At 34.2% G+C, this 72,089-nt stretch overlaps 1 long non-coding RNA gene across 1 annotated transcript; it reads right to left on the bottom strand.

The window, feature by feature from the left end:
* Nucleotides 1–21,698: 21,698 nt before the first annotated feature.
* LOC104657496 lies at nt 21,699–59,338 on the bottom strand. Its single transcript, XR_747286.1, has 3 exons — nt 59,206–59,338; nt 25,883–26,039; nt 21,699–23,358 (listed from the first exon to the last, which is right to left on the bottom strand). It is a non-coding gene; the product is annotated as an uncharacterized LOC104657496 (long non-coding RNA).
* Nucleotides 59,339–72,089: the final 12,751 nt, after the last annotated feature.

The raw sequence follows: 72,089 nt of genomic DNA, 5'->3' as shown, positions 1-72,089 counted from the left end.
ATTATAAACTAAAATATGAATATTAAAGCTAATAGGAGAAAATGTAGGAGTCTCATGACCATAACATAGATAAAGTTTGTTAAACAAAACTCAAACACTTCAAACTGTAGGGGAAAATATTGATACATTTTAATACATAAAAATTAAGAATTTCATTTGGAAACCACAGAAAACTATGACATGAAAAACTGGGAGATGATACTTTCGACATTTAAAATGGACATAGGATTAATTTCTGGAATGTCATGATATTACTACAAACTAATAATAACATAAAAACTTGAGTTTCAATATTAAAACTTGTGACAAGAATATGAAAAGTAAGTTTATGCAGAGAAAAATGTAATTGGCCAACAAACACAAAGAAAAAATGCTAAAATTCCCTAGTGAAAGAGAAATGCTGATTAAAATTACAGTACAACATGTTTACAAATTTAATATTAATAAATGTTTAATAGAAAATTTCAAGCATTGGTTATGAGAGACAATAGTAAATACTTATTAAGTCCATTGGTTTCTCAATATAAATAATATTGTCCTTTAAGTATCCAGATGTTTCAGGTTTGAAGAAGAATTTTAGATCTAATTTATCTGTAAATATAAAATTGAAAGGAATTGAAAATAGGAATAAAATACAAGCTGCCAGGAAATTAAAAACATAAATAAATAGGACAGTCATACAAGAATAAGAATACATTTTTCACTATGTATTGTGATTCCATTTGGTTGTTGTATTCTAAGTGACTCTTTACAACTAAAATGGTCAGATGCATTGTTCCCAAGGTAACTACTTCATTTACTACGTTTATTACTATTTACTTTCTGTTCTTGACTCCATACAGAGGTGACATTGAATACAAATAGAAACTGCTTAACACAATTTAGGGGAGTATTTTAAAATACAAAATCGGTCACATAAATGGAATATAACCTTCAATTTGGTCACTTTTTAGGCAAGTAGAATTTAAAATATTTTAAAGAAACAAATGAAACAGCATAAGCACCCTTGACTCTCATCAGCTATAATCGAGCGCTTCGTTGTATATTCTGTTGGAAGAGCTTAGTGTTTTCTATTTAGTTTTACTATGCAATCATTTATTGCCCATTCTGTACATGACCCCGTGCAAGATGCTGCAGCTAAAATAACTGAAAGGTGAGCTGTATTTTCCTTATGTGGTTGGAGAAACAAAACTGTCATACACTCACCAAAAAATATGACAAAGCAAGAATATCTAGAATTGAGAACAGAAATGTAAAACTTAGTGGGCAAGATTTGATGTACCCATGTATTTAATTTTATATCAATTTCTTGGACATAAAATGAATCCAAGAAATGAATGAAAGTGGTGGGTGAAAAATACAAGTAATAACAAATGAGTAAATTCTTCTGAAGTGTTTAAGAAATGCAGAATTATTATTGAAAATAAATACACCTGGAAAGGTGAACCAGAATGCAAGAGAAAAATGAGTTAAGCCAGAGAGAAATGAAATAAGAGTATTGTCCTGAATCTCAGTCTTGTGTCAATATATATGATTTTAGTGGGGAAAACAATTATAATTGTTACAAGCATTGATATATCATTTGTAGTAATATAGGCATGGATTTACAAAAGTGTTGAACAACAGGACAGTGGCAATGGAGGGGAAGAAAAACATTGGGAGGAAAAAGTTTGAGAATGTAGAATGTGTGAATAGGAAGAAGAAATATAGAGGAAAAGTTTGATAAAATTTAGATGTTGACTCTGAGTGAATAATAACATATTAACACTGGAGGAAAAATACTGGAAAGGAGACTAATCTGAGGAAAAGATTAGTATACAAAGTTTTTTTTCTTTTCCAAGTACATTTGGAGTTGGTTATTGAAAATATGGGATGGTGGCACAAAGTATCAGAGCCTTCACAGAGAGAACACCTGTTTACAGGGAAAGGGAGAGGTGTAGAGTCCTAAAACCTTACAGCGCGTTGGAGCACGAGAAGGATGAAGTAGGCATCCATACTGGTGTCCGGAAGTAGCACTAAACTGCTGAAAGACATCAGAGACTGAGCTGGGGAAACAGGCATTTGTGAGGGAAGCGGGTGGACATTCAATCTAAAATGAAGGGCTAGGCATCAAGGAATGTGAGACATATGTCCACAGTGGGAAAAGGCTGGAAAAGAGGGTGTCATAAGCAACAAGAAATTGGTTACATACACACAATTTGTCAAGCAAGTATATTTAGTGAGAATAATGAGAGGGTGTGTGTCTGTGTATGTGTGTGTGTGTGTGTGTGTGTGTGTGCATGTGTCTGTGTAATTGTTTTTAACTATTAGAGAAAGATAGTACAATTAGGGATAAAGTCTAGAATGAATCCTGTGATACTGGGTTAGGATGAGAGGTACAAATGTAAATGCATGGTTTTCAACACTGCTATTATGAATGTGAAACCCCAAAATTAATGTTGGAATCTAATCCCCATTATGGTGGTATTAAGCGATAGGGCTGCTTAGGAAAGAATTACATTGTGAGGGCCCTGCCTCTATTAATGCGATTAGTGCCATTGCAAAAGAGGTTGAAGTGAACTCCCTTGCCCTTCTGTGATCTGAGGAAAACAGCAACAAGGCACCGTCTTTGAAGCCCTCACCAGACACTGAATCTACTGGTACCTTAATCTTGGACTTTCCAGGCTCCAGAAAGTTGAGAAAAGCATTTCTGTTGTTTATAAATTGCCTAGTCTAAGATATTATGTTGTAGCAGCCCAAACAAAGTCAAGTTTATAAAGATAGATAAGTTATCTTTATAAACTTATCTATCTTTATAAACTTGACTTTGTTTTAAGTTTAAGTTTTATAACATGTAAAACTTCTTAAATAAAACCCAGTAGTAGCACTCCTGTGATACATTATTATAATATGTCATCAAAGTTTCTTCAAGAGAATTATGGCAAATATTATACAGATCATCATACAGAAACATGGAAGAATAAAGATGCTGTAGGTGACTCGTTCAAATTATATAATCAGTTATTTTTATAGAGTTCTTCTTTCGTCCAGTATGTAGAGCAAGTTACTACCTGAACATGAAGTTCCTATGAAAGATAAACTCACATTACATGTATAAAATAATGATTATATAATTCAGACACAGTTCATTCATTGCATCTATAGGAAAGATTTCTGCTAACTGCTACTTGCTAGAGACTAAACACTGTGTTTCGGATGAGGAGGGGATCATTTACTATTTCAATAATAAAAGCATTATGGGAATAAAGTTGATGGTGTCTAATGTACCTTGAAATGTGCCCTGAAGTATATTTCTATTAGTCCAGCCAGGGACCTGAAAGAAAACCGATCTTAGTTTTAAGTAATTTAGAAATCCCATACCACTTCAATTCATTAGCAAGATAATAATAATAATAATAATAATAATAATAATAATAAGGTGGCTTCTAAGATGAAGAGGACAAAGATTTCCAATGTGAAGCGAAATGCATCTTAATGGCCTCATGTTGGTGTCAATTATATTAATTGTGGTACTAGTGACTCTTGACTACCAAGACTATCTCACGACAAGTGAAAACAAAAACATAATCAAACTTTCAATTACATAAATATTTAAAAGTCCAACTGATGTTGTTAACTCCTTAAAATGTTGAAACAACAATTACGAAAAGAAAATTATTCTAATTTTGAAGGATTAAAAAATTATAAAATAAAACTGTGGTAAAAGTGGCCAGCCTAGCTCAGAGGATAATAACAAATTATGTATTATAATTTTGGGCACCAAAGGTAACTCACTAGTCATGATGGAAATTTAGCTTTCCAAGTGATTCGTTGGTAGTGATAAACTTGTTTGCAGTTACCACCACCAAATCCTTTATGGCTATATCTCTTGAGATATGTTCAGAATCCAAGGACTTCTCATTGTGTTCATTTGTTCCTATCCTCTTGTAAGCTGCTGTCTTTTCTTGTGCAATGAATGTAATACAACCTAAAGGCTTCTCTTATTCAAACTTTGTCTGTATGCCTCCTATGCATTGACCCCACATTCAACATAGAAGCTAGAGTTATTCTTTTAAAATATGTTAGATCTTATCACTCTTTTGAACCCTGCAGGTTCTCTCCATTCCATTCAAGATGAAAAAATCAGAATCCTTCTCTAGCCTCCAGAAGATGACCTTATCTGACCCCATTGCCTCTCTGATCTTATCCCCTACTACCCTGCTCCTGTCACAGCAGCTTACCTGTTCCTTATATGCATGGCTAACTACCTCACAAATTTTACTGTTTTTGTTTGATGATGCATAACCTATTTAATGCTGCAAACTGCTCTCCTATCACACTCACAAAATCACCACCATTCTCCCTCTCTTTTTTGTTCCCCATAACTCTTACTGCCTTCTAACATACAATATGATATACTTGCTTATTCTTCATATTGTTTGTTGCATCCTTCTGTGCTAGAAAAGGGATATTTGAAATGGTGTGCTGGCAAATTGGCTGAAAAAGAAAGCCATGCCTTGTATTGTTTGCACTATTTTCATGTTGTAAAATATTCCCATCATGGCTGATTTTAAGCTAACAATGGCAGTGTTTCAAAAACCGAATCAAAGCATCCTAAATATTTAACTATCTGTTCTAGTAAGTTGTGGTGTCCCAACTCTAGCCTACCATTGAATATCTATGTGTTTTATTCACTAATACATCCCAAGTGACTATAAAAATGCCTGGCAGTAATAGGTGCTCAATAAATTGGATGAATTCATGGCTAAATTAGCAAAGTTGTTGCCTCAAAGTATTTCTTTTAATTTATATCTCCCTAATTAGAAAGACTATTAATTTTGATACACAATATATTTCTCTTCAATTATTATTATATTCAAGTTTAAATGATTACTATCTTCCAGAATCACAAGTGGCAGATTTGGCAGATTTACATATAAATTTATAAATCTGTTTAGCACATATATCTATTTTTGTCTGTATCTTAAAAGTAAGTGTAATATAAACCAGTAATTCTGTCCACTTATATCAGAATTACTGCATTCATTTGTAATTAGATTTTTATGAGAGTTGTAAAATAATGAAAATGATCTTTAGTCCTTAAATTGTTAAATACTTTTGTATATTTCTTAACTTCATAAATAATCAGCATTGTATATATTGTATTTTTCACATGGGATGTGTCTACAGTTATGTTTTACAGTCCAATACACTTCTTTGCAAACTTCAATACAAATGTAAGCCTTGTTTTCAAAGTATTTTTTATTAAAATCATTTCAAATTTTTGTCTTTTATAAATTTAGTAATAAACAATTAACATTATATCTATCTTTCATAATTTTCAAAGCAATGATTAAATCTCATTTCAGATTCTGGGTGCACATAATGAGAATTCCTTTTTAATTGTTTTTAACCTACATTATACCCTGAAATCTGCTTTTGGTTTCCTGACATAGTTTAATCCTTTTTACATAGTCATATCTGAAGTCATATCTGAAGTCATATCAAAAGTTGGCATTGCGTATATGTATATATAAGAAATTAAGTTAAATGGGGTGTCTAATTACTATTACTATTAAAAATAATCAATGGCTTTTTTGTCTGAGAAAGAAAATACCACCTAAATAAGCAACAAGACAAAAAAGAAACCTGACATTTTAGAGAAAATGATATATTTTATATTTTAAAGTTAAATAACTCAAAAGCCACAATAACATCAGTTTTATATACAAAAATTAAAAATGTTATAAATTGAAGGTAAGTTAACAATACGAATTTCTAAGGTGTTATACTTTTATGTGATAAGTAGTTCCAACTAAAAAGACTGTAATGTGGAAGACTTTAAGATATATAAAGCAGAAAAATGACTAACGGTTGTTAGAAGCATGAAAGAAATGAATTCCCAGAAACGAAAGCATGAATTACCAGATGTTGGATTAGAGAATGGCCTCACAACAAGTCCAATTTCAATCTCAAGTGGTATTGAACAGTGCTGGGTCTAAGTTGTTATTCTCTCTTGTTTATTTATTTAAATAACTTGCTATCACCTTGAAATTTACTTTATATTCTATTTTCATAACTGATTAGAAATCTCTTTAATGTATTTATGGAAATTATCTAAAACATTTTCATATACCATCAGAAATGAAAGACAGCCTTTATGCCAAAACCAAAATTGTGACTTTTGCAGAAAACACTAAATTATTCCGTCAAGCAGATCAACATATGGAGAAGATGGGCAAAACATACAGCAACTGCCTTTTCCTGGAAGGTCCATCAGTTTGTAAAAAATCTGATATGCCTTTAGAATAATCAAGAGTTTCTGATATATGAGTTAACAATCAGATACAATTGTACTTGGTTATGAACAGAAAACCTGGCTCTTTCTCTCTCTAATATGTATATATATATATTAGTTTTCTTGTTGCATCATCATTTTTAACCTCCTTTTATATTCCATAAAACCATACATTGAACTATTGCAATTTTATAATATATTTAATATCTGATAGATGCATACTCTAATAGATGCATATCCCCTTCACTTTTTTTTTCTGTTTTTTTTTGAGATGGAGCTTCTTTCTGTGGCCTAGGCTGGAGTGCAGTGGCACTATCTTGGCTCATTACAACCTCTGCCTCCCGGGTTCAAGCGATACTCCTGCCTCAGCCTCCTGAGTAACTGGGATTACAGGCATGCACCACCACACCTGGTTAATTTTTGTATTTTTAATAGAGATGGGATTTCCTGATGTTGGTCACACTGATCTTGAACTCCTGGCCTCGTGATCCACCTACTGTGGCCTACGAAAGTGCAGGGATTACAGGTGTGAGCCACTGCACCTGGCTTCCCTTTACTTTAATAATTTGTTTTTTTTCTGTTTTCTCCAAAGTATTGTGAGTAGTAATAATATTGCTGTTTTTTCCAGAAGGAATTTAGAAACATTTTCATGTTTTGCCAAAAAAAAAAAAAAAAAAAATGTTTCTAGGAGGCATTGAGATTTTATTTACAAGTGACCATGTTAATGGCCAGTATTGTTAAATAAATAACTCTTCATTGCTAAATTAATAAATTACTAGTGCTCTCTAACCTGTGGCATGCTCATAATTGGAAGCCAATACTTTGATTTCCGATTTCATTTTAATATGTCTGATGTGTTTCCCAATGAAGCATCATATAGACCTCTCACCATACACAATTTTCTGCTTTTGTGATAGATGATTTTCCATCTCTTTGAAATTTACCCAAAGGTGCCTAAAGTGATTTTATAACCCACATAGTCTAAGTAATAAATCATATTATCCCAATCCCATACCCCAAATTTTATGGATTTATGCTCTGGTATTTGGATAGTCTGTAAAATGATTGACTACCTTTTAGTGTTCCTTATGAGAACAGCCTACATGTGTATACATAATAACAGACAAACCAAGTGACAAAACGTGGGAGACATGTATTGTGCAATGTACAAAGGTTCAGGAGTTAATTTCAAATATCTAACTTCGAGTGTTTTCTTAACAATGGTGAGATTTCACTGAGCTTCAACATCTAGCTTAGTAACTGTGTGAATGCTAACATCTATATAATAAATTGCTTTATGTATTTATCAGGTAAAACTTTTTAAATAGGTAGAGAATATATTTCCTTTTTTTCCCAATGTAACACAGCACATTGGTTCAATGATGACTAAATGAAATGTACCAAGTATGTGGGAGTAGAGAGAGAATGCTTATTAAAATGATAAGATTTAAAATGAAATACTCAAGTTAAAATGAAAGAATGACATTTTAAATAAAAAGTAACTTTAATTAGGCTACCAAATACTTAAACTAATCTAAGTTGGCATAGTATCTTATGTGTTTTACTATGCATATTATTCAGCGAAGCATGCTAAGTTCTTATGCATATGCTGTCCTATTTATGTTTTTCCACAACTATATACATATATATTTACATATATACTAAAGAAATACATAAACTCTGTTAAAGAAATGCATTTTATTCAAACTTTATTGAATATATATTATTCAACATATTTTTACATTTCTGTAAAATAAGTTGGAGTATGTGCAAAAATTTCTTATATGCAAAACTTTAAAAATTAATTTAAGGATTTACAATCATGATTATAAATAGATTAAATGAAAAGAAAGTGTTAAAACAAATACAACAAAAAAGCGTATCAAAAATGCCAATAAATTATGACAATTTACATAAAAATAACAATTTTCTTGACAAACACACATACAGAAATTGACAAAAGATAGAAAACCTGAATTTTTCTATACCTTACAACCTACTCAAAAATGACCTCAATCATCAATTCTTCCAAATATTTAAATAAAACATAATATACAATTTACTTACACCCTTTCAGAATATAGAGAAAGAGTGAACATTTTCCAACACATTTATGACCCTAGGACTTTAAGAACCAAATCTAAAAAACACTTTCAAATGAAGAAAATTACAGACCAATATTCCTAAGGAAAATCCATGCAAAACTCCTGAATAATATTAACAAATAAAATAGAGCTATAAATAAAAATGTTATTTATTAAGACATTTGAATATTTAACAATGAAAAAAGATAATCCCAACAAATGATAAACCACAATTGATAACATTTAAAAGCCAATCATCAAAAATAAACACAAGTAATTAAGCCTAGAAAGAAATTTCCTCAGGTTGAGGTGCTTACAAAAATATTTTAAGCTAATATGCTACTGAATGATAGACTTTGTATCCTAAGTTGAAAAATATCAACAATCAAATAGCAGTATACTCAACATTTGTTATAGCTTGTAGCAAATGCAGAAACATAAAACATAGACACAGTTTTAAAGGGAAGAGATAAATTGTCTTTTGTGTATAGATGACTGTTTATATAAGAAAATCTAAAGAAATCTACAGATACTTATTAAAAATTGTTAAATTTTGTAACATGAGTAGACCGTCAACATACAACATCAATTGTACTTATATATGTCATTGAAAATTTGACTATATGAATTTTTAAAAATTATAACAACATTAAACTCAAATACTAAAGAATACATTTTTGGAAAAATTTGAAAGACCTCTAGGATGAAGATTACCAAACATTGATTTCTCCTTACATTTAGTTGTATTTTTCTGTTTCTTTGTATGCTGGTAATTTTTTTCTTCAACGTTAAACATTGTGATTTTAGTTTATTGGTTGCTGGACAGCATTTTTCTGTTTTAAAAAATATTCCTAAGATGTTTTTTCTGTGAAATAGTTGAGCTTCCTGGGAAAAGTCTGATGCTTTTGAGGCTTCTTTTTGTGCTTTATTAGGTCAGACAATAGAAGCCTTTAAGTCTAACACTATTCTGCACCCACTACTCAGACAATGCCCTTCTGAGTACTCTAACTCATGTCTTCCATATTACCATGCTGTTTCACTGGTAGGAGCAAATCTATCAGCAGTCCTGGTGAATTCTTTTTCGTTGTTTTTTTGAGACGGAGTCTGGCTCTGTCGCCCAGGCTGGGGTGCAGTGGCCGGATCTCAGCTCACTGCAAGCTCCGCCTCCCGGGTTTACGCCATTCTCCTGCCTCAGCCTCCAGAGTAGCTGGGACTACAGGCGCCGGCCACCTCGCCTGGCTAGTTTTTTGCAGTATTTAGTAGAGACGGGGTTTCACCGTGTTAGCCAGGATGGTCTTGATCTCCTGACCTCGTGATCCGCCCGCCTCAGCCTCCCAAAGTGCTGGGATTACAGGCGTGAGCCCCGCGCCCGGACAGTCCTGGTGAATTCTTAAGGATTTCTCCGCCCATTCCTGTCTAGTGACTCTTTCCCTGCCTCTGGTAGTATTCTTATGTGAATTCACTAATCAGTACTAAAGTCTCAAGAGTAGTATTTGTGAGGTGCTTTCCCCATGTGCGCAGCTTTCTCTTCTGTGCTAATATCTCATTTTCAGTATTTTGTCCCGTAAAGTATAGCTTCTATCGAAAGAAGCAAGCAGTATTATAGTACAAACGTTTCTGAAGGAAGGACGTTTTCGCATTATATATTAAGAGTCTTTAAACATGTTCAGAGCCTTCTTTTTTTTTTTTTTTTTTTTTTTTTTTTTTTTTTGAGACGGAGTCTTGCTCTGCCGCCCAGGCTGGAGTGCAGTGGCCGGCTCTCAGCTCACTGCAAGCTCCGCCTCCCGGGTTGACGCCATTCTCCTGTCTCAGCCTCCCGAGTAGCTGGGACTACAGGCGCCCGCCTCGTCGCCCGGCTGGTTTTTTGTATTTTTTAGTAGAGACGGGGTTTCACCGTATTAGCCAGGATGGTCTCGATCTCCTGACCTCGTGATCCGCCCGTCTCGGCCTCCCAAAGTGCTGGGATTACAGGCTTGAGCCACCGCGCCCGGCCAGAGCCTTCTTAATAAGCATATTTTGAGAAATGTAACTTTAGGAAATAAAACTGTGCATGAAAACTTATGAATAACAAAGTATATTAAAATTCTATTTATAAAAATAAAAATTAAAGGTATCCGATGCGTCTCCCCGACCAAAAAAAAAAAAAAAAACAAAAAAAAAAAACAAAACTATAAAGCAGAGTACCTCCTTTTAACAAAATAGTAGTCTACAATTAAAGTCATGTTTTGAATGCTGTTTAGTTCTATTGGAAAATGTGCTGGTATAGTATTACATGAAGAAAAATACAGTTTCCTGGGAATATGATGGTTAAGGTAGTCTGATAGCCTTAAAAAAAAAAACTGAATACTTAAATATAAAATGTGCTTTCAAAAATCCGTTGAGTCTTAAAAAGATTTTTATGGTTAAGAATGGGGGATAAAAAAGAACAAAAAGTATATAAAGTGCTAAATCCATTAATAATATAGAAAATATAGAATAGTGTAAACGTAGCCCTGGAGTCTGCTACACAGAGTTATTATTTCAAAAACACGTTGAAATAATATGTTGTCTGTTGTATGAAGAAACAAACAACAAAAACATTATCTTGAAACTAGGCAGCTGCTTTAAGAATGAGGCTGGTACTCGGTCTGGTGTTATACCTGTAATCTCAGCTATTGCAGAGGCTGAGGCAGGAGGGTTACCTTAGGGCAGGAGTTCAAAGTGGCATTGCTGTACGCTCTATGATCATAACTGTGAATGGTCTCTGCATGCCAGCCTGGACAACACAGCAAGACTCCATCTCCAAAAAAAAAAAAAAAAATTAATAAAATATAATGCAACCAGAGACCTGGAGAACTCATGAACACTGAACAGTCTTAATGAAGGTTTCTGAGTCTTCCATTATTGTGCTTCACTATAAATGAAGCAATACATTAAAAATGGACCTTGAGCTATTATGTTCTAGATTCCTGGCAGAAGTAATTGCTGCCTCCTCTGCAGCTGCTCCACACTCAGTAAGCCTGTCTGCACAGCAAAATATGGAGTGCAGCTGTTGCCAACACCTCATTTTTGGGAACCCACTTAACCAATTGCATTGCCACCAAAATTTGTCATTTGCCCTTCTACTGTGTTTTACAACTTCATTTGAATTGCAGATCAAAAATTCCATCTAGAAACTGAGCTTCAAGAGAAACCGGAAACACATTTTGTAAAAAATATTTTTTATTTTTCCAATCTCTTGAAATGGCACAAAGATTAAATGGTGGTTGAATGATCCAATACAAGGGTTATATATTTTTTACATCTTCTTATTAATCTATGTGTTCTACTCAGCCTAAAATTATTTATATTGTTTACATGTTATCTTTGAAAATGTTTGTTATACGTGAAACAGATACAAAATAATTAAGTATGTGTAATTACTGACAATTAGAATTAAATATTCATCTTCTCACCACGCAGCTTAATGACTGAATTTTGCATTCTCTTTAATATCCCTTGTTCCCTCAGCAGCTGCAGCACTTTCTGTCCTCGTTGAACTTCCTGTCACCCACAAAACTACAAACTTGATATTGTATTTGTCATTTTATTGGTTTTTCATTAGTTTTACAACAAATTTATTTATTTAAAATGCAGATTTTTATGTGTTGAATATTGAATCTTTTAATAAATGGCAAGTTTGTATTCTATTCAATTTTTAGAATCTTGGAATACATTTATGTGAATGTATGTAGTTGCAATTCACCAATTTTTTTATTGTTATATACTTTTTTGTTGTAAGAATAAAAAGCACCATTTTATATGCATTAACCTATTATTGGACAATAGCTGCTTCCAGCACACAGCTATCAGAACATTGCTGCTATGAGTTTTCACAGATGCAATAATCTCTCAAGAAATTCTTTTTTAAGATTTATGTTGTCACCAATTTGTGGGTTATTAAGTCAGTTTAATGGTCATAAGAATCATTTAAAAGAATAACATAGAGAGAGGAAATGAAGCATATTAACAAAATATGAGGATTCCTGGGCAAGATGGCTGAATAGAAATAGCTCCGGTCTGCAGCTCCCAGTGAGACCAAAACAGAAGGCGGGTGATTTCTGCATTTCCAACTGAGGTACCTGGCTCATCTCATTGAGACTGGTTAGACAGTGGGTGCAACCCACAGAGGGCGAGCTGAAGCAGGGTGGGGCATCGCTTCACCCAGGAAGTGCAAGGGATCAGGGGACTCCCTCCTTTAATCAAGGGAAGGGGTGAGGGACCTGCCGTGAGGGACAGTGCTATCCAGCCCAGATACTCTGCTTTTCCCATGGTCTTCACACCTACAGACCAGGAGATTCCCTTGGGTGTCTACACCACCAGGGCCCTGTGTTTCATGTAGAAAACTGGGCGGCTGTTTGGGCAGACACCAAGCTAGCTGCAAGGGTTTCTTTTTCATACCTCAGTGGCACCTGGAATGCCAGCATGACAGAACTATTCACTCTCCTGGAAAGGGGGCTGAAGCCAGAGAGCTAAGTGGTCTTGCTCAGTGGATCCCACCCCTACGGAGTTCAGCAAGCTAAGATCCACTGGCTTGAAATCCCCCCTGACAGCAGAGCAGTCTGAAGTTGACCTGGGATGCTGGAGCTTGGTGGGGGGAGGGGCCTCCACCATTACTGAGGCTTGAGTAGGTAGTTTTACCCTTACAGTGTAAACAAAGCCACTGGAAAGTTCAAATTGGGTGGAGCCCACCACAGCTCCGCAAAGCTGCTGTGGCCAGACTGCCTCTCTAGATTCCTCCTCTCTGGGCAGGGCATCTCTGAAAGAAAAGCAGCAGCGGCAGTCAGGGGCTTATAGATAAAACCCCCATCTCCCTGGGACAGAGCACCTGAGCTGTGGGTGCAGCTTCAGCAGAATTAAACACTCCTGGCTGCCGACTCTGAAGAGAGCAGCGGATCTCCCAGCACAGTGCTTGAGCTCTGCTAAGAGACAGGCTGTCTCCTCAAATGGGTCCCTGACCTCCATGCCTCCTGATAGGGAGACTCCACCCAGCAGTGGGGTGGACAGACACCTCATACAACAGAGCTCTGGCTGGTATCTGGTGGGTGTCCCTCTGGAAGGCAGTTTCTAGAGGAAGAATCAGACTGCAATCTTTGCTGTTTTGTAGCCTCTGCTGGTGATACCCAGGAAAACAGCGTCTAGAGTGGACCCCCAGCAAACTCCAGAAGACCTGCAGAAGAGAGGCCTGACTGTTAGAAGGAAAACTAACAAACAGAAAGGAATATCATTAACATAAACAAAAAAGATGACAACGGAAAACCTTCATCCTAAAGTCACTAACAGCAAAGACCAAAGAGAGATAAATCCATGAAGATGAGGAACAACCAGAGCAAAAAAGACTGAAAATTCCAAAAACCAGAATGACTCTTCTCCTCCAAAGGATCACAACTCCTCACCAGCAAGGGGACAATACTGGATGGAGAATGAGTTTGACCAACTGACAGAAGCAGACTTCAGAAGGTGGGTAATAACAAACTCCTCTGAACTAAAGGAGCATGTTCTAGCTCAATGCAAGGAAGCTAAGAACCTTGATAAAAGGTTAGAGGAATTGCTAACTAGAATAATCAGTTTAGAGAAGAACGTAAATGACCTGATGGAGCTGAAAAACAAAGCATGAGAACTTCATGAAGCATACACAAGTATCAATAGCCAAATCAATTATGCAGAAGAAAGGATTATTAGAGATTGAAGATCAACTTAATGAAATAAAGTGTGAAGACAAGATTAGAGAAAAAAGAATGAAAAGGAATGAGCAAAGCCTCCAAGAAATGTGGGACTATGTGAAAAGACCAAACTGACGTTTGATTGGTGTACCTGAAAGTGACAGAGAGAATGGAACCAAGTTGGAAAACACATTTCAGGATATTATCCAGAAGAACTTCACCAATCTAGAAAGACAGGCTAACATTCAAATTCAGGAAATACAGAGAACACCACAAAGATACTCCTCGAGAAGAGCAAGCCCAAGACACATAATCATCAGATTCACCAAGGTTGAAATGAAGGGAAAAATGTTAAGGGCAGCCAGAAAGAAAGGCCAGGTCACCTATAAAGGGAAGCCCATCAAATAAAAGTGGATCTCTCTGCAGAAACCCTACAAACCAGAAGAGAGCGAGGGCCAATATTCAACCTTCTTAAAGAAAAGAAATTTCAACCCAAAATTTCATATCCAGCCAAACTAAGCTTCATAAGCAAAGGAGAAATAATTTTTTTTTTTTTTTACAGACAAGCAAATGCTGAGAGATTTTGTCACCACTAGGCCTGACTTACAAGAGTTCCTGAAGGAAGCACTAAATATGGAAAGGAAAAACCTGTACCAGCCACTGCAAAAACAAACCCAAATGTAAAGACCATCGATGCTATGAAAAAACTGCAACAACTACTGGGCAAAAAAAACAGCTAGCATCATAATGATAGGATCAAATTCACACATAACAATATTATTTAAATGGCCTAAATGTCCCAATTATAAGGCACAGACTGGCAAATTGGATAAAGAGTCAGGACCCATGTGTGAGCTGTATTCAGGAGACCCATCTCACATGCAAAGACACACATAGGCTCAAAATAAAGGGATGGAGGAAGATTTACCAAGCCAATGGAAAGCAAAAAAAAAAAAGAAAAAAAGTAGAGGGTTGCAATTCTAGTCTCTGGGCCTGGCCACATGATGAAACCCTGTCTCTACTAAAAATCCAAAAACTAGCTCGGCATGGGGGCATGTTCCTGTAATCCCGGATTCTCAGGATGCTGAGGCAAGAGAATTGCTTGAACCGGGACTTTGGAATTGGAGGTTGCCATGAGCCCAGATTGCGCCACTGCACTCCAGCCTAGGATGCAGAGTGAGATTCTGTCTCCAAACAAACAAACAGACTTTAAGCTGACAAAGATAAAAAAGACAAAGACGGGCATTACATAATGGTAAAGGAATTAATGCAAAAAGAAGAGCTATCATAAATATATATGCAACCAGTACAGGAGTACCCAGATTTATAAAGCAAGTTCTTAGAGACCTACAAAGAGACTTAGACTCCACACAATAATAGTGGGAAACTTTAACACCCCACTGTCAATATTAGACAGATCAATGAGCAGAAAATTAACAAGGATATTCAGGACTTGAACTTAGCTCTGGACAAAGTGGACATAATAGACATCTACAAAACTCTCCACCCCAAATCAACAGCATATACATTCTTCTCAGCACCACATAACACTTATTCTGAAATCAACCACATAATTGGAAGTAAAACACACGCAGCAAATGCAAAAGAACAGAAATCATAACAACCAGTCTCTCAGACAAAATAAATAGACTGCGAGCCAGACTAATAAAAAACAAAAGATAGAAGAATCAAATAGACACGATAAACAAGGATAAATGGGAGATCACCACTGACCCCACAGAAATACAAACTACCATCAGAGACTACTATAAAAACTTCTATACAAATAAACTAGAAAATCTAGAAGAAATTGATAAATTCCTTGACACGTACATGCTCCCAAGACTAAGCCAGGAAAAAGTCGAATACCTGAATAGATCAATAACAAATTCTGAAATTGAGGCAGTAATGAATAGTTTACCAATCAAAAAAAGCCCAGGACCAGATGGATTCCACAACCAAATTCTACCAAAGGCATAAAAAGGAGCTGGTACCATTCCTTCTGAAACTATTCTAAATAGAAAAAGAGCGACTCCTCCATAACTCATTTTATGAGGCCAGCATCATCCAAAACCTTGCAGAGACACAACAAAAACAATAATTTCAGGCCAATATTCCTGATGAACGTCATGTGAAAATCCTCAGTAAAATACTGGCAAACCGAATCCAGCAGCACATCAAAAAGCTTATCCACCATGATCAAATCGGCTTCATCCCTGGGATGCAAGATTGGTTCAACATATTCAAATCAATAAATGTAATCCATCATATAAACAGGACCAATGACAAAAACCAGATGATGATCTCAATAGATGCAGAAAAGGCCTTTGATAAAATTCAACACCGCTTCATGCTAAAAACACTCAATAAACTAGATATTGATGAAAGTACCTCAAAATAGTAAGAGCTATTTATGACAGACACACAGCCAATATCATACTGAATGGGCAAAAACTGGAAGCATTCCTTTTGAAAACCAGCACAAGACAATGATACCCTCTCTCACCACTCCCATTCAGCATAGTATTGAAAGTTCTGGCCAGTGCAATCAGGCAAGAGAAAGAAATAAAGAGTATTCAAATAAGAAGAGGGAAGTCAAATTGTCTCTGATCGCAGATGACATGATTGTATATTTAGAAAAACCCATCATCTCAGCCCTAAATCTCCTTAAGCTGATAAGCAACTTCAGCAAAGTTTCAGGATACAAAGTCAATGTGTCAAAATTACAGGCATTCCTATATACCAATAATAAACAGAGAGCAAAATCATGAGTGAACTCCCATTCACAATGGCTATAAGAGAATAAAATACCTAGGAATACAATTTGCAAGGAAAGTGAAGGACATCTTTAAGGAGAATGACAAAACACTGCTCAAGGAAATAGGACACAAACAAATGGAAAAACATTCCATGCTAATGGATATGAAGAACCAATATTGTGAAAATGCTCATACTGCCCAAAGTAATTTATAGATTCAATGCTATCCCCACCAAGCTACCATTGACTTTCTCCACAGAATTAGAAAAATCTACTTTAAAATTTCATGTGGAACCAAAAAGAGCCCATATATCCAAGACAATCCTTAGCAAAAAGTACAAAACTGGAAGCATCATGCTACATGACTTGAAACTATACTACAAGACTGCAATAACCAAAACACCATGGTACTGGTACCAAAACAGATATATAGACCAATGGAACAGAGCAGAGGCCTCAGAAATAACACCACACATCTACAACCATATGGTCTTTGACAAACCTGACAAAAACAAGCAATGGGGAAAAGATTCCCTATTTAATAAATGGTAGAACTGGCTAGCCATATGTAGAAAACTGAAACTGGACCCCTTCCTTATACCTTATACAAAAATTAATTCAAGATGGATTAAAGACTTAAATGTAAAACCCCAAACCGTAAAAACCCTAGAACAAAACCTAGGCAGTACCATTCAGGTCATAGGCATGGGCAAAGACTTCATGACAAAAACTCCAAAAGCAATGGCAGCAAAAGCCAAAATTAACAAACAGGATCTAATTAAATTAAAGAGCTTCTGCCCAGCAAAGGAAACTCTCATCAGAGTGAACAAGCAACCAACAGAATTGGAGAAAAATTTTGCAATCTATCCATCTGACAAAGGGCTGATATCCAGAATCTACAAGGAACTTAAGCAAATTTACAGGAAAAAAAAAAAAAAAACAACCCTATCAAAAAGTGGTTGAAGGATATGAACAGATACTTCTCAAAAGAAGACACTTATGTGCCCAACAAACAAATGAAAAGAAAAGAAAAGAAAAGAAAAAAAAACCTCAACATCACTGATCATTAGAGAAATGCAAATCAAAACCACAATGAGATACCATCTCATGCCAGTTAGAATGTCAATCATTAAAATGTCAAGAAACTACAGATGCTGGAGAGGATGTGGAGAAATAGGATTGCTTTTACACTGTTGGTGGGAGTGTAAATTAGTTCAACCATTGCAGAAGACAATGTGGCGATTCCTCAAGGATCTAGAACTAGAAATACCATTTGACCCAGCAATCCCTGGGTATATACTCAAAGGATTAGCAATCATTCTACTATAAAGACACATGAACACGTATGTTTATTGCACCACTATTCACAACAGAAAAGAGTTGGAACCAACCCAAATACCCGTCAATGATAGACTGGATAAAGAAAATGTGGCACATGGAATACTATGCAGCATTAAAAAAAATTAGTTTATGTCCTCTGCAGGGACATGGATAAAGTTAGAAACCATCATTCTTATCAAACTAATGCAAGAACAGAACACCAAACACCACATGTTCTCACTCACAACTGGGAGCTGAACAATGAGACCATGTGGGCACAGGGAGGGGAACATCACATACTGGGACCTGCGGGGGGATAGGGGGCTGGGTGAGGGATAATGTTAGGAGAAATACCTAATGTAGATGATGGGTTGATGGGTGCAGCAAACCACCATGTCACATGTATACCTATGTAACAAACCTGCACATTCTGCACAAGTATCCCAGAACTTAAAGTATAATAAAAAAAGAAAATATGAGAATGAAATTTCAGTTGTAATGTTTACTCTCTTTTAATTAAACTATTTTAATCATGTGTATGGATGCATGTATGTTTTGTGTGTGTGTATGTGTGTGTGTGTCATCTGAGACATATATTTATTTCTCTTTCTTTGAGTCAACAGTTCAACAATTTAATTATCACTGATAAGGTCTAAGAGTAGCTTGGCTGGATTGTAAGTTTGGAGTATCTTCAACTGTACTATATTTTGTAATATGTGTACAAATTTGCTATGTCATTAAAAAATAAGAATTATGATTACTTATTTTTTCCCAATCACTTACTATTGGGGAGTTTTTATTGCTACACTGATAAGTCTAACTATTACTTCATTGTGGTTTCAATTTGTGTCACATTCTTTATTAAGGAGGCTGAGCCTATATTTATGCTTATTTGATGCTTATGATTTCTTTCTTGTAAAATGCACTTTATGTATTTAGGCATATATATTGGATTGTTTTACATTTTCTCTTTGTTTTTCATTTTTAGGAGTTTTTTAAGTACTTAGGATACTATTAATAGCTTCTAATCAATTATATATTTTGTAAATAAATTTCCTAATATCTTATTTCTCTTTCACTTTCTTCATAATGTCATAAGATGAACATATACAACTAGTTAAATATATTAAATATAGTTGAATTCAGCAGAAATTCCCTATGGTTAGTGAAATTTTCATTAAAAAAATGCTTTATATACTGTAATGATAAAAGATTTTTTAAAATGTATTTTTTCTATCTTTCTACATGCTTCATCTTTTTCCCCTTACATTTAATCTTCCATTTATCCTGGATTTATTTTTATGTATGGTACAATTTAAGCCTAGTATTTTCCCACTTTTTCCAATTACTTTGTGATAGTTAAATGAAAAATTTCTCTTTATTCAGGTTGTAATTCATGCTCTGCTATAATGATTTTTCTTATACGGATCTGTTTCATAGTTTAATATACACTTCCTGAATTTTTCTATTTATCGATTTCTTTGTCACTGTCTTAATTACTACAGCTGTGTTTAAAGTTCTAATATCTGTTATCAGTACTTAACCTGATAGAAATTTTAGTTCACTTTAGTTTTATTTATTTCTTCTTATTTATTTTCTTTTAAATTATTTTGTACTTAAAGTTCATGGCTTCTATGATATCCATTTATATAAAGTATTTGATTTTGCTTTAGGGCAAAGTGTGTGAAATATTTTACAATTTATTTTTACCATTTTATTTTACCTGTCACAACAGAAGAATAGGTATCCTAAAATAGCTTGTATTATAATTCTTATAAGTTTTGGGTAAGTGATAAAGAAACTTCTTTTAAATGCTAACTTGCTATATTCTGGCACTTCACTCAAAGGAATTAATCTCTGGGGTGTTTTTTTGTTTATTCGTTTTTCATGTCTTCATACAAAACTTCAATGAATAAAGGTTATAATCTCATTAGGTTTCTTTATCATTTAAGTTAGCTCATGCATGTCTGATATCCAGTCTCCTGTATTAGCAGAAGTGACCATGATTTTCATTAACAACAGTCTCACAGTCTGCATTCAGTTTCACCCAGCACCAAGTTCTCTTAGCTTTGGGAGTTATTCTGTACTGACTTCATGGTCACTACATATGATGCTGAGTTGTGAAACATCTTCAGAAGCAGTCAGCACTGGGGTTGACTTCAGCTGTCACCTCAGGTGTATGCATCTAGCCAGACATGCAACCCCTTTGCAGTATGATACTAGATCTCATTTTCCAATGCATCTCAGTAAATACCAGTTTATCATCCCTGATTCTCCAGGAGACATAGGTGTTTGGTCTAATGTACAACTCTTGGCCAGATTATTAATGATATTGGATTTAGTACACACAAATTCTTAATAATTTCTTGAGTTACTGTTTCAAAGAGGATCTATTCCTTAGATATCGTCTTTGTGGTTGCAAGACAGCTGGACCAGCTGTTAACCAGTTTCTCCCCACATTCAATTTTTAACCAGTGTTTGTTAAAACCCACAAGTGAGAAGACCTAAATCTAAATTTCCTATATTAAGTCAAGAACCCAGAAGACAACTAGTGTTGTCTCAGTCGATTAAGACAACTTGGTTGCTATTTAAAATATGTTTCAAACCTATTTGGAGTAAAGATTTCACAGTTTAGACCGTTAGAATGCTCACAGATAAGATTCAACAAAATAGGCCGGGTGCGGTGGCTCAAGCCTGTAATCCCAGCACTTTGGGAGGCCGAGACGGGCGGATCACGAGGTCAGGAGATAGAGACCATCCTGGCTAACACGGTGAAACCTCGTCTCTACTAAAAAAATACAAAAAAAAAAACTAGCCGGGCGTGGTGGCGGCGCCTGTAGTCCCAGCTACTCGGGAGGCTGAGGCAGGAGAATGGCAGGAAACCGGGAGGCCGAGCTTGCAGTGAGCTGAGATCTGGCCACTGCACTCCAGCCTGGGCGACAGTGAGACTCTGTCTCAAAAAAAAAAAAAAAAAAAAAAAAAAAAAAAAAAAAAAAAAAAAAAGATTCAACAAAATAGACAGAAAAACAAGCCACTATGAAAGAGAGTCGGAAAAAAATACAGAGAATATTTAGATTAAGGATTTTATATATTTGAGGTTTGAATTAATAACATGAAATAAGTATGTGTACTACATGTTAAAATAAAAGAAGACATGTAATTAAAGGAGTATAATAGATCATTAAAAATAAGAATGATTTGAATAACAACATAATACATTTAGAAATGAATAATGTAGACAAGAAAAGTACAATTGTAATTGGTGGGTTTAAAATAAGAGTACACCAGCTGATGAGAGAATCACACATTATCTATAATGCACCATAGAGAGATAAAGAGGTAGAATACACTAAAGAGAGGTCAAAAGACAGGGAGGGGAGAAGAGAAGGTCCAGAATACATCAAACAAATGTGAAAATCAAAATCTAAAGCTTTTATAAAAATAAGGGTATCTTTATGACCACAGGGTTAGAGAAGATTTGCTTAAGACACATAAAGCTAACTGTGAAAATTCTCTTCTTCAAAGGACATCAAAAAGAAAATGAAAAGACAAACCACATAATGAGAAAAATTATTTGAAATAAATGTATTTCAATGGTATTATATCTTGAGAATTTAATGAACTGCAAAAAGTAATGAAAACATAACTGGAAAATTTGACAGTCATTTTAACAAGTATTTCACAAAATATAAAATAAGTAAGAAGTTAAAACAGGCAAATTATTTAATCTTATTAATAGTTAGGAGGTTACACACCAAAACAATAATAAGATACCAATTTAAGTCTATTAAATTGGCACATCACTAAATCTACACAATGCCACAACTAGGCAAATACATGAGAAATGGGTATTTTTAATACGCTTGCAATTGGAATTAGTATAATCAATTCTAAAAAAAATTTAGCTCCATTGCTTAATGTAGAAAATGCAGATATTCCTAAGTAATTGTATATTTAATGAATGCACTATTAAATAAAAGATTATTCAATGGTATGTATTAAAGCATTTCATTCAAAGCTATTGCAGTAAACATAGGAACCACTGCAATGGGGTCTTGCAGTGGGGGATAGAGATTGGGCTGAACTTCAAATATAGCATGAGCAAGTAGAAATTCATACCCAAAGAGTAGGATGGAGGTCACTGGATGCAAAGGTAAGAGGCATTCTAGATGAACAGACTTAACAGATTCTTTCCGAATATATGCCAGTGTGAGCCAGTATCACCTATGAAGCAGTGGCAGATGAAGAATTGGATTGGATATTGAAAGTCATCAGATATGAAGTGTGGTAGATTCGTGCTAAACTGATTGAGCTGGGTTCTTTGCTAAAACTGGATTTATAAGAAAGTGCACAGAGAGGCCTAGGAGAAGGTTCAGGAACTCGACTGAAGTCCTGCCAAGTAAAAGTACTTTATCAATAAGGTAGGAAAACGCTTGTAAATGTACATTAAAAAGACTTTCTAAAGAATGCACCTGGCCATCTTGCTTATTGTCGCAAAATGCCAAAGAGAAAACAAAACAAGAAAAAAAGGAAAATAAAAATAACAGCAAACCAAATGTTTATCAGCGCAATTAAATAATAGGGAATTAAAGGTTTACAGAATCCCTTGAAAGATGGGTAAGCCAAGGGCAGAGAATATTATTTAAAAAATTGTATTGTAGTCATAAAATGGGATATTTTGCAACACTAAATAATAATGTCCACATCTACGTAAAATACCATACATAAATAATTGGCATAGAGTGTTGGTGAAAAAGCAAGTCACATAGGACAATTTTGAATTTAATATCCTTTTTGAAGCTCAAAACAACAACAACAACAGCAACAAGTATATTTGGGAATTCATGCATGCATTGTTCTTGAGGTTCAGACAAGAACACAGATATTTTTCTATGCACAGGAGGCAGAAATAGTAATTAATAGGGAATTCAAGGCTTATAGAATCCACTGAAGAATGGGGAAGCCAAAAGAGGAGAACATTGTACTGACTTCTAAATATCAGGATGCTGCAGAAATATCAGAAAATAACCTCCTGATCTCATTGGCTAGTAGTAGCATCAAATAGATGATGTGCTTGAAAATGACTACACGCTGATCAAAATCATTCTGTTCTCTATGGAGGCTGATGGTATTTCCTTCTCTTCTGCCTTCCAAGTATTACACGCTTCTTAATTTGGAAATCTAACCCAAAATGCTGTTGGCAGTTGTGTCAAAGAAATACAGCTCTAGGCTTCACTCCTATGAGACAGGCAGAATATAAAAGAGGGTGAAGTTGATGCTGAGTTGAAAAGAGATAATCTGGCACAATGATAAATATATTCTTTTAAAATTAAGGCAGTGATAAATACAAAATTCAAGACATTTGTTACCCCTACATAACAAAGGGAGAATTGGGAAGTCACACATGTGATAGTCATGGGCATTGCTAATGTTCTGGTATTCAAGTTGGTGCATGGGAGTTTATTTTTATTCCTCAGAACTTTCACATACATCTTATATCCATTCTAATGTGTGAACCACTACATTATAAAATTTGAAAGATTGAAAGTATTTAATTTAAATATTCAAAACCTAAACTGTACCACTCTGCTATTAGTGCATAAATTTAACTTACTCCAGGGAAAAATTTTATATGTAGCATCAGCACACATTTTAACAACACAAATGGTTCTGATGTATTATATAGGAGTAAATTATGTGTTGTTTACAAAAATAGCCCATTTGAATGCAGAGATGCACAAACAAGTCACATCATTTTTCTACTTTCTTAAAACATTAAGAATTATGTTTTCTTTATCTGCACTTTTTTCTGAAAAACATTGATTGTTCTAGGAATAAAGAAAAATTGCCGCTAGAGCAATTCCAGAAGAAAATAGTCATCACACTCAATGCACAGATTCAAGCACTAATTAATTTTTTTCATGATACTGTTATTTGTTAACAGTACAAATATTAGGTTTTCTTTTAGCCTAAGTAAGATGTCAATGTATGGCCTTCAAACCACTCATCATAGTAGGTTATTTTTTCCATGTTTTATTTAAACATGCTGGGTATTAAAAACACATTATATTTCCCTAAACTAGATATCTGTTTTATAAAATGATAATTATAGAATACATATATATAAGAAAATCCAAAGAGATAAAACAAGGCTTAAGCTCCTTGAAAAACCAATTGAAACAAAAGAAAAATATAGTAAGGAATTATCTTAATAATTAAACGTCTTGTTATATTAATAAAGATAATTATTATTTTAAAAACACAAAGGATAAAAAAAATAACCATTTTGAGATGATAACACACTAAAAGACAAATTGCCATTGTTTTTTAATGGAAAGAAACTTTATTTCACACTCAAAATATCAGTCCTGATTCTCTCTACTTACATAAACTATTAGTAAGTTTTAGTGTGTTTGTGTACATGTGCAAGCATGATATACAATAAAGTATATCAGTGGAATTTTAAAGAAATCCATATCAGGTCATTATGCTAGAAAATGACGTTACCTAACAAGGGCTCATTCTCTTTGAAAATATATATAAAATTATTTTTCCCATGCATTTATTTATTTATTTTCAATTTTTTAAATAACAAATTAAATTTTACATACTTATTGTGTGAAGCATGTTATTTTGAACCACGTATAGATTTGTAGAATGGCTTAACGGGGCAAATTAACATTGACAATGGCATTTAAAAAGATGACTTTTGCTAGCCAAGAAAACCTCTAACAATACTCTGTTTCAGATCTCTAAATTCAGTTCATACCTTTTAAAGGATACTTACTGAATACATATAATTTATTTCCCTGGAAAAGGTAACACGCCATTTTCTCTGTTAAAAAAAAAAAAGAGACAAATTCTATAGTGGAAAAGAAACAAGAGAATAAAAGAATTGGTAGAATCCCAGCTACTGCACAGTCATTTTTCTCTTGATTTCTCATACGGAGTCCTTTTTATTTGCTGAACAAATAGCCAATTGTTGGTGAAGTGAGGAGAGCTGTTCAACTGTGCCAGCTACTACCACCTGCTGCAACTAATTAAGTGTGATTATAGTGAAGAGGTGGCAACATTATCATAACCACCTGAAATTCTTGGTTTGAGAGAATGCCCAGAATTTCAGGGCATTGAACCAACAAAGACAAATCATTCAACTGATACAGAAGGTCTCTGAAGTTATTTAGCCCACTGTTTCTTTGGCTACTTATAGCATCAGGTCAACAAGTGAATTAAATATAATTCATCTGCTATCAGATAATACAAATCAGCATGGAAGTCAAACCAACTGCTACAATACAGCTGACTTGATTTATTTTTTTCATGGGAAGATTTCACTTTCCCTGAAAGATAAAACATACAACATTTGAAATAGCAGTTTTCCTACCAGAGTGATTTATTAGAGCAGACAAAGCCTACAGACTTATTTATTCTTGAATACAGCCACGATATGACTAAGCAGCCAGTAGTTTCACTGTGCTGGCGTTGGAGCTGAAGGCCCCAGAAGTGGCTCAGACCTCTACAGGCTGGAATCTTCTTTAGTTGCTCGAGATCTTCGTGCAGCTCCTTGTCCAAACCTGTGGCCAGGATGTGGGTATATGTTCCATCCTTTGACATCCTCTGTCTGTTCACAAACCAGTCTGGGATCCCGTGCTAGTGTAGATACTGCATAATGGTGATAACATGTTCCACCGCTTCCTCAGTGAATTCTCCTGTCCTCTTGGTGAGGTCAATGTCTGCTTTCCTCAACACCACCTGAGCATACCTTTGACCTACATCCTTAAAGACAGTGATGGCAGAGACTGTTTTCCACGCCCCGCCCCCACATTGTTGTTGGTGTTGAGTACTCACAAAATATGCTGGAACATCTCAGGAATCACTGGAGACATGACGGCAGCACTGGTGTTAAGCATGTAGGCCTCCTGTGGAAAAGCCCAAAGGAATTTACATTATAAAATTTTATCAAAAATTTTAATGTCTTACAAAACACTTGTAATGAGCAGAGATATCAGCAAATCTCAACCATTAAGAAGAAAATCGTTGATTCTCTGAATGTAAAGCCAAGTTCTTTGAAACCGACAAAACTATTTTGTCAACATTATCCCGTGTAAATTATTGAAACTAGGAATAGTGTCCCCAAAGCAAAAATGGAGATACTGCAGAAATGGCAATCATGTTTGCAGTCTTTCAGACCCTTACCTTCTATGTATGAAACTACAGTTTATGCTTCTACTGGCTCAGTTTGGGATTCCCAATACAACCTAAAGAATATAAATTGATAAACATATAAGGGAATTATGGAAAGTATCTGATGAGTTCAGGCAAAAAAAGAAAAACGCTTTTAAATAAAACATTTTAAAAAGTTGTAAGAATGGGGAGGTGCAAGTTGCAGTGAGCTGAGATAGCCCACTACACCCCAACCTGGGTGACAGAATAAGACTCCATCTCAGAAAAAACAAAACAAAACAAAACAAAAAGCGGGAAGAAGGAGTTCTTTTAAACCTAAACCACCCGAGTAATTGTCTTGATTCTTTGTGGGCAATGACATATATTGCGAAGGTGTGCGTGTTAAAGGAGAAACAGTTATGCTACGGGAGATACAAACGATTAGCATAAATACATGAAGATGACTTCAGGTAATTACTCCATTACATAGCAATTTAAGAAAAGTTAAATTTATGAACATATTACATAGTTAATCCTTGTGAATGTTGAAGTAAGTTCTTGAAAGTAGTTTTAAAATGTAACAGACAGAAGAAGATATCAGACAAAAATACCTAAGCTATATATTTAATGGGATATAGGATTCCATTTGCAGGGAAGGAAAGAAGGAAGGCAGGAAATCAGAAAAGAAGAAAGGAAAGGAGAGTGGATGGGAGGGATGAAGAGGGAGAAAAGAAAGGGTAGAAGGTAGGGTTAAGATGTCTTTATTTGAATAGCTGATCTATAATAAAAACTAGGATGCCTGCTACATTTTGATGAAATGACTGTAAGAATGAGGCCTACCTCCTAAAAGTATATATATTCCTTATGAATATAAAAATATATATATTCCTTATGAACAATATATATATATAACTATATATATATATATTCCTTATGAGCGATAAGGAAGTATATATGTATATATACTTTTTTTTAAAAAAAACTACTGATATATGTGGATTTCATGAACATTCTTTTTCTATGTGATTTTATGAGACATAATCCTAAGGGATCAGGGAGAATAATTTAACAAGATATCTAATACAATTGAAGCTACACTTTTCAGATTCCCAGAAATTCATATGAGTAGACAGTAAAATGGAATTTAAAGGGCATGAAAAGATGGAATAAAACTTTGCTTTTTACTCTGACATCCCAAGAGTTGAGTATACAAAAGCAGTTCTGCAGACAAATTTGCCTTTTAACATTTGGTTATTTTTCATTAAGTATATGTATTGGTTTTCCCAGTAGAGTAATAAAGTAAAATAGTTTTATGCATTTGAAAAGTGAAAAGAAATAAAAAGCAGCAATCAACCTCTCAACCCTTCAGTCTCCTTCCCCTCGCCTCTCTTTTCCCCACACACATACACATATTCATCTGTGGAACTGGAATTATGTATAAAATTCGAATGAAATGTTTATTCTACATTTGCAAATGGACTTTGCAGTATAGTTTCCTAGGCTATTTTTTTTTTTTTTTTCAAAATAAAACTTCATTTTGGTGTTTTCCTAACTCTTTAGTGTTCCATATTTGGTTTTGCCTCTGTTTATGTGTAGTTGGACACATATTTTTATGGAGTTTGAATTAAAAATAATACCTTCACCAAGGCCTAGATTAACTGCTTGTTGGAACCCAGTAAGGGAGTAACAATAGAGAGCATTTGCTGAAGGTTACACCTGGTAACTCTGGGAGGACATGTTTCTCCAGAACCCTCAGTGCTGGCAGTCCTTCACTATCTCATGGTAGCCAGGAAGCAGAGCAACTGCAAGCCTGGCACGAAGCCTTTCTTTTCCAGTAGGAAAAGCAAACCCTAGATATTTATTGGAAGGTCAGGGTCATTACCATAATTAAAGAATACGTTTTATAGTGCTGGTTACAATGTTGTTACTTTATACACATGAGCACACGAGTAACAAAATCATAGCAGAACACTTGCTTACAAAAGCATACTTTTACCACCCACTTCATATACATATATATATATATAATATATGCACATGTATACATGCATATATATGTGTGTATATGTATCTATATGCACATATATGCATATATTTTCTGACGATATGTTTTCTTTTTCTGTTGTTTGGGACAAAGACCCTTTTTTTTGGTTGTCCTCCTTAAGAGTAAAGAAATTCTTCAAAATTCTTTACAACTTTTCTCAGCACTTCAGGTTTTGCATTTCAACGGGAACTGAGATAAAAGGTTTTCTCCTAAATAATAGAAGGCTCTCCTCTTTAATATCCCATAATCCAATCAGAAGAAAGGCAGCAGCTGCCAAGGGTATTTCTCCCTTTCTCAGAAATATTCCTTCAGATGGTTGGATTTCCAAAGTCTTTGGAAAACTCTTCATGGTACAGAAGGCTTATCCAGCCCATTTATGTCCGATGTGTGTACTTCAGAAAAAAGTATTAGAACTAAACCCTTTTAATCTGTATGCTTTTTAGTATGTATATCGTGCTTCAGCAAAAAGTCCTATTTAATAAAAATGGGCACTGAAGGCGCCGATTGACCCCACTCTGAATATAAACTGAAAGCCTGATGAAAGCTTAGCATCGCTGCCCCTTGGGTTGTCCTGCCTGGTACTCAAACCCAGATGAAGAAATACTATGTTATCAGCACTCAGAAACGCCGAAGGACCCCATGTGGCCTGATGAAACTTTTTTTGTCCGGGAACAGAGTTTCGTCTTTGTTGCCCAGGCTGGAGCGCAATGGTGCAATCTTGGTTCACTGCAACGTCTGCCTCCCGGGTTCAAGCGATTCTCCTGCCTCAGCCTCCTGAGTAGCTGGGCTTATAGGCATGCTTCTTTTACATTGCATATTTATTTCAAAATTTGTTCATGTACTATATATCAATAATGTATTTTTACTGATAAGTGGTATTCTATTGTATGGATATGTCACAGTTTATTTATACATCTATTACTGGATATTTTGGTCATTTCTAGGTTCAGCTCTTATAGATGAAGCTCCTATGAATTTTAATACACATTTTTAAAAGAATATATGTTTTTAATTCTTTTGTGATAATATGTAGGAGTGAAAATGGCTCGGTTGAATAGTAAATGTGTTTTAACATTTTAAGAAATCACCAAGATGTTTTCCTAAGTGATTCTATCATTTTGCATTCCTACCAGCAACGTATGATTATTTCAGATTCCCCACATTCTTGCAAACAGTCGATATAGTCAGAATACCTAAATTTAGCCATTCCAATAAGTACATGGTACCGTCTTATCATGGTGTCAATTTGAATTGTCTTAATGACTATTATGGTGAGCATTGATTTATATAAATACTTGCTATTACTATATGTTCTTTGGTAAATTATCTGCACAAAGCTGTTGTCCTTCTTAAAAATAATTGTTTGACAATCTTTACAAATTCCAGATACAAATCCTATATTAGATATATGCCTTGCAAATTGTTTTCATGCTCTGTGATTTTTTTTTTTTTTTTAAGTTCTCTTTTAGGTTCTGATCTTGGTCAATTCTAAATTTTTCTTTCACACTCACAACACCACGTCTTGTCAGTCATACCTCAGAAATATTTGTCAAACCAAAGGTCACAAATTACTTATAGAAGTTTTGTAGTTTTAAGTGTTATATTAGGTCTGTGACGTATTTTGAGTTAATTTTTGTGTATATGTTAGCTATATATCAAAGTTCCTTTTTTACAAACTGATATCCAATCTTTCCAGCTCCATTTGTTGAAAAGTTTATACTTTCTCTACTTAGCTTCTTTTGCATGTTTGTCACAATTAGTTTTCATGTATCTATGTGTCTCATGTATTCCTGGACTCTGTTCTGCTCCATTTTCTATCTGTCTGTTTTTATGCCATTTCTCCACCTTCATGGTTACTGCAGTTTTAGAATAAGTTTTTAAATTAGGTAGTGTTAAGTCTTCTAATTTTATCCTTTATCAAAGAAGTTTTAGCTAATTTAGATTCTTTGGATTTACAGACGCACAAAAACACCCTGGAATTGGTGTCAATTTTTATAAAAACCTGCATAGATTGGAATTGGAATTTTATTGAATCTATAGATCAATTTGAGAAGAAAATAGACTATATAGAATCTGCTGACCCATGAATGCTTTAAAGCACTCCATTAATTTAGATTTTAATTTCTCATAGCAACATTTTATTGTTTACAGTGCACTGGGCTTGCACATTTTTTTGTGCAATGTATCACTAAGTATTTCTTATTTTAAGGGTTAGTGCAATGAAAAATTGCATAACAGGAATTATTTATGAATTTTAATTTCTAACTGTTCATTACAAATATATAAATCAATTTTTTATTCAGTAAATTTCTTAAACATGCTGATTAGATTTTTGTCATAGTCATTAGATTTTCTACATAACGGATCATGTTTTCTTTGAATAAAAACATGTTTACTTCTTTCTTTCCAAAGTGAATGATTTTTTTCTTATCTTATTGCATTAGAAAGAGCCTTCAGTATAATGCAGATTCAACTTCCTCTCTTAACCTTGATTTTAGACAGAAAGCAATCTAGCTTTCATGCTTTCATGATTCAGTGTGATACTAGCTACAGCTTTTAATATATGGGGAAATTCTATTATATTATTAATTTGCTGAGAGTTTTTGCCAGGAATTACTGTTGAATTCTACAAAATGTTTATTCTGCATCTATTATGATGACTGTGTATATTTTACCCTTTTTAAGTTTATTAATATGGTAAGTTACATTATTGATTATAAATTTTATACTAACCTTCAATTTTAGCTAAAGTAATGTTGAGAATTATTGCATGTTTAGACATAAGGGATATTAATCTCTAGAAAAATTTTCGTCTCATTTTTAGGTCTAGTTTTTGTATTAGGATAATATTGCTTCATAGAATTACAAAATTATTATTCTTTTTACGATTTTCTAGGACAATTTTGAAATAATTTTCTTTTGAATTATTTGCAAAATATACCAAAGAAGCCATCCGAACCTTGATGGTTTTATTTTATCATCAACGTTTTTAAACTGTATTTTCAAGATCTCTAAAAGATATAGAGGTAGGCATGTTGTCAATAACTTTGCGTGAGCTCTGGTAAATTGTGTCTTTTAAAGAATACGTTTTTCATCTATGTTTCTAATATATTGACTTAGAATTTTGCAAAATATCCCTTTATTATCCTCTTACATTTGGAAAATATATGATGATTTCTCGTCGTCTGTCATTCCTGAAACTGGCAAATTTTGTGTTCTTTTTTATCTAAATGAGTCAGACAAGAGTGTTATCAATTATACTGATATTTTCAAAGAACCAACTTTATTTTGTTATTTTTATGTTTCCTATTATATTAATTTCCACTCTTATATAACTTTGTTATTTCCTTTATTGTAATTACTTTCTGGTTAATTTGAAATTATTTCTCAGGTTTTTAAAACAGAAGCTGTTTATTTGTTTTAGACTGTTCTTCTTTTATAAGAATTTAATGTTATAAATTTCTCCATAAGTACTACTTTATCCGTATCTTTATGTACATTCCACAAATTTTTGTTCTGTTTTTATTTTAATTCAATTCAAAATATGTTCTAATTTCTTTATTTTTCATAACAGTTCTATTGATGTATAACTCACACACTATACAATTTACCTATGTATATTATGCAACTCAATTATTTTAAATAGGTTCACAGAGCTATGCAGCCATCAACATAATCAATTTTCCAATATTTTTATCACCTAATGATCCCCTCTTACAATAACCCCTTATTCAGTAGTAGTCATTCTCCCTTCCTATCCAGTCTTGGGTAACCATGGTGCTATGTTATATGTTTTGTAGATTTGTCTACTCTGGACATTACATACAGATTGAATTATACAATACGTGATATTTAGTGGTTGGCTTCTTTTTCTTAGCATAATGTTTCCAAAGTTCATCTAGGTTGAGTCATTTATTGATGAATAATATCTTATTGTATGGTGTGGTAAGCAGAATAATTACCATGTAAGGATGTCGATATCCTAATCCCAGAATTTGTGACTAGATGAACTTACATGGCAAAAATAACTGTGCAGATGTAATAAGAATTTTGAGATGTGATTGAGTTAAGGATCTAGGGGACATTATCCTATAGTATCCAGGTGGGCCAAATGCAATAAGAAAGGATCATAAAAGATGGAATAAGAAGGTGAAAGAGTTACAGTCAGGAACAAGATGTGATAAAGGAAGCAGAGGTCAGAGTGATGCAAATACTTTTCTGAAGATACAGGATAAGACCTCAAGTCAAAGAATAAAAGCAATCTCTAGGAACTGGAAAGGGTAAAGGTACATCTATTCCCCTAAAGCCTCCAGAAGAAACACAGCTCTGATAGTACAGTTATTATAGTCCTTTGACACCTATTTCAGATGTCTACTGAATTGTAGTATTTTTACAACATCAATAGAAAACTAATACATATAACACATTTCATTTGCTCTTTTATCAGTTTTGGATATTTGGATTGGTTCTGCTTTCGACTATTGTAAATAAAGCATTTATGATCATTTGTTTATAGATTTTTATGTGAATACGTATTTTTGATTCCTTACGGTATACATCTAGGAGTGGAGATTTGGGGTCGTATGGTAACTCTAGGTTTAACTTTTTGGAGAATTGCCAGACTGTTTGTCAACAAGCTCCACCATTTTCTGTTCCTACCAATAGCATAAAAGGGTGCAAATTTCCCCATACACTCACCAAAAATTCTTATTTATCTTTATAATTTCAGCCATTCTTGGGGTTGCAAATGGTATGTCATTGTGGTTTTGACTAGCAGTACCTGACGGTTAATCAAGTTGAGCATCTTATAATATGCATAGAAGCCAATTTTACATCTCTTTGAAGAAACATCTGTTAAGATTGTTGACCTGTTTTTAATTTGGATGTTTCCCTTTTTATTATTAAATTGTAAGTGGATACTCACTTACAATTTATATGTATTTTTAGATAAATGTACTTGATCAAATATATGATTTGCAATAATGTTCTTTCACTCTGTGAATGTCCAGACTTTATCAATAACAAGCTTTCAAAAATGGGAGGAATATCATATACTCAAATGAAACAATTAAGAACAACATAAATCTGTATGTATTTATGCTAAGTTGTTTAAAGAAATTGTTATAAAACTGGTGTAGAGTAAGAACAACTCAATTATAAAATAAAGAGTTCATCCTGTCCAGCAATTCTAGGTAAAATGGAGAGAATGCCATTGTTGGCCTAGTTCTTTGTTCTTTTCTGTATTAGTTCTTATGGCTCTAAGCTATCCTGGCTACTCAAGTCTTCTAATTATGTTCACAGGAGGAAAGAAGCTAAAATGCTAATTTATGATGGTGTGAAACTTTTTCAAAAGTCTAATAGTAATAGTGTATGGAAAATGAAAATGAAATTTCCTTTGCTTAGTGTTAAAATTCTTGTTCATATGATCTGACATTAAAGAATGAAAGTAAAACCTTTTGGGAGAAGAAATTAATTACATATTTCTTTCTACATATTTCCTGTCAGATATCTTCCTATCATCTATATTATTAGAATTCTTAGGCATTTTATGAAAAATCTATCATTTCATTCTTCTGATGAGATGATTTTGGGGCTACTATGTTTAATTCATAAACACTGTAGACTTCCACGCTTGGCACTTCCAGGACAATCTAGAGCCCTGTATCCACTGGAGCTGAATAAAATAGGAAAATATTTTTGAAGGCAAGTATTAGTTCGTTCTCACACTGCTTTAAATACTGCCTGATATTGGGTAATTTATAAAAAGAAGAGGTTTAATTGACTCACAGTTCTGTATGACTGGGGAGGCTTCAGGAAACTTACAGTCATGGCAGAAGGGGCAGCAAAAACATTATTCTTCACATGGCAGCAGGAGAGAGAAGAGTCAAGCAAAAGGAGAAAAGCCCCCAATAAAACCATCAGATCTTGTGAGAACTTACTATCACAAGAACAGCATGCAGGTAACAGCCCCTATGATTCAATTACCCCCCAGTAGGTCCCTCCCACGACATATGGGGATTATGGGAACTATAATTCAAGATAAGATTTGGGTGGGGACACAGCCAAACCATATCATTCTACTCCTGGTCCTCCAAAATCTCATGTCCCCACATTTTAAAACACAGTCATGCCTTTCCAACAGTCCCTCCAATGTCTTAACTAATTCCAGCATTAACAAAAAAGTCCAAGTCCAAAGTCTCATTTGAGACAAGGCAAGAAGCAAAGAAGCTGAGCTTGGATGTAGTCAAGACTTAAAGCATCAAGATTCTAGAAAGTAGAAGGTCCAGAGATTTAAGGCCAATTCTGTGCACTAGTTTTCTTTACAAGCATTTTTGATTACTAAGCTGTTAATGATGAGAGAACAACAGAAAGTGACAGAAAACCTGAGAGGAGAATTTGCCCTTCTTGTAGTATGGTAGAAAAAAATGGTCAAGCAGAGGATGGACTCTTGTAAATTTCACAGATGCTCAACTGAGACCCCTTAAGATATATACTCTAAGATCAGGCTGAAAGCACAGGTTTCCTTCTGAAGTCTGACATTCAGTCAGAACAAGCTTTATAAAGTCTGGCACTTAGTCTCAAGTCATCTCCATTCCTGAATGTATGGAGGGTATTCCTTACTACTGCAGCTGCCTGACAGCAGTGGATAGGGTAAGAAAACACAGACACACACAGACACACACACACACACACACACACACACACACACACACACACACAGAGACACACATATAAAACACATATACATAGACACATTTTTGTCTGTACACATATACTTTATTTATTTATTTAAATTTTCTTTTAATTATCTTTGAGATGTTGTCTAGCTCTGCCACCCAGGTTTTAGTGCAGTGGCACCATCTTGGCTTACTGCAACCTCTGCCTCCTGGGTTCAAGCGCTTCTCCTGCCTCAGCCTCCCAAGTAGATGGGATAACAAGTGCCTGCCACCATGCCTGGATAATTTTTCTGTTTTTAGTAGAGACAGAGTTTCACCATGTTGGTCAGGCTGGTCTCAAACTCCTGAACTCAAGTCATCTGCCTGCCTCAGCCTCCCAAATTGTTGGGATTATAGTTATGTGCCAGCACACTCAGCCCACATTTACTTCAGATAGATAGATAGATAGATAGATAGATAGATAGATAGATAGATAGATAGATAAATAGATAGATAATGTGTGTGTAGGTGTGATCTGTGATCTTGTATACAAAATTTTTAGCATTCAATTAAAACTTACCAGGGACACTAAGGAAAAGAGCACACAGTTATAAAACAAGAGGACTAGATCCATGGGAAGATAAAAATATTGGAAATATTATCATTGGTTTTAACATTTCTAAATGGCGTTGGCATATGTTAGTTACTTTTAGATCAGACATAAGATTCAATGAAAGTAAGCACATTGTATACCAAAAACCAAGAAACTGGACCTCTGCATTTGGTACATGAAAGTCAAAGGTAAAGGCATAATTGGCAATAATGGCTAATCTTATTTTTACATTCTTTTCCCCCAAAAATCTCATAATCAGTTCACTTCACAACAAGTAAAACTGCATATAAATGGGAAGTGATGATAATGAGTTCTCTGAAAATAAGACATGTCTTCAAAGGGCTTGCATTTTTGGTGCCTTGGCTTGTTGTAATCAGGGTTTTAGTTAGAACTGAGATAATCAGTTTGGCATATTGTTCAATGCAACACTTGCAGCATATTGGAAATCGGTACTCATGATTGTTCCTCTCACCTGGTTTATTTGTACCAGAACTTGCATAGCTTCTACAGGTTTCCATAGTTTTCACATTAGCAATTAGAGTTTTTCTGATATCACCTTATTTATTTTGAAGACTCCATTAGGGATTATAATTACTATTGTTTCTGGTGTTTTCTCTTATTTATTGAGGAAACTAAAATATGTCACAGCATATATTTTATTTATTTATTTTGTCTGTCTCACCCTCTATTAGAATAAGCAGGTGTTTTTGACAATGTGATTGCTGCTTTATTCCCAATATGTGGAACACACAATGCCAGGGACAAAGTATTTGTTAAGCACACACTGCAAGGCCAGGTGTGATAATTCATACCTATAATACCAGCACTTTGAGAGGCCAAGGGGGTGGACCACTCTAACCCAGAAGTTCAAGACCAGCCTGAGCAACATGGCTAAACCCTGTCTTTACAAAAATACAAAAAATAGCTGGATATGGGGGGTTACACCTGTATTCCCAGCTACTTAGAGGCTAATGTGGGAGTCTGGCTTGAACCTGCAAGGTTGAGGCTACAGGGAGCCATGATCAAGCCACTGCACTTCAACATAGGTAACAGATCGAGACCCTGTCTCAAAAATGAAGAAATATGTGTGTGTGTATATATATAATATATAACATATACATATATAATGTATGTATACATTATACATAACACAAACACATATATATATATAACACAACCAATACATCAATTAATCATTCAATCTTTTATTTAGTCTATACATCATACTAATGAACAGAAACATATCCTTGTTAGTGGATACCATTTTTTAGAAAACGAAAACTACTTAACACATGAAGACTTACACGTCAATATAAACATTTTTTTCCCATGGCTATGTCCTGCATGGTATTGCTTAGGTTTTCTTCTAGGCTTTTTATGGTTTTAGGTCTTACCTTTAAAAACAATGGCAATAAAAGCCAAAATTGAAAAATGAGATCTAATTAAACTAAAGAGCTTCTGCACAGCAAAAGAAACTATCATCAGAGTAAACAGGTAACCTACACAATGGGGAAAAATTTTTGCAATCTATCCATCTGACAAAGGGCTAATATCCAGAATCTACAAGGAAGTTAAACAAATTTACAAGAAAAAAACAACCCCATCCAAAAGTGGGCAAAGGATATGAACAGACACTTCTCAAAAGAAGACATTTATGTGGCCAACAAACATATGAATAAAAGCTCATCATCACTGGTTATCAGAGAAATGCAAATCAAAACCATAATGAGATAACATCTCATGCCAGTTAGAATGGTGATTATTAATAAGTCAAGAAACAACAGATGCTGGAGAGGATGTGGATAAATAGGAACACTTTTACACTGTTGGTGAGAGTGTAAATTAGTTCGACCATTGTGGAAGACAGTGTGGCGATTCCTCAAGTATGTAGAACTAGAAATATCATTTCACCCAGCAATCTCATTACTAGGTATATACCCAAAGGACTATAAATCATTATTCTGTAAAGACATATGCACACGTATGTTTATTGCAGCACTATTCACAATAGCAAAGACTTGGAACAAACCCAAACACCCATCAATGATAGACTGGATAAAGAAAATGTGGTACATAGACACCATGGAATACTATGCAGCCACAAAAAAGGATGAGTTTACATCCTTTGCAGGGACATGGATGAAGCTGGAAACCATCATTCTCAGCAAACTAACACAGGAAGAGAAAACCAAACACCTCATGTTCTCCTTCATAAGTGGGAGTTGAACAATGAGAACACATGGGCACAGGGACAGGAACATTACACATCAGGACCTGTCATGGGGTGGGGGGGCTAGGGGAAGGATAGCATTAGGAGAAATACCTAATGTAGATGACAGGTTGATGGGTGCAGCAAACCATCATGGCAAGTGTGTACCTATGTAACAAACCTGCACATTCTGCTCATGCATCCCAGAAATTAAAGTATAATAAAAAAAAGAAAGAAAGAAAGAAAAAAAGAAAGAAGGAAAGGAAGGAAGGAAGGAAGGAAGGGAAAGAAAGAAAGAAAGAAAGAAAGAAAGAAAGAAAGAAAGAAAGAAAGAAAGAGAGAAAGAGAGAAAGAGAGAAAGAGAGAAAGAGAGAAAGAGAGAAAGAGAGAAAGAGAGAAAGAGAGAAAGAGAGAAAGAGAGAAAGAGAGAAAGAGAGAAAGAGAGAAAGAGAGAAAGAAAGAAAAGAAAGAAAAGAAAGAAAGAGAGAAAGAAAGAGAAAGAAAGAAAGAAAGAAAGGAAAGAAAGAAAGGAAAGAAAGAAAGAAAGAAAGAAAGAAAGAAAGAAAGAAAGAAAGAAAGAAAGAAAGAAAGAAAGAAAGAAAGAAAGAAAGAAAGAAAGAAAGAAAGAAAGAAAGAAAGAAAAGAAAGAAAGAAACGAACTACCAGTTGGGTACAGGCGCTCATGCCTGTAATTCCAGCACTTTGGGAAGCCAAGGCAGGCTTGAGTATAGGGGTTTGAGACCAGCTTGGACAACATGGCAACATCCCATCTCTACAAAAAATACAAAAATTAGCTGGGTGTGGTGGCTCAGGCCTGTAGTCCCAGCTACTTGGGAGGCTGAGGTTGGAGGCTATCTGAGTCTCAGAGGTGGAGGTTGCAGTGAGGCATGATCTTGACCCTGCACTCCAGCCTGGGCAAGAGAGCATGACCCTATCTCAAAAGAAAGTTCCCAATTTATTAATAAAATAACATAATTTTAAAAAGAGAGAGAAAGTGCCATACTGTTTTCCAAAGTGCCATACTGTTTTCCACTTACCAGCATTATATGAGAATTCCAGTTGCTTTGCATCCTTGTCAGCACTTAGTATTGTCAGTTTCTTTTAAAAAAAAGTCACTCTAATAGGTGTGCAGGGGTGTCTTGCTGTGGTTTTAATTTGCATTTTCCTAATGATTAATGTTTGAGCATCTTTTCATGTGCTTATTTGTCACCAGTATCTCATATTTGTGAAATCTATTCAAATTATTTGCCCATTTAAAAAACTGGAATATTTGGCATCTTGTTACTGAATTTTAAAAGTTCTTTATGTATTCTGGGTGCAAGTCCTTTGTGAGTGTATGAATTAAATATATATCCCCCCCCCAAAATTTTTTTCTTCAATTTCAATGGTAGAGAAACATTAATATATTGGTCAAAAAAGTCCTAATACTCAAGTACAGTACAGTGTTTTCCCTCTCTTAAATGTAAAAACTGGCCTAATAATCATCTACAAACAATAAATATGCCATTATGCTCTAATGTTCCTAATTTATGTACTAATTTTCAAACCTAGAATTAGGTATCTTTAAATATATCATAAAGAGATTTGGGAAAATAACAAGATTAAGTTTTGTGTTTTTTGTTTTAACCAGTCAAACCCAAACTACTTTTCTTTAGACAGATGATACAGTTTGGCTCGGTGTCCCCAACCACATTTTGTGTTGAATTTTTATCCTTAGTGTTTGACGAGGGACCTTGTGTGAGGTGATTGGGTTATAAGGGTGGATTTCTCCCTCGCTATTCTCATGATAGTGAGTTCTCACAGGATCTAGTTGTTTGAAAGGGTGTAACACTTTCCCTTTCACTCTTTCTCGCTCTCTCTCCTACTCCACTACGTGAAGATTCTGCCTGCTTCCCTTTTGTCTTCCATCGTGATTTTCAGTTTCCTGAGGACTCCTCAGTCATGCCTCTTTTACAGTCTGCAGAACTGTGAGTCAGTTACACTTCTTTTCTCCATAAATTACACAGTCTCAGGTGTGTTTTAATAGCAGTGTGAGAATGGACTAATACAGAAAATTGGTACCAGAGAAGTGGGCCATTGCTACAAAGATTCTTGAAAATGTGGAAGCAACTTTGGAACTGGGTAATGGGCAGAGGTTGGTTCAGTTTGTAGGGCTAAGAAGATGACAGGAAGATGAGAGAAAGTTTGGAACTTCCTAGAGATGTGTTGAATGATTTTGGCCAAAATACTGATAGTGGTATGGAAAGTGAAGTCCAAGCTGAGGAGGTCTCAGATGGAGATAGGAACTTATTGGGAACTGAAACAAAGGTCACTCTTGCCATACTAAAGCAGCATTGTGTCCCTGCATTAGAGATCTGTGGAACTTTGAACTGGAGAGAGATGATTTAGGGTATCTGTCAGAAGAAATTAGTAAGCATCAAAGCATTCAGAAGTGACCTGGAGGCTTCTAAAAGTGTATGTTCATATGCATTCACAAAGAGATGGTCTGAAGTTGAAACTTACATTTAAAAGGGAAGAAGAGCATAAAAGTTTGGAAAATTTGCAGACTGATTAGGTAGTAGAAAATAAAATCCTATTTTCTGTGAAGGAATTCCAGGAGCTGCAGACATTTGCATAAGTAAAGAGAAGCCAAATGTTAATAGTGAAGACAATGGGGAAAATCCCTCCAAGACATTTTAGAGAACTTTGTGGCAGTGACTTCCATCACAGATCTGGAGGCCTAGGAGGGAAAAATGGCTTCATGGGCTAGGCCCAGGGCCCTGCTGTTCTGTGTAGCCTTGAGAAATGGTGCCCTGCATTAAGGCCACTCCAGCCATGCCTAAAAGGGGCCATGGTATATCTCACATAATTGATTCAGAGGGACTTCAGAAGCCTTGGTGTCTTCCACATGGTGCTGGGCCTGCGAGTGCACAGAGGGCAAGAGTTGAGGCTTGACAGCCTCCATCTAGATTTCTGAGGATGTATGAAAATACCTGGATATCCAGGTGGAAGTCTGCTTCAAGAGTAGAGCCTCATGGAGCAACTCTACTAGGGCAGTGCGAAGGGAAAATGTGGGGTTGGAACCCCCACACAGAATCCCTACTGGAGCACTGCCTAGTAGAGCTGTAAGAAGGCAGCCACCATCCTCCAGACCCTAGAAAGATAGATTCACTGACAGCTTGTACCTTGCTCCTGGAAAATCCACAGACACTCAAAACTAGCCTGTGAAAGCAGCTGAAGGGGCTGTACCCCGCAGAGCTACTCAAGGCCTTGAGATCCCACCTCTTGCGTCAGTGTGGCCTGGGTGAGACATGGAGTCAAAGGAGATTATTTTGGAGCTTTAAGATTTAATGACTGCTCTGTTGTGTTTCAGACTTGCATGGGGCCTGTAGTGCCTTTGTTTTGTTCAATTTCTCCCTTTCGGAATGGGAGCATTTTCCTAATGCCTGTACTCCCCTTGCGTGTTGGAAGTAGCTAACTTGTTTTTAGTTTTACAGGCTCATAGGCGGAAGGGACTTGTCTTGTTTCAAATGAGATTTTAAAATTGGACTTTTGAGTTAATGCTGGAATGAGTTAAGATTTTGGGAACTGCTAGGAAGGCATGATTGTGTTTTAAAATGTGTGAAGGATATGCAATTTGAGAGGGGCCAGAGGCAGGATTATATGGTTTGGCTCTGTGTCCCCAGCCAAATCTCATGTTGAATTATAATCCCCAATGCTAAGAAAGGACCTGGTGGGAAGTGATTAGAGCATAGGGGTGCATTTATCCCTTTCTTTTCTCATGATAGTGAATTCTCACAAGATCTGGTTGTTTGAAAGTGTGTAGCACTTCCCCCCTTTGTTCTCCTTTTCTCCTGCTCTGCTATGTGAAGATCATGCCTGCTTATTTTTCACCTTCCACAATGATTTTAAGTTTCCTGAGGACTCCCCAGTCATGACTCTTGTACAGCCTGCAGAACTGTGAGTCAGTTAAACCTATTTTCTTCACAAAGCACCTCGTCTCATGTATGTCTTTATAGCAATATAGGAACAGAATAATACAGCGAATTTCACATTTTTCCTGTGTGCAGGAGTTAAATTATTTTTACATTTAATATTTTATATAATCTTCAAAATGTTTTAAAGTGCCAATAGATTGCTTAGCCCATTTTATAAATAAATAAAGTAATTAAACAGAGAAACATAAGTGCTATTTCTAATGTCAGATGGATAGTAAAGTTTAGATTTGCAAACTGCATAGTTACTTCATAGTTACACATGTTAAAAGGAAAACTTTAGATGGATTAAATTTAGCGGAGTTTATTTGCTCAAGAAATGATTCATGAATTGGGCAACACTCCAAACCAGGACAGGTTTTTAAAGCTCCACCCAACAGTGTGGATAGGCAGTATTTATAGACAGAAAAAAGAAGTGATGTACAGAAGCAGCGTGATTGTTGACAGGTTGACATTTGCCTTATTTAGCCATGGTATGATGAAGCATTTCCTTTATACGGACATGGTCTGAACAGTTGGTAGCCTGTGATTGACTGAAACTCATCTATTTCTTATGGAAATATATGTTTAAGTTAGGTTGCAGGGCACAATATATGGACTTGATATGGAGGCAGCCTTAGGGCAAATTTAATTTAATTTAACACAGTGAGCTACATGTAATTCACTATTTTATAGTTTCAGTTTTTCAACAAAAGAGAGAGGTCATCTAGTGTTTTGAGAAACACAGTATATGCCTAGTACTCTAACATTTTGTTTCTTGGCAGTGGACTTCTTGAAATTTCTTAGGGGTGTTTGTGTGTGTGTGTGTGTGTGTGTGCATGCGTGCGCGTGCGTATCTTCATGTGTTTTTTGTTTACTCCTTATGATTTGCATGGATTCAAATGTATAATATTTTTTAATGTATGGTTAGTGATGTTTGCTTTCTTTCTAAAAATTGTTTGCCAATCTCAAGGTCTTAATGGATTACTCATATATTTTCCTCTAATTTGTTTCATAATTTTGGTTTTCCTAACATCCCTTTCAATTATTTTTATGTGTACGATCTTTTACTTTTGCTTGCCTTCTATTTTTTAGAGTGTTTTCTTTATGTGCCCTAGCTTCACTACAAAGTAGGTGTAGGTTTGAGCTGATAAGCCTGCTTGCTTTTTCTAACATTAAATTTACTAGTGGCAGAAAGAAAACTCCAGTGCCATTCTGACGACCCCAGATCCATGTATATCACAAATTATCAGCATCATCTGTAAATATGTATCACAGACAGATAATGCTAAAAACGAAGACCAAATGAGAAACACAGTACTTGTTTTTTTTTTTTTGGCAAATAAAAAGTATTACATATAAGGCTATATCTCTTTCCCACATTATATCCCTTCAATGTTTTCACAGTTGCAGATTAATCTACTTGCTATAAGATTAGAATCAGAGGAAATGAAAAGAATCACAAAATGTACAAATTTAAAAATTACAATTTCTCAGTTTCCTTTGCAACTGTGAAGCAGTACTTAGATAATGTCCCCTTGGGGTACATTAAACTCTATTAGAAAATCATGAATGCAATTGTAACACATTAGTAGAGATTTTTAAAAGTAAATTTAAACTGACCTTTTCAGAATGCTGACTACAGGTGGTATTAACCGTACGGATCCATAGACTTTAATTAGACAATTAAAAATAAAAAGGTTAATGAAATGTTTTACAATATGATATTTATTTAGTAAGGAAGAATCTGTGTTGTAGAGCATTGCATAAGGAGAATAAAAGCTTCAGTTTAGGTGGGTGAGATGTATTGTTGAAATCACAATGAAATCATCTGCAAAAGTTTTTCTATGTATATTCCAGCCTAAAAATTTATTATTCTGAAAACATTACTGTTGAAATTCTCTGGGGGCATGGACCACATTGGAAGTCCTCTAAGATCAATGCTAAGAATACTACTGCTCACTTTAAAACCATAATACTGATAATTTTTTCTTGCTCACCATATTTATATCTTTCAATATATGATTTACTTGTATTTATCACCAACATGTTATAAAATTATAGCCACAAGTACTATGGAAATTTTGCCAAATTCTTTCAAAGTAACTAATATAAAATGTATATTGTGAAAAAAATAATAATCTTAATTATGTTATCTGACATTATACATAGAAAAAGAAAATTTAAAAATGTTAATTATGTATTTGATTTGATATCCATTAAATGAAGGGATTATTTAAATTAAACATGTAATTGCACACTTTTGCTGAACACATTAACCATATTAATCAACTATATAACTACCCTTTTGCTTTATTAATTCTTTAAAGGCAGAACACAGAGTTTTATTTTCTGAATCTAAAGGTCTAACATTGTCTTTTATGAGTTTAGCCTTCTGGAAGATTAAAGTTCTTTCCTGTAGATCATCCAGTTAAGGAAACACAAGTCTGGATAATTTACATTTTGCAGTAATTTATTTTATTCTGCTCATATACATACTTCAGCCTTATTTCTTGCACACATATTTTATTGTCCTAATTTGCATAAGAAATGAGATTTAGTACATTTTTCTGCTTTGTCTACTTATTACTAAATCAAATTTTCATGTTTTACTAATATTTAAATTTGTTACTCCGAAATACTCCCTAGCATATACAGCAGAAAAGACATTACAGTAACCATTAATCATCAGAAATACATAGAAAATTTATAAAACTGTTATTACTGTAAAACTTAATACTTTCTATGTATTTAAATACCATACCATGCCTAGAATTTTGTTAATTGCTTTACATATTATATCTCATTTAATATTTACAAAATTTCCTCAAGATAGGTATTTTTCATTTTAGAAATAAGTTTCAAATATCTTCAAAAAGTTAAATAAAGTGTTCAAGTTTACATAGATAATTAGTTTGTAATCCAGACCTCTTTTTAATAAAGAAAAATCCCATCTTATTGAATACTATGTTACTTTATTTTATATTAATTCTACAACTACAGAAAACTAGATGTGTGATTTACTTAAGTACAGAAATACAAAAATAAACATTACTTCCTTCAAATTAATATGGATAAAATTAGTATTCTTTATTATCTTCGTGTTGGAATTGGAAATTTTTAACAGACTAAGAAAAATTAGAATTTTACCTAAAAAAAGTGTTAAACTATAATTGCAAATAATAGGAGTACATATTTAATATGAAAATACAAAAGGTATATTCTCTGACAACTGTGAAATTCTGTTCCCAGTATTTAAGAGGAATAATCAGGTTTGACTACAAAGGAAAAATTTTATGCTGCATATTTTATAGGCTCTTGACAAGTGTTTGCATAGTCAACCAGCTCAATTCTTCCAGAGGTTTCTAAATAAAAACACAGAAGAACAATATTTATCTCATCATGAATTATAAGAGAAAGAAACACATTTGTATCAATCTGTTCACACGATAACATTAGATTTCCAGCTATAGTATCCTTTATATCAGGTTTGTCATACAACACATTTCAAAATACTCTTGTAAGAAAGTGGCTAATCCCTTAACACAGAGCAGTGGTGCTGGGAGGCAAACGCTGAGAGAAACTTATGTAGGGCATGTCAGTCTTAGGAAGAACTATCAGCATGCATCAAATACTTCTCATGTAACCGACATCATTGTTTACGGCACTTAGCAAGCCTAAATAAAAAGATATGGAACACGTCTGCAATGAGACTTACAGTATTTGGCAGTAGCCTTTTTCACAGTGACCAAAACCAGGAACATTTTTATTTCCACAGGTTCAAAGCAAACACACAAAGACAAAGAGTGAACAGAAGACAAAAACAATCACAGCATTATAAAACTGTTTGACAAAGTTAAAATTGCAGTATTTACTCTCATGAGAAGAAAGAAATGGTAACAGCACAGCATTAAAAATAATATATTTATGAAACTATTGTAAGTATTTGGTGTCTATTTTTATGTATAGTCACACAATTTTCACATTTCATATTGCTTTAAATTTAATTTATGGACATTATTACAAGATGTTGCAGAAGGCTTGTGTAAGCAAGTAGATTTCCGTATGACTTGTTACCACAAGATCGTTTGAGACACTAGTTCAATTTATGTGACAATCAAATCCTTGGAGAATAACTCAATTTTAAAAACCCAGAAGAAAATAAATGTTTTTAGTATAATACATTCAATTAAAAATGTATGTTATTTATCTTATTCAGAGGTATTCCAAAGAAGCTTGCTATTAACCTACTTCACCTGCATTTCAACTGAAATTTAAGTTCGGATTAATTGTCTCTATAATCTATTTATCATTTTAAACACATTTATTCTTAAAGATGCATAATCTTTATCTAGGCTACATTTCATTTTGCCAAAGCTTAAATTCCTCCTCTCCCATTATGTTATCTCTGTGTTTTTCCAGAATCGGATCATTAAATTCCTATCCAACTCAGGGATATCATCTATATTTCAGCTCATGTCTTGAAAAGAATAGATATGGTATCACTTGTCTTTTAATCCTTTCCTCACAAAGTTTATAAAAAGGCATTAGTCACAAAGTATCACTATCATATTATCAATTTCAACTCTAAAACATAATAACTTTATATAAATTATAATAGGTGCTTAAGCTTTTACTTTTCTGTAATTAGTACCCATCAATTGCTGAAAGCAATATTATATATTTTAAAACATACTCTAAGATTAAAAATGCAAGTGTGGACATACGTTTTTATATTCATCCTCCTGAAGCTGCGCTAAATTATGGTCAAGAGATAAAGGATTTCAAACTACAAAAGAAGTAAAAATCCATTTAGAATAATCAACTACATTTTGGAAGTGGAAAGCTGATAAAAACATTTAAGTTTTGAGGAACGATCCAAAGTGAAATTCCAGCCATTCCAGAAAGCATAGAAGCAGACTGATTGTATCTCAGAACCTCAGAAAAGCATAGCCATTAGCCTCTTCATCGAAAGGCAATTGTGGGGCTGGCTAGAAAAGTGGGATCGGAGTACTCTGTATCTTCTTCCACTACATGGTATTTACCAGCTCTGGCTCTTGCAGAATATTTCCCATTTCATTTATTGCAACGGTGAAACAGAGACAGTGAACTCAGGACTCAAGCTTGCTGTGAGCTAGAGGAATGTACCAAAAATAGTGAGATTAAGTGAAAGGCTGTATACTGAACACTGAAATTACCAGAAGTTTTACCCTTTAAACTCTGCCAAAAGGATCACTAGCCATATACCAGTCAGAATTTAGAGACATTGTTCATTCAATTATATCTAGCAATTCACTTTCCCCTCCAAATCCATTCCCTATCTTTTGGCACCGGCCTCTCCCAGTGGCTCACTTGTAATGGGTGCATCAGTGGGTTCCATATTTTTCATTCCAGGTTAGGTTGGGCCACTAAGCATCTCAGGTAGGAGATCCAGAAGAAAATAAACATTTTTTTGTTGGTTTGTTTTGTTTTGATTTTATAGAAGGAAGAGAGTGAGGCTGAGCTTCATATTTCCTCAGCTCCCTCCAGGTAGAAACTATTGGATAGCTGTGGATAGCTTACCCACACAAATCTTTCTGACATGATTTTTCTTTGCTACCACTCTCTCCTGTTACAAGTTTGGGCCAAGGATGGTACCACAGCTTGCCAGTTTGTAAGGCTGAGGTGAATGCAACATCCTTTGTGTGGTACAGCTCCACACGCAACAATAAATCCCCATCAAAGTAATAAATATCAACTGTGTGATCTGCTTTCTAATCTGTTTCACTGATAAACGATTGCTTTTCCTCCAATCCTTAACAAGTTTATTAAGCTGAACATAGTTAAGTTATTCTTATGATTTGTGTTTCTTAATAACAAAAGCATTTAAAGCTCTGATTTTATCTCTGAAAATATCCCTTGGCATTTATCAAAGGTTTTGATGTCTAGTACTTGAAGATTTTTCTAAATAGTCTGAAATTTTGTTTGATTTATTACTCTTCACCAGTCCTTTATGACTATTTTCTACAAGCAAACAATTTTTTAAAGCCTCAAAAGTATAAAAGTTATTTTTAGTATTGTTTTCTTGCACTGCAGTCAGATAAGGCAACATATGAAACCTCAGTCATTTTTTTGAGGGCTTCATTTTGGCTTCATATGAACATTTTATGTGAATAATCCACGGATATTTAAATACTAGAGGTGTGTTATCTTTAAAGCATAAAATTGAGCATTTTACAGGAAAAGAAAACAGAGATAAGACATAAACAGACAATGAAAGAAAGAGAGAATAAGGCAGAGAGAGGGAGAGGATACAGTGATTGATGAGGGAGCTGAGACAGAGACAAGGAGTAAACCTGGGTACAGACATAAAGGTGATGGGGTTGACAGAGGAGAGTGTTGAGGTGTCAAGTATCCCAGAATCAAATTTCAAATTCTGACTCTGATACTTATTACCTACGTTAGCCAGTTAACTGTGTTATGTTTTAGTTTGTAAATCTGAAAAATGGGAATATTAACTGTTGCATCTCACAGAATTACTATAAAATAATCCATGCAAAATGCCTGGAAGAGAATCTAGCACTGAGTACAAACCAAATAAATGTTTTCTAACAATGCATTTTAGTAGAAGATGTTATGGTCATTTTAATATATGTTTATCCACGAGATACTAAATGTAGTATTTTGAATTTTGCACTAAATTTTATTTCTAATAATTCCATTAAATTTTAGGGCTGCCATAACAATCTACTCCAAACTGAGTGGCTTAAACCCACAGAAATTTATTCTCTTACCAGTCTAAAGGACAGAAGTCTGAAATTAAGGTGTTGGCAGAGCCTCCCATGAGGTCTGTAGGAGCGGATTCTCCTTTGCCTCTTCCAACTCCAATAGCCCCAGGTATTCCTTGGTTTGTGGCAGCGTAACTCTAATCTCTTACTCCATCTTCACAAGGCTGCCTTTTCTCTGTGTGTCTATGTGTCGGTGATGGTTAATTTTAAGTGTCACCTTGACTGAATTAAGGAATACTTAGAGAATTGGTAAAGCATTATTTCTGGATGTGTCTGTGAGGGGGTTTCCAGAGGAGAATGGCATATGAATCAGTGGATTCAGTGTGGAAGATTCCCCTCAATATTGGCTAGCACCATTCAAACATCTGAGTTCCTGGATAGAAAGAAAAGTCAGAGAAAAGGTGAATCCTTTCTCTTTCTCTATCTTGGAGCTGGGGCACCTTATTTCTCATTCCCTTGGACATCAGAACTCTAGGACCTCTGGCCTTTGGACTTGCACGAGCGTCCCCTAGCCCCCGAAATTCTCAATACTCTGTCCTGAGACTGAGAGTTTTTACATCAGCTTCCCAGGTTCTAACACTTTCAGACTTGGGCTGAAACACATTACCAGCAACCTTGGGCCTCCAGCTTGCAGACAGCCTGTCCTGGGACTTTTCATCTTTCAGAATCGCATGAATCACTTTCCTTCATAAATCCCCTCTTATACATCTGTATCTTTCTCTCTCTCTCTATGTGTACCTGTTTCTTCTGTTTCTCTGAAAAACCCTTACTAATACAATAACTGTGCTTCTCTCTCTTATAAGGACACCAGCTATTATTAGAGGCCATCCTAATTCGGTACAACTTCATCTTAACTTGACTACATCTCCAAAAATATCCAAATAAGGTCACATTCACATGTATGAGGTTTAAGACTATCTTTCTGCTAGAGACAATTTAACCCATCCCAGGGTTGTTATTATGTTATATAGGTCATTTTCCATTTTTAACACATTTCATCCTATATATATATATGTGTGTGTGTGTATATGTGTGTGTGTGTGTATATATATATATATGCTTTCTTAATTAAGGTACACCAAGGTTCTTAAGTATCTTATCTATATATAATGTAATTAATTTTGAACTAATTCTCATATTTCATACCGAGGTTAACTACCTGCTGGAACATGGATATGCATGTCCAAAATACGCAAGATAATCGGAATCATCTTTTAGAATCAGAAAGTAGAAAAGTGCTAAAAACAAATAAGCTAAACAAAAACACAAGAATAATGAGAATTTGTCAAAGGGACACAGAGACCAACTGAAAGGGCTCCCAATGGTCAAAGCTAAAACAACTTAAGTAAAAATAATAAAAAGTAGTATTGAATTAAAACACAAAATATAACATAAATAAAGTGAATTCATACTGATATACATAAATTATTCAATAAATCGATAAGGCAGAAAAGACTAAACTTCTTTGGAGAAAATGGAAGAAATCTGAATAAAGTATAAACTTTAACAAATTGTCCTATATCAACATTGGTTCATTAATTGTGGCAAATAAGCCTTACTAATGTGGGGTATATGAAAATTCTCTAGATGATTGTGATAGTCAACGTTCTATAAATCTAAAACTATTCTAAAGTACGTAGTTAATTATAAATACCTAATGGTATACCACACTAAAGATATCTGAATATTAACAGAAATCAAAATTTCAATCTGTAGAATAAAAATTATTTCTAGTTAGAAGACACGCACGTACACTGAGAAGAGAGGATATTTGAAATGGCTTCCACAGATTTTTAGAACATGTTTTGCCTGCTCAAAAATCTGGCCTCATGACTGTTTTTGTAAAGATGCCACCAAATAGTTCTAAGGAAGAAAGGAAGAATATGGTCAAAATTAATTGTTACATACAGTGTCAGCTAGTTTAAATATATTTCACTCTCATTTTACTTCTCGATCTTTAATACTGTATCCATTAGTTAATAAATACTAGAAAGAAATTACTGGTCTTGGGAAATGTTTCTTGTGAAAGGTTGAACTGTTTCCATGGTCAGAGATATGCTTAACATTTCACTTTTATTTCCATTCCCAAAAGAAATCAGAAAATATATGGGTCTTGCTAGATCTCTTTCCTTTCATTTTTTTCCCTGAGGTTTTCTCTTTCTCTATTGCAGTGGGGAGAAAGTCTCGATCATTCTCAATGAGAATGCAAACAAGTTTATATCCTAAGAAGTTTTAACTTAAGCACTATAAATTGTGGCACTTATTTTGATTCACTTCTTTGTTGAAGTCACATTTTTGAGGCACTTATCTGTGAATAAAATAGCTCATCAACACAGTGCTCTCCATTAACAAGTAAAATAAACTAGAGGTAAGTGAAATGGCAAAGAAGCAAAAACACTCACCATGAAAATGTTTTTTAAAAGTGAAAGCCAAGAAAAATTGGGTGTATCAGGTGTCTGTTCAGCTTTTTCAGGTATAAACTTAGATCATGACAGGAAGGAGAACATGAATGTCTCTTTTTCTTTTTAATAAAACACATGCAAAATTTATATTTACCCTATACTACGACAGTTAAGAGGCACAGCACTTTCTCTCAACCTTTACAACTAATGAGTTCATCAAGGTTCTTTCTGTGCATTTGAAATTCCTTTTTAATTATAATGTAACATGCCTTTTCCTCTTGAGTGTCTATGATCTTTCGTTTATAAAAATTATATTTTAGGGCATTTCAAGGAGAGCTTACGTGATTTTCTAGAGGCTAAGCGCTTGATACGAACCTCAGTATAAAAGGATTGCATAGTCTAGTTTGGAAAGGATGAATGCTTTAGTCATCTGGAACATTTGTTCAATAATTTGCCAGGACACATTTCAACTTGCTTTCAAACAGTGAACAACACATAGCTAATTGACTAGTGCTGTGAAGCAGAAAATTCCAGTGAGCATTCCACTGGCTTTTTTTGAGGTTGTAACTTTTAATCAACCATGTTAGATGAAAAGGAGCATTGAGATTACTGCAAAATAAAGTAAGACACTACCTGTGTTGCCCAGAGGATTTTTTCATCATTGTGTTTTCTAAACTGATATTATTGATTCAACCACAGCAATATCCATGTAAAATGATGCACTATTTAATATATTATATCAAGGCATTATTGCATATTAAGGAATAATTTAATATCTTTAGTAAGTTTTATATTTAATATGTATAATATGTCTTATATATTGTCTCAATTTTGTTATAATGTCTATAAAAAGAAAAGAATAATTCATTATTTAAATGTACATTTTTGGCTCAGATAATTATAATCTGTGAGTGGCTTTAAATTAGTTATCTTTAATGTAAAATTAAGGACTTTATGATTCCTTTACTTTTACAAAAAAATTGTGCACAATTTTCTTTTATATGAAAAGTCCTAGCATCAATCAATATTGTCATAGACTGATTATTATGGTGGAGTCAAAACTTATGAGTGACTTGTATCCACAAATATTATGTCCACAAAAATGCCCTTCAGTACAACTGCCAATAATTTTGAGTAATTAACAGCTTTTGCAGGAATTCGGTTTTAAATTAGTCCTCAAAATGAGATAAACCTAATTTAGTTATCATGGTGTGCTGTTACAGAAACCCTGAAAAACCATTTATTGTGTAGCCTAAGATTACAAATCCTGCAGTATTTTACATGGAGAAAGTTAATGGGAAGCTTGTTCCACTTTATTCTTAGGATTAATTTGTGCAGTAGGATCCTGGAAAAGTGAGGGAAGCTGGTTGATAGAGCTTTAAGGGCTTTGATATCTATTGTTTATGTAGGAATTTGGAATTTATATTTTAATCACGTGGTGATGACAATTTTATACATTAAAAAAGTGCAAAATAAGCCTTTACCCCCGGCAATCAATGGGATGAATTCAACCATACAATGAGTGACTTGGACTCTGCGTACCCTGAAGAAGCTTGAGGAAATCTTCTGTGGTGTACTCTCACCTCTACTTTCACTACTGCTCCAACGGGTCGTCTAGATGAAATGTGTCAGCAAGGCTCTTGCAATTCAGCAGTTACAGGTTTGAATAGTGCATATGCACTTACTGTTAGCAAGAATGTAATTAATTCCCTTAACATTACTGACTTCTGTTTTTCTTTCTTTTTTTTTCTTGGCTATGCTTCTTTATTTGTAAATTACGATTTATAACGTTTAACACTTACGGTTGTCATGAAGACCGAATACAGCCATATAAAGCGCTTCCCATTGTGCATGCCAATAGTTTAAAAGTGCTCATTAGAAATATTAGAGAAAAATTTAATCTTAATGTTACTGCTTTATGTCTTGCATAATTTCAAATAATTGAATTAGTCCAAATTTTTTATGCCATTTTACCATTTTAAAATAAGTTGTTTGCTAGGATTTATAAAATAGATCTCTTCCAGAGGCACTTTTCCTTTTTCGTACGACTGTCTCTAATGAATAGCTATAGTGTAGGGATATTGCTGTCTGCATGCCCCTTTCCATTAACAAGTGGTGTATAAAAAGTATCAATTGCTTTCTGATCTTACAGATGAAGTTTGAATTTTTGTCCAGATGGTAAATTATAGTGAGATAATTTTAGACCATATCAATTTATAAACTGATTTAACTAAACAAAATATTTCAGCCTGTTGCTTTATGTAAAGGGTACTTTGTGAGAACTAATGAATGACTTTTTGTTATTAAATTATTATTAATGTGGGCAAAACAAAATGTTTTATGTAGCAGTCCATGTATTTTTGTGACTATATTGCTTAGCTCAATACTTTTAGTTCAAGACAAATCAAGTATGACTTAAAATTGCCATTTAAATACAAATTAAAAAAGAAAACCCCGCTATGTGGCTCCAAAGTTGTCATCATTGCACTGATTAACAGACAAAATATGTATACTTATATATAAATCTAAACTTTTCCTGTCAGTGTAAGTTAATATCATAAAAAATGGGTGAAGTTACAGATGAAGTGGTATGATACCTTTTCTTCCTCCAGCACTCTTAATAAAATGTGTAAAAAAAACAGCTTGTAAGACTTAAGTGATATGACAATCATCTCCAAACATGACAACCCATGGTAGTTTTCCACAGTTGTTTTTAGCAGTTATCCTTCTGTAAAATTTACTTGCAATCAAGTTCTCAAATATAAGTGAAACTAAAAAAATCCTCTACATGATTTTTCCCTCCCTCAGCATATGTTAGAGTTGAGTGGCAAATGTGTTTTTCCAAGTGATACATTGAAACACCTTTGTTCCTAAATATGTGGGTACCCCACACCCATCACATATTTATGGATAAAATATACTGTTTACTACATTATTAATTATAATTTTATTTTTCTTATTTGTTTGACATATAAAATGCTTATTATTTAGACTCACTGGTATTTTATTGTTTTTTGAAATGTTTCTCTATATACGTATTTTTTAATCTAATTGGATTAGTTATAAACTCTGTCCATAAAATTCTGTAAAATATAATACCTACTTCATTTTATAAAGGTGAAGTACACTATTTAGTGAGACAAACTCAGAAGTTATCAGTCCACAGAAATTCCAAACTGAAGATGGCTTCCTTCTTGGGATTTAATCATTTTCATTGACATACTGGGTGGCATAATAGGAAGTGATTATCATTTAGAACGTTTTAAGTTATTCAGAGCAAAGAAAAATATATACGAGAGCATTTAAATATTTTCAGGAAAAAGGATTCAGTAGAATCAGTATACAGGGAATGAAATTAACTTATATTGAAGGTTAAAGAGAAACTGTTAGGTAATAGATGTCTATTGTGTATTTTAATTCTTACACCACCACTAAAATAGTTAAATGTTTATTTTACACATGAGATAAAAATGGTAGATAATTTAGGCGAGTTACTCAAGATAACACAAAACACGTTGGCATTTTAAAAACTCTCTCTGACTCTAGAGACTAACTTGCCACACCTACATTTTTCTTTTTCTACTCTGACCTACTGCCTTTCTACCACTAAAAAATAATAAGAAATAGCACTTTATCTAAATAAATTAAATAAATTGGTTGCATTTTTGAGCAAACAAAACAAAATGCATGTTCATACATTTACATGTATACTGTATGTATATTCACACGTGTTTGCGTATACACATATATACATTTACAGGATATAGAAATATATATGTATGACACAAAGTCTGAACATAAAGCAGCAATTTCCATCCACATAGACAATAGAACTATGTCTCACTTTCCTGTGGTAAGCAGAATTGTGTAAAATGAATAGGACCTACATATCATGAAAGAAACTATCTTCCATGGTTCTTTTGTGCTTGTTTGTAATGTGCACTAACAGAATGCTGATATCTGAAAACTGCTATTTTACTGTTACCTCACAGAAAGTTAAGAACACAGAAAGTTAAGAACAGCTTTTTTTTTTCTTTCAATCACATATTGCGAACTATCTCCAGATAAACCATTGGAAACTGCATGAAATACTGTCTTGTGAAGAAACCCCTGAGGTCCTTAGTCCGCTGCTACAAACCTTGTATATTTGTAGCACTTAAACAGATTCCAACATTAATATAAACCTAGGCATTTGTTTATTTGAGTCTTGTTTATTTTGTAGTCATTCTTTATATTATACATAATGTAATAGTTTGGTGTGGAGGCTCTGGAGCCAAATTACATGGGTTTGAACACAACCTTAGTCACTTAGTAGAGGTGTAATACCAGGAAGTTGACTTAGCCTCACTACACTGCAGCTTCTGCACTGGTAGCATGAGCGTAACAGAAGCAACTACTTCTTTCAGTCTTTATATGGATGTAAGGAGTTATATAAAAAACACTTAGAAGAGAACATGGAAAATAAGTCCAAGAACATTAGGCTATCTGTAGAATATCTGTAGAATGTATTGACAAATTATAAAAGAAACACACCTGTGTCTACCACACAGGTTAAGAAATTAATTGTAACCTATATCTTGGCAAACTCACATGTTCTTGCCCCAAATCCCAATCACTTTCTTTCTCTGAGAAACTAATAACTATTCTGAATATTGTGTATATTATTTAATTGTTTTTCCCTATACTTTTACCATGCATATGTATCCATCATGTGGAGTACATAGATAATATATAGTATAATTGAACATACTTTTGAAATTTTATACATGGACTCATACAGTATGTGCAGGGTAAATCTACATATTCTTGGAAAGCTCAGTTATTTATATAAGCCCCTGGAAGTCTGGTTTTGACTTTTGACCACAAAAAGGGAGTGGGCTAACTATCTAACTAAGTAATAATTTTAAACATTCTGCTTAAACTCCAAAGCTCACCTGATAACACATCCAGGACTGGTTGTTCACTGATGACTCTTATTAGCCTGGGTTCTCCAGAGAAACAAAAACAATTTGTATATATATATATACACACACACACACGCACGCATATATGTATACACACACACACACATATATGTATACACACACACACACATATGTATACACACACACATATATGTATACACACACATATGTATACACACACACATATATGTATACACACACACACATATGTATACACACACACACACACACACACACGAGAGAGAGAGAGACAGATAGAGATTATTTAAAAAAAATAGCTCATGCAATTATACATGCTGAGAAGTACCAAGATCTGCAGTTGACAAGCTGAAAACTCAGGAGAACCAATAGTGTGAGTTCTAGTTCAAGCACAAATCAGAGTCTAAAAGTAGCAGAAGAATGATTGTCCACACTCAAAGACAGTCAGGCAGAGAAAGATAATTTTCTCTTTGCCTTTTCATTCTATTTTGGCTTTAAACAGTTTGGATGAGGCCCTCCTACAATGAGGAGGGCAACCTACTTTACCAAATCAAATGTTAATCTCATCTAGAAACACCTCCCAAGCACTCCCAGAATAATGTTATCCAAATATCCGGGCACCTCTTGCCCAAGTCATGTTGACACGTAAAACTAACAATCACAAGAGCTTTCACACTGGCTGCTTTCATTTTAGTCATATGAATTTATAGTTTCTCCATGTTCTTTCATAGCTTGATAAGTACATTTTTACAGCTGAATAATATTCCATTGGATGGGTATGTCACATTTATTGATCTATTCATCTATTGAAAGACACCTTGTTTGCTTCCTTTTTTGCCAGTTATGAATCAAGCTGCTAAAACTTGTGCATGCAGGTTTTTGGGTGGATATAAATTTTCAACTCCTTTGAGTAAATATCAAAGAGCATAATTGCTGTATCATATTGTAAGCCTATGTTTAGCTTTGTAAGAAACTGCTGAACTTTCTTCTAAAGTAACTGTATCACTTCGTATTTCTTCCAGCAACAGGTGAAAGCTCTAGTTGCTCCACATCATCAGCATTTGGTGCTTTTAAAATTTTTGATTTTAACCATTTTAATAGCTGTGTAGTAGTATCTGTTTTAATTTACAACGTTCTAATGACATAACATTAAGCATCTTTTTGTATACTTATTTGCCATCTGCATATTTTCTCTGGCAGCCTGTCAAATTTCCTTCATTTAAAAAATGTATTCAATCATTTGCTATGTTACTATGCACTTATGAATGTTTATTGTGTACTTTGAGTTATAATTCAATACTAATTGACCTATTTTGTTGTTCAAATTATTGTATCTTTGACCACTGATAACTCTTTCATAATCTTGAAAAGTAGCTACCAATAAACATAAGTGAATTTAGCAAAGTTTTAAGAATACAATAACAATATAAAAAATCAAAACCATTCCTTTCTACTAACACTACATAATCCAAAAAGGCAACTTGAAAAAAATAATCAACAATAATGTCAAACAATTTAAAAACGATTTGTGATGAATCTAAAAATGTTTATTTTTTCAAAATGTAATCACTGAGAACTATAAAACATTGCTGACAAATTAAAGAAAGCTGAAATATATAGAGATATCATGTTCAAGGACTGGAGAAGAAAAATCATTATCATGGCATTTTCATTTACATTCATTTGCAGATCCGGTGTAATTCCAATAAAAATCTTAGGAGGTTTTTTTTTTTTTTGGTGTAGATTTTGAAAAGGTAGTTGTAAAATGTATATGAACTTGAAAAATCAGAAATACCCAAGACAGTTTTAGAAATAACATAGTAGGAAGATTAACTTTATCTACTTTAAGAGTTATCAAAAATTTATAGAAACCAAGATATTATTTTAATTGCATAAAGATAGACATTGGTACAGCAATAGAACAGAATTGAGAATCTAGAGATAAACCCACACTTAATGGTAAAAATTTTTTAACGAAGTAATACCATTGCTAAAGGGTATTGTTTCTCCAGAAATAGTGGTAAAATTAAAGAATATTTATTTAAAAAAAATCTACCTTGACTTTTCTTCAACTATCCGCACATTTTACATCTAGATAACAAATCTATAGATAATATAACACATTGCAGAACTTTTAGAATAAATCATAGGAAGGCTGGGCGCAGTGGCTCACATCTTTAATCCCAGCACTTTGGGAGGCCAAGGCAGGAGGATCACCTGGGGTCAGGAGTTCCAGACCAGTCTGGCCAACATGGTGAAACCCCATCTCTACTAAAAATAAAAAAAGCAGCTGGGGGTGGTAGTGCGTGCCTGTAATCCCAGCTCCTTGGGAGGCTGAGGCAGGAGAATCACTTGAAGTGGGGAGACAGAGTTGGCAGTGAGCCGAGATCACACCACTGCACTCTAGCAGGCTGGGTGGTAGAGTGAGACTTCATCTCAAAAAAATTAAAAAAAAAAAAATTAAAAAAAAAGAAAACATAAGAAGTTTTTGGTACTTTTGGGTATATAAGAGTTTATTAGAACAAGAATTCAAAAATTATAAAAGTAAATATTGGTAAACTGGGCTTCATCACTATTATAATCTTCCTTAAGAGATACCATAAAGAAAATGAAAGAGAAAGCCGTATGTTAGAAGATACATTTGCAAATCATTTATCATTGAGAAAGGCATCTTCTCCAGTTCTAAAAAGAGTCCCTTCACGGATTTCTAAGAAGAAAGTCAGTAGCCCAATAAAAAGAGCAGAAATATTTGAAAATAATTTCACAGAAGAAGTGACTAATAAGCACATAAAATATGTAACTGTCATTTGTTATTAGAAAACTGCAAGTTAAATCTATCTTGGCATATCAGTACACACTCAATAAAATAGCTTTATTTGAAAAGACAAACAAGGATAGGGTTTTCAATGTAGAATCGATGCATTACCAACGGGAAAGTAAAATAGTGCTGTTAAATTGAAAACAGTTTGAGCGTTTTTCCTAAAGTTAAATACATCCTTAACATATGACCCAAGTTACATTTCTAGGCTTCTACTCTAAAGTAAAAATGTATCTACAAACACTCTGGTATTTAGACGTTCATCCTAGTATATAATAGCCATATACTATTTCTATTTGCACTTGAATGATTATATGTATTTGAGTGTTTATGGTAGCATAAAGGAGTATACAATAGCCAAAAACAAAAAGAACTCAAAAACTAATCCTCTTCACTCTCAACCCTGATCCCAGTTAAACATAGATCTGTTTTTTTTTCTATAATTTCATACCTTTGGGATATTTTCTATAAATTCAATCATGAAATCGTTTAAGTCTGATTTCTACCAGTTACCTACCATGACGATTTTTGAGACTGACGGACTTGTGCGTGTATCAGCAATTTGTTCTTTCTTTGTGTATGAGAGGATGCTGGGCGGTACTCCACTCTATAGGTATAGGGGATATTGTTTATTCACCTAATGAGTGCTGAGTGGAAAAGGCAAAACATTTAAGGCTAATATTGCGAAACAAAAAAGTTTTCAAATTAATATTCAAACTTTCTACCATAAGAACAAAAAAGAACTAAACTTCTAAATAAACAAAAAGATGAAAGTAATAAATATTAGTAATCATATTAGTAATCAATAAAATATTTAAAAATAGCACATACATTGATAAACTCATATTCCAATTTTTAAAGAATAATGAAATTGATCTATCCATACTGATTACAAAAAATATATAAATTACTAATATCAGAAATAAGGGAGATTTATCACTTTAAAATCAACAGATATTAAAATGATAAGAGAATATTATAAATGATTTTATTCAAGTTTTTCCAAAAGCTTCAGCTAAATGCACAATTTGAAATACCCATAGCTAATCATATCCCCACAAAGTAAATTCTTCACCCAGAAGCCTTTAATACTAAATTCCACTAAACATTGGTGGAAGATATAAAATAATTCTGCATAAACTCTTTCGGAAATTAGAAGACATGGGAACACTTCTTAAAAGGCTGAATTACCTCAATATTTTAAACAGGCAAATAAAAGGAAAATGCTATGCAGTATGTTCTTCAAGAATATGTGTGAACTTTTTTTAAACATTAAAAATTCAAATCCAGCAACATATTAAAAAAAGAAGATATAATACAACATGACCCAGTGGTGTTTTTCTCAGGAATGCAAGGTTAATTTAGCAATTAAAAAAGTAATTTATTTGAACATATTAGTAAAAAGAAAAAACATGATCATGAAAAAGCAACAGAAACTATAGGGACAGAGAAAGATCAATGATTGCCTTGGGAGGGGAAGCACAGGAATGACATGATGAAGAAAGTGGAGAAGGGATGAATATGTTCATATTCTTAATTGTGATGATGATTTCACAGGTGTATTCATATGTCAATTTAAATTATGCAGTTTATTCTGTTAATTATAATTCAAGAATATTGAAAAAAAAAAAAAAAAAAAACAATGAAAAAGACAAGAAATCACAAGCCAGAGACTGGGAAGAATATTGTTAAAACATTGATTTGAAAACTAATCTGTGTGAAACACATTTATTCCTCACAAATAAGAAGATAAGGCAACACAATTGAACAAGGACATTGAACACACATTTTGTCAAAGACTTGAAGGATGTCTTGCAGTTTTGCTTTTGAAGACGGGGGCAGTCAGTTGCCGTGTAAATAGGTGACTACTCAGAAACACTGTTCTGCATGTCCAAGTTCAAACTCACCACATGGAGAGGCTCCTTGAAGGAGAACTGAGGCTCTTGTTTCAGCCCCGGGTGATAGCGCTAATTTGCTAGACTTCTGAGTAAGGCTCTTTTGAAGTGGATCCTCCAGTTCCAAATTAACAATCCTAGGTGGTTCAACCTGGAACAAAGATGAATTTCTCCCACTAGTCTTTATCTAAATTTTAGAATTGTAAGCCAACTACCAAGACTGTTGTTTTAAGCCACTGATGTGAGGTTGTTTTTAACCTAGCCATTGAAATGAGAAACCATGCCAAAAATGGAAAAATCCCAAGCCACCTGGAAAGGCCAAGCGGAGACAAAAACAAGCCTCTCTGGCTAATATTGCTCCCTGACCTCCCAGATGATAACCAGCACTAACTGCCAGTCAGAAATGGCACGCCAGTCCATTTTGGACCATTCAGACACTGCTACTCCCAAGTCAATAATATATGAAGTAGAGAAACCAAGTTAGTCCTCAGAATTGTGAAAAATAATGAGCTGTCTTTGTCCAAGCTACTAAGTTTGTTATTCTTTATGATCCAGCACTAGATAGTTAAAACACTTCAATTCTGTATCTTTCACATCTTGTTTGTCACAAAGACTTTAGAGAAGAATAATTTTCAGTTTTTGTGATTCCAAAACTCTATTTGTCTCCTAAAATTAACTCTTTAGAATTTATGTTTTCCTTACTCCATACTCTACCATGTTCACATCTAAAAGTTTCAAATTTAGTCCCTTCTCAAAGGTGGGTATAACATATTGCCCATTTTTTTTTTCCTGTTGGTGTTCACCAGAGGTGGTGTAGTACAGTGGTTAATAGAGCAAAATCTCAAGACGTATTTTCTACACCTGATGCCTACCACTAGCCATGTGTCTTCCTGTGTGTCAATTTCCTCATATGCAAAATGGGGTTTATAAATGTACCTTTACTCAAAACAAGATAGTAGAGACATAATGAGGTAATGTTACTTCTACCATGATTTGAATAATGTCTAAAACATTTTAAGATGTTAAAAAATTATGCTGATAATCATTACTTCCATTATTCATAAGTAGGATCTCAGACAAAGCCTACCTTTAATTTTCACTATTAATTGTGATGTACAAAGAAAAGGATTATAATTCTTTCCCTAAAAAGTTTCAGAATTTCCTCTCTTATATTTTCATTTCAATGGCAGTAGCCACACCGAAAGTTATCATAATCTGCAATAGAGGGTACCAAAAGAATTTGTTGTTATAAAAGTGCTATTTGTATGTCAGTTAAGTAAGTGGGGGTAAAGTTTGGAAGATGAAACCACCAGCATTAGCTTGGCTACACATGAGAAATATCAAAAAAGTTGGCATAGTTTATAACATCAATTCTAAATGTACTTTAAATACGTAATTATATGGTTATGAAAAATGTAAAATGCACACTTATTTTAGAAAATTGAAAAATGGTAATTCAGTGATAAACACTTTTTACAAATTTGCACACATCAAAATATTGTACCTTTTCTGCAGGTACTAAATTTTTAATATCGAGTGAAACAACGAAAACTGTAAAGTGGGAAAACAAATTTAACTTGAAATCATGTAAATAATAAAGGAAAGCTTTGGAATATATATCACTATAGATTCCATGTGCATAAGTATTTCATGCTTTCTCTTAGTTATAAAATTATCAAATATATTGTCCAGAATAAAGTTGATATCACACAGCAAGTGCTCCTAAACTTTTTTTCTATATAAATAACACACGTAACTAGGTTGTTCTTCATCACTTTCTTTGTTTTTATATTGGTTAGTTTTCAAGAGACTGTTATCATTTTTTATAGGTTAATTGGCTCATATACATGTCATATATAAAATCTCTAGAGTTGCAGGAAGCATGACATATTTCCAGTTTCAGTTCTAACATGAAATGAACTTCAAATTTATCATTCTCATCCTTACAAAAATGAAATGTGAAGTTCAAAGAATTTTCTTGAACCTACCAGAGAACTAAGGGCACAAGACAAACCACCACCCTAGGATCTGGAGTGAAGTGAACCCAGACAGACACATTCTAAACGTGCTTCCTGGACCAGAAGTTGCTGGAGACACAAACTGGTAAAAACACTTAAATGATAATTTTGATGAATGACTGGGGCAGAGTGTGGGCTCATGTAAGAGCAAGAAACTCCTGGAGAGGTAATGTTGGCAGCAGGTTCATACTTTCATAGGTTTAACTCCAGGAATCTCCACTGGTTCTCATAAACAATATCTGATAAATGCCCCCTCATGGTTCTGACAGGTGGACAGGAAGAGCAATTACTGTGAAACACATCTTGAGTCTCCTCCATAACACAGTCTTAATATCCAGGCAGAGGCACTTTGCCATAAGGCCATTTACACACTACAAGCTCTTCCAGTCTTACTGTCTAACCTACAGGGGTGAGGAAAGAAATAAAAACAGTCCATGGTGGTCTGAATTTTAAGGAAATAGACAGGGGACACAGCACCCTGTGAAAGGAATAAGGTGTTGGCAGGGGGGGAGCACTACCTTTGAAGACACACTTGTGAAAGAAAGCCCCAAAGAAGAGGTCCATTAAAAGACAGATTTAATTATAATATTATAGCATTTCCCCCTGTCCCTGCAATGTACCACCACACCAACAGAGCTCTAGTGTAATAGAGGGTTGCAACCTAAATAGCTGCAAGATGCAGACTCTCTCTGAGAAGTCTTAAGCAAAGCCCAAAGTCAAGACTGAAGACAAAACAAAGATACTAGGGAAATTTAAAATGTCTCACGCTTATAAGTTACAGAAAATATGCAACACAGTCCAATTCCTGGTCTGACTAACATAAATCTTCCTACTAGTGATCGACATACCTTGGTTTCTATCACCCACTACAATGTGTCCAGTTTTCAACAAAATATTGCAAACCACGTCAAAACAGAAGTGAAAACACAGCCTAAAGAGACAAAGTAATTATCAAAGCCAAAATCAGGAATGATGTAATTTTTTAAATCGTAAAACAGGGAATTTCAAATCACTCTTATTATTTTAAGGGCTCTATCAGAAAAAAAGCAGAAAATACAAAAGAACAGGTGGATAGTGTAAGAAAAGGGATAAAAATTCTAAGAATGAATTTAAAAAGTAATCTCAGAAATTAAAAAAAAAGAATTGTAAACGATATTAAGAATGGCTTTGGCCGGGCGCGGTGGCTGACGCCTGTAATCCCAGCACTTTGAGAGGCTGAGGTGGGCAGATCACAAGGTCAGGAGATGGAGACCATCCTGGCTAACACAGTGAAACCCCGTCTACTAAAGATACAAAAAAGTTAGCCTGGCGTGGTGGTGGGTGCCTGTAGTACCAGCTGCTTGGGAGGCTGAGGCAGGAGAATGGCATGAACCCAGGAAGCAGAGCTTGCGGTGAGCTGAGATCGTGCCACTGTACTCCAGCCTGGGTGACAGAGCGAGACTCCATCTCAAAAAAAAAAAAAAAAAAAAAAAAAGAAAGAAAAGAAAAGAAAAAGAATGGCTTTGTTTGGCTTTGGCTTTCTTTGGCGTTGATGGGCTCATCAGTAGATTTTACACTAGTGACAGAAGAAACAACCTAAAGAAAAGTCAATAGAAACTTCTGAAACTTAAATGCAAAGAGAAAAATAAATCAGCAAAGAGCATCTAAGGACCCTGGGATGATATAAAATGATTAACACATGAACAAGTGAAATTTCATACGATGAAAGAAAGTAACGATGGTCACGAACTTTCAAAAATTGACAGGCACGAAACCACAGATCCAGGAAGCTTAGAAAACCCTCAGCAGAATACATTTTAAAAAAATCATACCTAGACATATCATATTTGACCTTTAGAACACATAAGACAAAGATAAAAATCTTGAAAAAGTCAGATAGGATGAAACATATTACCTATAGAAGAACAAAAATAAGAATCATAGCCAACTTCTTATCAGAAACTGTGCAAACAAAATAGAATGGAGTGAAACCTTTAAAGTATTGAAAGGAAAAATGTCAACCTTGAGAGCTTCATACAGGAAAATTATCCTTCAAAACGAAGGAGAAATAATAGTAAAAATGTGTTGGATTTGGATTATAGTATATGGACAAGTAAAATGAATAATAACAATGTAATAAGGAATAGGAGGGAATATTTGGGAATGCTCTTGTCAATTGAGGACTCACAAAGTTTATAGAATTGGAAAGGAGAGCTTTATATTTCTCTTAAAGAATTGTACCCTGCAAGCTAGCCACTCTGCAAGCTGGGAAGTGTAGCCTCTAGTAGAAGTCCAGAGCAAGCACTTCCAGTGCAGGAAAGAGAAAACAGGATTTTATGCTGAGTGGGATGGCCAAATATACGTATTTAATAAGCTCTGAGAGAAGTCATGAATATTTATGAAAGAAGAGACATGCACATGCACAACTGAGTTTCATGCCTCTTTATGGGTCACATGGTCAACAAACTGCAGCTATAGCATGATCTTAGGGTGGAGTTTCAGCCCTCCTATATCAAAGGTGAAGCACAGGACACATAAACTCTCACTGCAAATCTTCCTCTTTGAGTTGGTCAAAACTAGTCTCAAGGTGATGCTCAGTTTTTATTAATAGCAAGGAACGCACTGTGAAACTAATGAGCCATCACACTGGAACTGCAGAGAGGGAGTCTAGTCGCAACTTCAGATGATTGCCTAAAGGTAATAAAGAAATGAGGCATTCATTTTTGTTGTTGTTGTTTTCCAGAGCTGGTTTCTGCTTACTCTTTAGGAAAGAATTCTGGTTAAAGGTTAATAAGTAATGAACATAATGAAGCATGTCCAACTTTTTATCCTGTCATTGCCAGGAACTCAGTCTTTAAGATTTCTCTGGGGCCCTGCTGGCCAAGAGAGGTTCTGTTTCAGTCAGTTGTGTGGTTTGATGGGCTTAGAACTTTATTTTATTTCTCACTGTAAGGTTTTTGGCACTATACATGAATGGTACAGTGTTATTTATGGGTTGCCTAAGATTATTTAAAAATAAATATTGTAAACTATAGACAACTACTAAAAGATAGATAGATAGATAGATATATAGATAGATGAAATTACATAAAATCCTCAAATAAGAAAAGGCAGAAAAAGTGAGCTTAAAAAGAAACAAAGAACAAGTCCAACAAATAGGAGACAATTGAAAGTATAGCAGATATAAATTCAGTTATATAAATAATCATTATACATGTGAATAGTCTAAATACACCACTTAAAATACAGAGATTGTTAAACTAAATTTAAAAAAGATGTTTTTAATCAGAAACTATATATATATATATATATATATCAACTATATGTTTTCTATCAGAAACTAATTTTAAATATAAAGACTCAAATAGTTCAGAGGAAAGGATGGAGTATGTCAACACTACTTAACAGAAAGCTAGAGTAGCTGTATTAATTTCAAAGTGAATTTAAGAAGAAGAAAAATTATCAGGTAAAAAGAGAAGTATTACATAACCCAGTTTGCAAAATGATATAATCCTCAAGCATATGCACCTAACAGAGCAGCACATTTTGAAGATGTTGAAACTGACTTTTTTCAGAACTACCAGTTTTGACATATATTAAATTTGGCTCAAATATGAAAAGTGGAATGGAATCTAATAAATGAGATTACTTACATTCTCTCTAGAATGTAATGATTTAAAAACACAAAGCAAAAATAAAATATTCGTATTATATAGAAACCTAGATACATTCTTCCTCTAGTTAAGTCACACACATCCAAACCATTCACTACTATTTGTCAAAAACAACAGAGTTTTTCATAATCTCCCGTCTAGATTCCACATTTATCAGCCAGGCAAAGTTAAAGTTAGATTATTCGTAGAGGTATCTTTATTGTTATACTTGGAAAGGAAACATCAGAGATAATTACATCATCTTCTTTTTTTTTTTTTTTAACTTGTTTCTCAATTTAGGATAATTATATTGAACATTGCAATCAAAAGAGACAAAGAATAATTTCTATCTCCCTAAAGCAATGACAATCAACCAGTGAGTGAATAGTTTGCCTAATGAGACAGTTATGACACTCGATGATTCTCTAAAATCAAGGTTATTTGAGCTTTTGAAAAGTACTTCACAGTCTCTTCATGCAATAGGGAGTGGGGCCATAAAGCATTATAAAAATTTAATATAATCTCATTATTTTCTTTAAAATATTTTAAAACATTACATATTAGTAATGATTGTTTAGGTTTTCATAAGCAACAAATATTTTCCTAACTTACATTATTTTTTAAATGAAGAAAGCTCTTCCAGCTTAAGAACAAGTATCTTTGCTTTAATTTTTATATTTGAATGGTACTTTGATTTGTGCTAGAGGTAAGCATGAAACAACTGTTTCATCAAATAGTTACTTTTATTTAGAGTTCTCCTACTCACAGTAATCCTTATATTATGTGCATAATTAACAATAATCATAGAGAAGCTTGTCTGCTGGCATTATCTGAGAGAGAGAGGCCTATTAAAAGCACACCAACTTAGACATTTTGTTAGGTAAGGCCGTGGTGGCAGCTTATTCTTTTGTACTCTGGAAAACATAATAAAATAAAATTTATATTGCTACCTAATTATAAATAAAACACATAAAGGAATTTGGGAGATTGTATAAGTACCAAGATTATATAAATTATGTAAAAAAGCAGATAGCTGATGGATAGCAGTTACTAAATAGATGTTACCAGATATTATACTCATAGGAGTTCAGAAGATGACAGAAATAATAAACAGATCTTAAACATCAAGTTATGTAGAAATGAGAGAAGTAATCCACACAGTATAGACAGGTAGACAAGGAAATTGACTAAAAGGCCTCAGTGGCCTCAATATTTCAGGATAAGATCAAGTAGAGAAGTCATTCCTTTTTCCAACTTTCTTTAAAATTCTAGATTGAAATTTTAAAAGCTAGTCCAAATATGCAAACCAACTTGTCTAAAGCAAAAGTCACTATTTCTGGCCAAATATGCTTTTCCTACTTACCATTCTTTTCCTAATAATGGTAGTTTAGATATTTAGTTTCAGAGTCTCACAATAACCTTTGTCTTCTCAGTTTTCTTTGCCCAACATTTGCTAAAGTTACCGTCCAACCTTAGCAAAAAGTCTTTTTTGCGGGTTTAGCTAATCATCTATTTGGGAGGAAAAAAAAATGCTTTGCCCTTTGGTTCTAATCTCAACGTCTTGGGACCTAAGATGTGCTAAAAAATATTAGTTTATGACTTTAAAAAATGAGGTTCCTTTGTTACCATATGCTTGAATCTTACCCACCATTTCTTTTACACTATCAGTATATGCTCTTTGTTACCTGGACTCTGTGGCATTACTATAGCCTTCCAATCAGCCCGCTTCATCTCTCATCAAAACCTCTAACTGCTAACAGATTAAACTTTACAAGTACACCATACTCTTTCTCTTCCTTCTCCTATTTCTTTTTCCCTTTTTCCTCCTCTTCCTCCTCCTCCTTCTCCTTCTACTTCCCACCATCTACCCTCCACAGTCTAATAAATAACATTTGCATTTCTCTGTCAATCAAGTTATTGTCTATTTTATTATAAAATAGTTTAAAAAAATAATTCTAGCTTTTATTTTAGATTTGAGTGTACACGTATACAATTAACTGAGTAGATTGTGTGAGGGTGAGGTTTGGGGTGCTATTGATCCTGTCACCCAGATAGTGAGCATAGTATCCAATAGTGAGTTTTTCAAACCTTGCTGCACTCTCTTCTCCCCCTAGTAGTCCCAGTGTCAACTGTTGCCATCTTTATGTCCATGAGTACCAATATTTGGTTCCCAACTTTAAGTGAGAACATGTTGTATTTGGATTTCTGTTCCTGCATTAATTTGCTTAGGATGATGGCCTCCAACTGCATCTGTGTTATCACAAAGGCTGTAAAGAATACGTTTTTGTTTCTTTTTTATGGTTGGGTAGTATTCCATTACATATATATATATAAGCATATATTATATATTTAATATTTAATATTTTATAAATTATATATAATATAATTTAATATATATTATATAAACATATATAAATATAATGTTATACAAACATATATAATATATTATATTTATATGTTATAATGCTATAATATAATACATAATATATATGATTTACATTTATATGAATTATATATAATTATATGTTTAAATGTAATGTATTTATATATGTAAAATACATAATTATATATTATATATAATATAAAATATAAATATATAATATATATTATATACATAATATACATATATTTCTTCAATCCACCATTGATGAGTATCCAGGTTGATTCCATGTCTTTACTACTGTGAATAGTGCCACAATGAACATATGAGTGCACATGTATTTTTAGTAGAACATTTTGTTTTATACATACCTGGTAATGGGATTGCTGGGTCGAGTAGTAGTTTCATCTTAAGTTCTTTGAGTAATGTTCATAGTGTTTTCCACAGGGTTGAACTAATTTACATTCACACCAACAGTGTGGGAATGTAAGCATTCCTTTTCCTCTGCAATCTCTGCATCATCTGTTGTTTTTGACTTTTTAATAACAGCCATTCTGACTGGTGTGAGATGGTATTTTATTGTGGTTGAAATTTGCATTGTTCTCATGATTAGTGATGGAGAGCATTTTTTCACGTTTGTTGGTCACTCGTATGTCCTCTTTTGAGAAGTGTCAGTTGATGTCTGTTGCCCAATTTTAATGGATTTTTGTTTTTCGCATGTCCAATTGTTTAAATTCCTTATAGACTGTGGATATTAGATCTTTGCTGAAAGCGTAGTTTGTAAATATTTTAACCCGTTTTGTAAGTTATCTGATTATTCTGTTGACAGTTTCTTTTGCTGTACAGAAGTTCCTTAGTTTAATTAGATATTACTTGTCTATTTTTGGGTTTGTTGCAATTGCTTTTGAGAACTAAGTCATAAATTATTTCCCAAGGCTGATGTCTAGAATGACATTCCTAGGTTTATGTCTAAGATTCTTATAGTTTGAGGTTGCACATTTAAATATTTAATCTATATCAAGGTAATTTTTGTATATAGTGAAAGGTAGGGGTCCAGTTTCATTTTTCTGCATATGGCTAGCCAGCTGTCCCAGCACTTTTTATTGAACAGGGAGTCCTTTCCCCATTGCTTAGTTTTGTTGACTTTGTTGAAGATCAGATGTCTGTAGGTGTGCAGTTTTATTACTAGGCTCTCTATTCTGCTCCATTGGTGTATGTGCCTGTTATCATATCAGTACTGTGCCGTTTCAGTTACTGTAACATCATAGTATAGTTTGATGTTGGTTAATGTGATGCCTAGGGCTTTTTTCTTTTTTGCTTAGGGTTTTGGCTCTTTTTAATTCTATATGAAATTTTATCCTTTTTGCTTAGGCTTGTTTTGGCTATTTTGGCTCCTTTTGATTCCATGTGAAATTTGGAATAGTTTTTTCTAGTTATAAAAAAAATGGCATTGGTAGTTTGATAGCAATAGCGTTGAATGTGTAGATCACTTTGGGCAGTAGGGACATTTTAATGATATAGATTCTTCTAATCCCTGAGCATGGAATGTTTTTCCATGTGGTTGTGTCATCTGTGATTTCTTTCAGCATTGTTTTGTAGTTCTTCTTGTGGAGATGTTTCACTTTCTTGGTTAGATGTATTCCTCGGTATTTTAATTTTTTGTGTGGCTATTGTAAATGGGATTGAATTCTTGATTTGACTCTCAGCTTGAAAGGATAGAAATACTACTAGTTTTTGAACATTGATTTTTTTTTTTTTAAATGATGGAGTCTCGCTCTTGTCGCCCAGGAGAGAGTGCAGTGACCCAATCTTGGCTCATTGCAACCTCCACCTCCCGGATTCAAGCAATTCTCCTGCCTCAGCCTACTGAGTAGCTGGTACTATAGGTGCTCACCACTACGCCCAGCTAATTTTGGTATTTTTAGTAAAGACGGGGTTTCACCATGTTGGCTAGGCTGGTCCCGAACTCCTGACCTCAGGTAATCCACTAGCCTTGACCTCCCAAAGTGCTGGTATTACAGACGTGAGCCACAGTGCCTAGCCTGAACATTAATTTTTGTATCCTGAAACTTATAAAATATTTTTTCATCCATATCAATAGCCACACTAAAGTGTGATTAATTTTGTACAACAAAAATGAATTATTGTTTTTTCATAACTTGTACATGTTTACTTGTGCTTTTGTTCACGTCTTTGCTATTCACTATGTCATCTTTTTAACCTATCAAAAACCTATCCCTAGTCATAGACACAAGGGAAATCCCAATTACTTTCATTATCTATGCATCAGGATTCCCCTCACAACAACACATCTAGCAAAAATATGACGCCTTCCTCTTTGAAATAAGAAATATATGTGTAATTTATATTCCACATGATAGTGCTGCTATTCATAAACTCATTTTTGCCCCAACCCATTTGTGTTTCTTTGTATTTCCTATAGCTTTGGGCATTATTTCCAAAAGTAGGTACTGATTAACTTTTTATATGAGTAATTAAATTTTAAGTCAAACTTTCTTTCAAAATAGGATGTTGGGAAGATAAGTTTATTAACTTGTAAATAATAAATTAATTAAACAAAAGAAAAAATAAACACCAAATTGCTGTGCTGACCAATAATATCAATTTATCAACATTCCATACATGAGCATCTACCAGATAGCTCTTTTGAAGGTCGTATTTAAGCTGAATTTCCCTCATGATCAAATAAGCCTGTTATTTAGTTGTTGAAATGATCCAAGTATGTTCATAATCTGTGTAATGCAAAAAGATATATAAATATTTATGCAATGCACATTTCAACAATAAAACTTATCAACTTTGTAGTTGAAACTTCTATTTAATTGATTCCATTTAACACTTAGCTGAACACCAAGTAAACACAGAGGCTGACACATAGTATGAAAGTAAGCAACTGATGGAAGTCAGTTGTAAGCCTTATTTTCCGTAAGGAACAAAAACATAGTTTCTGAGACTGCAACACATTCCAATTAATAATTACATGTGACTCAGGCCTGTAATCCCAGCACTTTGGGAGGCCAAGGTGGGTGGATCCCAAGGTCAGGAGATCGAGACCATCCTGGCTAACACAGTGAAACCCTGTCTCTGCTAAAAATACAAAAAATTAGCCGGGTGCCTGTAGTCCCAGCTACTTCAGAGGCTGAGGCAGGAGAATGGCGAGAACTCAGGAGGTGGAGCTTGTAGTGAGTCCAGATAATGCCACTACACTCCAGCCTGGGCGAGAGAGCGAGACTCTGTCTCAAAAATAAAATAAAATAAAATAAACAAATAAATAAAATAATAATAATAATAATTACATTATTGAAATCATTAAAAATAAACAGCCTACCTAAATAAATGTAAAACCCTATTCTGATTGCAGTGAAGTTTAAAAACTCTATTGTAGTTGTTAGGTAAATTAAAAAATATGTCCAGAACAAAATGTTTGATATATATCCAATGATTATATATTAATC

The sequence above is a fragment of the Rhinopithecus roxellana genome, chromosome 1 (assembly GCF_007565055.1).
Source record: "Rhinopithecus roxellana isolate Shanxi Qingling chromosome 1, ASM756505v1, whole genome shotgun sequence".
In the NCBI taxonomy this organism is placed as follows: Eukaryota; Metazoa; Chordata; class Mammalia; order Primates; family Cercopithecidae; genus Rhinopithecus; species Rhinopithecus roxellana.
Note: the sequence above shows the minus strand (reverse complement) of the source record. Positions and strands in the feature narration are given on the sequence as shown.